At 37.9% G+C, this 72,089-nt stretch overlaps 1 long non-coding RNA gene across 1 annotated transcript; it reads right to left on the reverse strand.

The window, feature by feature from the left end:
- Positions 1-17,231: 17,231 nt before the first annotated feature.
- Positions 17,232-27,279, reverse strand: LOC108634468. The gene is made up of 3 exons (XR_001917629.1): positions 27,212-27,279; positions 26,668-26,768; positions 17,232-17,721 (listed from the first exon to the last, which is right to left on the reverse strand). It is a non-coding gene; the product is annotated as an uncharacterized LOC108634468 (long non-coding RNA).
- Between the last annotated feature and the right edge of the window lie 44,810 nt (positions 27,280-72,089).

Genomic DNA, 72,089 nt, shown 5'->3' on the forward strand with positions numbered 1-72,089 from the left:
ATTGGAATGATCTTCAGTTTAGTCTCCAGTCTTCCTAGGATTTTAAGGCCTGTTCTTGTTTAAAGTGGGCTTCCCGGATGGCTCGGTGGGTAAAGAATTCACCTGCAATGCAGGAGACACAAGAGACTCAGGTTCGATTCCTGGAGGAGGGCGTGGCACCCCACTCCAGTATTCTTGCCTGGAGAAGCCCATGGACAGAGGAGCCTGGTGGGCTACAGTCCATGGGGTCGCAAAGTATCTGACACGACTGATGATACCTGGCGAGCACACATGCACACACTTGTCGAAATTACAGCTATATGGTGAGGGAGGACATAGGTGGATCTTTTGAGTTTGTTGTCCTAGGTTGTGCTTTGGCAGAGAGGGGAAAAGAAAACCAAAATGTAGCATTTTTCTATTCCTGAATTCAGATTCCTTCGGAAAACCATTGCATTTTTACTATATAAAAATAAGATTAGAATGTTAGGGAAAGTGAAAGTGAAGTCGCTCAGTCGTGTCCGACTCTTGTGACCACATGGACTATAGCCCACCAGGCTCCTTCAACCATGGCATTCTCCAAGCAAGAATACTGGAGTGGGTTGCCATTACTCAGCCATGAAAAAGAAGAAAATAATGCCATTTTCAGGAACATGAATGGACCTAGAGATTGTCATATTGAGTGAAGTAAGGAAGACAAACATCATATGATACTGCTTATATGTGAAATCTAAAAAAATGGTACAAATGAATTCATTTGCAAAACAGAAATAGAGTCACATAGCAAAAGAGAAACAGATGTATAGAACAGTCTTTTGGACCCTGTGGGAGAGGGAGAGGGTGGGATGATTTGGGAGAATGGCATTGAAACATGTATAATATCATATATGAAATGAATCGCCAGTCCAGGTTCGATGCATGATACAGGATGTTTGGGGCTGGTGCACTGGGAAGACCCAGAGGGATGGTAAGGGGAGGGAAATAGGTTCAGGATGGGGAACACGTGTATACCCGTGGAAGATTCATGTTGATGTATGGCAAAACCAATACCATATTGTAAAGTAATTAGCCTCCAATTAAAATAAAGAAATTTATATTTTTAAAAGGGTAAAAAAAAAAAGAAATAGTGTCACAGATGTAGAAAACAGATTTCTGGTTACTAGGGGGGAAACTCGGAGAAGGCGATGGCACCCCACTCCAGTGCTCTTGCCTGGAAAATCCCATGGATGGAGGAGCCTGGTAGGCTGCAGTCCATGGGGTGTGAAGAGTTAGACACGACTGATCGACTCACTTTCACTTTTCACTTTCATAAATTGGAGTAGGAAATAGCAACCCACTCCAGTGTTCTTGCCTGGAGAATTCCAGGGACGGGGGAGCCTGTTGGGCTGCCGTCTATGGGGTCGCACAGAGTCAGACATGACTGAAGCAACTTATTGGCAGTAGCAGGGAGGAAACTGGTGTTCAGTTCAGTTCATTTCACTCGTTCAGTCGCGTCCGACTCTTTGCGACCCCATGAATTGCAGCACGCCAGGCCTCCCTGTCCATCACCAACTCCCGGAGTTCACTCAGACTCACGTCCATCAAGTCAGTGATGCCATCCAGCCATCTCATCCTCTGTCATCCCCTTCTCCTCCTGCCCCAATTCCTCCCAGCATTAGAGTCTTTTCCAATGAGTCAACACTTCGCATGAGGTGGCCAAAGTACTTGAGTTTCAGCTTTAGCATCATTCCTTCCAAAGAAATCCCAGGGTTGACCTCCTTCAGAATGGACTGGTTGGATCTCCTTGCAGTCCAAGAGACTCTCAAGAGTCTTCTCCAACACCACAGTTCAAAAGCATCATCTCTTCAGCACTCAGCTTTCTTCACAGTCCAACTCTCACAACCATCCATGACCACTGGAAAAACCATAGATTTGACTAGATGGACCTTTGTTGGCAAAGTCATGTCTCTCCTTTTCAATATGCTACCTAGGTTAGTCATAACTTTTCTTCCAAGGACCAAGCATCTTTTAATTTCATGGCTGCAATCGCCATCTGCAGTGATTTTGGAGCCCCCAAAAATAAAGTTTGACACTGTTTCCACTGTTTCCCCATCTATTTCCCATGAAGTGATGGGACCAGATGCCATGATCTTCGTTTTCTGAATGTTGAACTTTAAGTCAACTTTTTCACTCTCCACTTTCACTTTCATCAAGAGGCTTTTTCGTTCCTCTTCACTTTCTGCTATAAGGGTGGTGTCATCTGCATATCTGAGGTGATTGATATGTCTCCCAGCAATCTTGATTCCAGCTTGTGTTTTTTCCAGTCCAGCGTTTCTCATGATGTACTCTGCATAGAAGTTAAATAAGCAGGGTGACAATATACAGCCTTGACGTACTCCTTTTCCTATTTGGAACCAGTCTGTTGTTCCATGTCCAGTTCTAACTGTTGCTTCCTGACCTGCATACAGATTTCTCAAGAGGCAGGTTAGGTGGTCTGGTATTTCCATCTCTTTCAGAACTGGGGAGGGATAAATTTGGAACATTAGGATTGACACGTATAGACTACTATGTATATGTATATGTATAACTAATGAGAACCTACTGTATAACACAGGGAACTCAGTGCTCTGTGATGACCTAAATAGGAAGGAAATCCAAAAAAGAAGGGATATATGTATACATATAGCTGATCCACTCTGCTGTACACCAGAAATTGACAAAACATTATAAAGCAACTGTACTCCAATAAAAAATTTTTAACGAAAGAAAACGTCAGCTCCTCTGGACACCACTTATTTCATTGATTTGAACTCTTGCCTAAGTCCAACGTACTTAGGAAGCTTTGGTAACAGAGACAGAAGTGGGTGATCCAAGGGCCTGGAAAAAGAGGCTGGGTACCGTCTAGCAATTGCCTTCCGATGTCAGGGAACTGAAGCTTTCCTCCTCCTTCCTTGCTTCCTCATCATTTTATTCTCCTGCATCTGTCCTCCTTTTTCCCTGATTCATCTCCATGTGGTGGTTCAGAGTGTAAATTTCTACACTAGATTCTCTGGGTTCAGATTCTAGCTGACTACTTATTGATGGTGTGATCTCAAACAACTTCTCTACCTTCACTGTGCCTCAGCTTCCCCAGTGATAAGGAGATGGGTGATATTAGTAATTGCCTCACAAAGTTGCAGTGAGTATAAAATGAGCTCATGTATGCAAAGCTCACCTGTAGACCAAGTGCCAGATTAGAAATGAGGGTCAGGAGGCCCACTCCCGCTTGTGGTGTGCAGGTACGTGTGTGTGCGCCTGCTAAGTCGCTTCAGTTGTGTCAGACCCTATGGACTGTAGCCTGCCAGGCTCCTCTGTCCACAGGATTGTACAGGCAAGGAAACTGGAGTGGGTTGCCATGCCCTCCTCCAAGGAATCTTCCCGGCCCAGGAATGGAAGCCGTGACTCATGTATCCTGCATTGGCAGGTGGGTTCTTTACCACTACCATCCTGGGAAGCCCGGTATGCAAGGACACAAGAGGGTAACAGTTGTAGCTGAGGGTAAAAAAGTCCCTAGTAGGAAAGAGATCTCCCAATGAATTTACTGATGGGATGACCAGCAAAAGGGTCCTTGAGGATGAACCAGCTGGTGGAGCAGCTTTCAGGGAGTTCAGTGAGGCAGGTGGTAGTGGTACTCTGCACTCCTGACCTTAGAGGCCAGGTACATTTTTGTTGTGGGTGGCTGCCTGGGCACAGTAGGGTGTTGCACAGCACCCCAGGTCTCTAGCCCACTTCCCAAAATGTCCTCAGTCATTGCCAGATGTCTTGGCATTGATCCTACTCAATGATCAATCCCAATTAAGAACCACAGTTCTAAGATCTAAGGGACCAGGGAACAAAGGAATAACCAAAGAAGTGAGCGTGTGTGAGGTCGGCCAGCAGGTGATGGTGGGGAAGGTCAGGGTCTATACACTCATACCTGCATACCACAAGCAGGAGCGGGCAGCCTCACCCTCATTTCTAACCTGGCAGTTGGTCTATGGGCAGGCTATGTTTAGGAATCTGAGGATGCTCAAGGTCTGCCTCACCATCCCTGTAGCTGTCCTTTCCACTTCCTGGTGAAGTCTTTCTCACTACTAGTGACCCTCCAACTTGTTAACTTGGACAAACAATTTCAGTTCTATCACTGCTGCCAACTATAAAGCAGTTTAATTCCTCTAATAAGACCCAAGACGTCTAAGATATTAGCCCTGAAGGAAAAAAGCATTAGCTGGAGAAGACTATCTACTGAAAGACATAAAAATAAAGTCCTGAATCAATAGAGGTGCGTGTGTGTACCTTGTCACAATTACAAAGATGTGGTGGCTTGTTGGGCTCCAGAAAGAGGAAGTGCAACATACCCACCCCACTCTGCTCCCTCCTGGAAGAGGGGGCGGGATGATGAGGTAGCTGACTTCCTAGGGATGTCCCAACATCGGATCAGGGGGAGGAAGCAGAGCAGGGCCAGGGACTGATTTGCTGAGAGCCATCCAAAGGAAGAAATCCATGCTGCAGAATACCTGGCCAGGAGGGAGCCTGAGGGTAGAGAGGTATCCATCTGCGAGATAAATTTCAGATTTGAGGTAAAGAGAAGGAAACTACAGCCAGTTCCATCTCAAGACATTTCCCTAGTGCAGGCTTCTCAGATCCTGACCAACTAAATGCCAGTTTCCCCCAAGTTGCAGTGGCTGCAGAAACTTGCTGAAATGCCCTTCAGTGAGATGAGCTGGAGTTATGGGTCACGGTGCGGGAACTGGTTCATCCAGACAGCGAGCACTGAGCAGCTAGTGTGAGGAGAGCACACAGCACAGGGGGGTGGGGAGCTCTTGGGGAGAAGAAGAGACTGAGCAGAGGAGGACAGGACCCAGGAGGCCCTGGGAGGGAGGGGCCGGCACTCGCCTGCTAGACACAGAGACTGCAGACCTCACTCCAGGTCCCATCACCCGAAGTGAGGACGAAATGTCTTTAAACAAGATTGGTTGGGCAAATTTTCCCCTACAGGATTTCTATAGCTGCAGAGAAATGGGTAGAAAATGGGGACAGAAACTGAAAACTTTTTCATCTTTTTTTAGAGCGCTGGTGATCTGTGAACGTTGACAGAAAAAATCCAAATGAGAAACATACAGTAAATTCAACTGAAGGAGGCTATGGCTTTAGAGACTGTCTAGAGAGGAAATACTGAGGGAGTAACTCCTATCAGTTCAATCACTAACCAAAAACCACTTCTGTGTAATTCTGATAGTGGAAGGAAGCCAGAGGAGGTAAGAAGAGGGGCCCAAGAGTTTGGGGGCATAAGGGATGGGTGGTCGATGCTCAGGTGTGTGTGGAAGCTACAACGATGAATAACTGGCTACTGTTCAGGAAGACAGACACAGGGCAGGGTTCATATGCAGTCAGCATGTGCCAGTATGGCAGTGTTGATTGCTATCAGCTGGCAGCTTTGTATGTTTTGCCCGTGGCTTCCATGGTGGCTCAGATAGGTAAAGAATCTGCTTGCAATGCAGGAGAGCCCGATTCGATCCCTGGGTAGGGGATGTCCCCTGGAGGAGGGCACGGCAACCCACTCCAGTCTTCTTGCCTTGAAAATCCTATGGACAGAGGAGCCTGGCGCGCTACAGTCCATCGGGTCGCGAAGAGTCAGACATGACTGAGTGACTTTCACTTTCCATAACAAAGGAGGATGTGGTGGTGGTGGTGGTGGGATTACCTTATTTTCAAAACCAAAACATTCTGTGTAAATACCCCAGATTACCTCTTTGAACATAATTTCTCTTGCATGTGACCTGAATTGTATTCGGCTGACCCTGTACCTACTAGGGGTTCCGGTGGAAAAAAGTGCAGCCTAGTTTCCTCCCAGAAGCCTTTCACTTTCACTGTACTTGTTCTGGTAGGGATAATTCTGTCAGATCAGCCTTTTCCCTTCACTCAACCTCTTTCATTTTTTGTGTTTTTCTATCTAGATTTAGTTTGGGCTATGGAGGGAAGATATAGTACTATCTTCATGTTACAGTGCCTCTGGAAGCATCGCAAATCTTGACTACGGCAAGGAAGAATTATGAAATAATTCAGTGCATGAGCACGATAGGACCTGGTCAGCTTTGCACTGAACAGAACTCCACGTCTATATTAGCTCTGCTTTTGCTTCTCAGTATCAAACATCCAAATATAACAGTGCTAGCCACTATTACTTACATCTCTCAAACGGATACAGAATCGAGAAGACCCAGTCCAGTTAATGACAGAGAAAGGCCACCCTTGGAGTAGCTGCTAGATTATGTCTTACCTGTGTATCCCAGGTGGCTCAGTAGGTAAAGAATCTGCCTGCAATGCAGGAGACACAAAAGTCTTGGGTTGGATCCCTGGGGTGGGAAGATCCCCTGGAGGAAGGGATGGCAATCCACTCCAGTCTTCTTGCCTGGAGAATCCCATGGACACAGGAGCCTAGCAGGCTACAGTTCATGGGCTCGCAGAGTTGGACACCACTGAAGTGACTTAGCACGCACCTGTGTATCTACCCGCTGAATACAGCCTTGATCATCTGTATAGCTGGCTTACAATGGAAGATCAAAAAATTGTGACAGATGGTCGACAATTCCCAGATTACAGCCTTCAACAGTTCGTATGATAGGTTTCCTTGGTTTCCTATCAGAGGCACACATTCAGCATGCCAGATGAGGAGTCCAGAGCCTGTAAGACTCTCAGCCCTAGGCGATCTACAGAATCGGTGATTATTACAAAATGCTGCAATGCACAAAGAACAGGACTTGTTGGTCAGAATTTGACCGAGGTTGGCTTCAAAATTTTTCTAACATGGGGACCAAGCAACTAGAGTGCAAATGTAGTGACAGAAAAAAAAAAAAAGCTGCTTTCCTGAGTTTGACTCTAAAGAAAAAGGATAAGGGGTCAGAAGAACAAGATGTTACCTGCTTTTATATGCAGGTAACATATTATTATTTTCATGATTTATTTTTTATTATTTATTTATTATTTATCTATTATTATTTTTCCTTTGCATGGCTCTTATTATAGTGATCGGTTCTAAGGGTCAGTGTTCATTTAACAGTTAAAATGAAGTTTTTAACTACCCTGCCTAAGGTCCTTCCTTAACACACACATGCTGGTTCCTACCCATCCCTCAAGGCTGTCATCCTTCATGAAGCCTGTTTTGGTCTACATCTAAAAAAGCTCTGCCTATTCAAGCACTTGTCATGACCACTGATTTGCTATTATCAGACCTTCTCTTATCTCCTTATGTGACTATGTCTTATCTTCCTCAACCACAAGCTCTTTGAGGGCTGGGAGATTGTTCACACTGCCTTGCCCATACTGAAAACTCTAGAAGGATCTGCTTATCTAAACTGGCTTTTTTGAGACTGCTCAAGTACTTATTCTTTGGCAGGTGCTTTTATGTTTCAGGGAAACAGAGACAAAAATTAGAAGAGACTCTACCTTTAAGGGGTTACCTTCTTAGTAAAAAAGTGGAAGAGTGGAAACTTTTTGGGTCTCTGTACAAAGCTGCAGCAGGAGACTGTAGGAAATAGTATATAATAGCTGAAAACACTTTGGACCCTGAATTAGGATGCTTTGATTTCATTTCTAATTTGATGTGTATCTTGAGTACATTTCTTAACCATTTGTCATCCATTTCCTTATATGCCATAGAGTACATGTCATATTAACATTAAGAAATGTAGTTTTTCTTAATAGGGTACATTTGTCATCTATTTCCCTATACGTCACACAGGGGTCATATGATGACTGGGGGAACTGACTGAATCGGAAAACAGATGCAAAGCATGTTGCAGGGAACTTCCTCAACCTGATAAAAAGCATCTATGAAAAACCCATAGCTAAAACTACACCTAACGGTGAAAGTTTGAAAGCTTTCTCCCAAAGATGAGTAATAACACAAGAATGTCTTGCTCTTACCACTGCTATTTAACATTCTACTGGAAGTCCTAGCCAAGTGCAAGTGAGTGAGTCAAGTGAAGTCACTCAGTCGTGTCTGACTCTTTGTGACCCTGTGGACTGTAGCCCGCCAGGCTCCTCTGTCCATGAGATTTTCCAGGCAAGAATACTGGAGTGGGTTGCCAAGTGAGAACATGAAATGAAAAGAATCAAGATTGGAAACGATGACGTAAAATTCTCTATATTTCCAGATGATACAATATTATATAGGAAACACTAAAGAATCAGTAAAAACAAAACAAAACAAAACAATTAAAGCTACTAAATGCATCCAGCAAGCTTTCAGGATACAAGGCCTATATACAAAAGTCAGTTGTATTTCTATAAACTAGCAAAGAATAACTGGAAAATGAAATTAAAAAAAACTCCATTTATAATAGTATTAAAAAGAATAAAATAGCAAGGAATACATTTAACAAAGGAAGTGAAATACTTCTACACTGAAAACCACAAAATACTGTTGAAAGAAATTAAAGAAAACCAAAGTAAACAGAAAAACATCTTATGTTCTTGAATTGAAACTTAAGGTGGCAATACTCCTCAAATTAAATTATGGATTCACAGCAAATCCTACCAAAATCTCAGCTATATTTTTTTGCAAAAACTGACAATCTGAATCTAAAATTCATATGGAAATGCAAGGGACCAGAATATCCAAAACAGTCTTGAAAAAGAACAAAGCTAGAGGACTTGCATTCCCAATTTTAAAACTTACTATAGAGCTACATTAATCAAGACAATGTAGTCCTGGCATAAAGACAGAATATAGATCAATGGAATAGAACTGAGAGCCCAGAATAAAACCATGTGTTTATGGTCAATTGATTTTTGAAAAGAGTACCAAGACAATTCAAGCGGGAAAATAAGTCTTTTCAACAAATGGTACAAAGACAACAGGATATCCACATGCAAAACAATGAATTTGAACCCTTACCTCACACCATATACAAAATCCAGCTTGTAATGAATCAAAGACCTAAAAGTAAGAGTTAAAACTATAAAAGTCAGAGGTGCTGACAGTCCCTATGGCGGCTGCTCCGGAGCCTAAGGACCCAGGGAACGGGAAGGTAGAAATAGAAGATTATGTGACATTGGAGTAGAAGGATTTATCTTGGTGACTTTAGGATGCTGGTTCCATTGTAGGTGTAATTATGCAATGCTAAGAATCCAGGAAAGACTTGCCAGAGAAGGAATTAAAAATAAGATTATATATGAAAGTGCCCATCTTGATCCTGAAAGAAAACAAATCAGTGGCAGCAGCAGCAACTGAGCATAGAACAGCAACTGTTCACTCTCTTCAGTGTGAACAAAGCTGAGATCAACTACAGAAAACATTTTATGTACCATAAGAAGACTTGCAATCTGTAAATAAGTATGGGTAAGTAGTCAAATAAAAAATTAATTTAAACTCAAAGAAAATTAGGTATAAATCTCCATGACCTTGGATTAGGCAATGTCTTCTTAGGTACAACATCAAAGCACAAATGACAAGAAAACATAGAGAAATTAGACTGCAACAAAATTAAAAACTTTTGTTTCAAAGAACACCATTACAAAAGTAAAAAGTTAGCCACAGAAATTTCTGGAAATCATATAGCTGATAAGAAACTTGCATCTAGAACATATGAAGAACTTTTGCAACTCAACAATCAAAAGACAAACCAGTGTTTAAAAATGGGTAAAGAATCTGAATAGACGTATTGCCAAAGAATGGATAAGAATGGTCAACAAACACATCAAACAATGCTCACAACTTCATTAACCTTTTGAGAAATGCAAACAAAAACCCCAATGAGATACCACTTCACACCTACTCAGTTCAGTTCAGTCGCTCAGTCGTGTCCGACTCTTTGCGACCCATGAATTGCAGCACGCCAGGCCTCCCTGTTCATCACCAACTCCCGGAGTTCACTCAGACTCACGTCCATCGAGTCTGTGATGCCGTCCAGCCATCTCATCCTGGGTCATTCCTTTCTCCTCCTGCCCCCAATCCCTCCCAGCATCAGAGTCTTCTCCAATGAGTCAACTCTTCGCATGAGGTGGCCAAAGTACTGGAGTTTCAGCTTTAGCATCATTCCTTCCAAAGAAATCCCAGGGCTGATCTCCTTCAGAATGGACTGGTTGGATCTCCTTGCAGTCCAAGGGACCCTCAAGAGTCTTCTCCAACACCACAGTTCAAAAGCATCAATTCTTCGGTGCTCAGCCTTCTTCACAGTCCAACTCTCACATCCATACATGACCACAGGAAAAACCATAGCCTTGACTAGACGGACCTTAGTCAGCAAAGTAATGTCTCTGCTTTTGAATATACTATCTAGGTTGGTTATAACTTTTCTTCCAAAGAGTAAGCGTCTTTTAATTTCATGGCTGCAGTCACCATCTGCAGTGATTTTAGAGCCCCCCCCAAAATAAAGTCTGACACTGTTTCTACTGTTTCCCCATCTATTTCCCATGAAGTGATGGGACCAGATGCCATGATCTTCGTTTTCTGAATGTTGAGCTTTAAGCCAACTTTTTCGCTCTCCTCTTTCACTTTCATCAAGAGGCTTTTTAGCTCCTCTTCACTTTCTGCCATAAAGGTGGTGTCATCTGCATATCTGAGGTGATTGATATTTCTCCCGGCAATCTTGATTCCAGCTTGTGTTTCTTCCAGTCCAGCGTTTCTCATGATGTACTCTGCATAGAAGTTAAATAAGCAGGGTGACAATATACAGCCTTGACGTACTCCTTTTCCTATTTGGAACCAGTCTGTTGTTCCATGTCCAGTTCTAACTGTTGCTTCCTGACCTGCATACAGATTTCTCAAGAGGCAGGTTAGGTGGTCTGGTATTCCCATCTCTTTCAGAATTTTCCACAGTTGATTGTGATCCACACAGTCAAAGGCTTTGCCATAGTCAATAAAGCAGAAGTAGATGTTTTTCTGGAACTCTATTGCTTTTTCCATGATCCAGCGGATGTTGGCAATTTGAACTCTGGTTCCTCTGCCTCTTCTAAAACCAGCTTGAACACCAGGGAGTTCACGGTTCACGTATTGCTGAAGCCTGGCTTGGAGAATTTTGAGCATTACTTTACTAGCACGTGAGATGAGTGCAATCGTGCGGTAGTTTGAGCATTCTTTGGCATTGCCTTTCTTTGGAATTGGAATGAAAACTGACCTTTTCCTGTCCTGTGGCCACTGCTGAGTTTTCCAAATTTGCTGGCATATTGAGGGCAGCACTTGAACAGCATCATCTTTCAGGATTTGAAACAGCTCAACTGGAATTCCATCACCTCCACTAGTTTTGTTCGTAGTGATGCTTTCTAAGGCCCACTTGACTTCACATTCCAAGATGTCTGGCTCTAGATGAGTGATCACATCATCATGATTATCCGGGTCATGAAGATCTTTTTTGTACAGTTCTTCCGTGTATTCTTGCTACCACTTCTTAATATCTTCTGCTTCTGTTAGGTCCAGACCCTTTCTGTCCTTTATCGAGCCCATCTTTGAATGAAATGTTCCCTTGGTATCTCTAATTTTCTTGAAGAGATCTCTAGTCTTTCCCATTCTGTTGTTTTCCTCTATTTCTTTGCATTGATCGCTGAAGAAGGCTTTCTTATCTCTTCTTGCTATTCTCTGGAACTCTGCATTCAGATGCTTATATCTTTCCTTTTCTCCTTTGCTTTTCTCCTCTCTTCTTTTCACAGCTATTTGTAAGGCCTCCCAGACAGCCATTTTGCTTTTTTGCATTTCTTTTCCATGGGGATGGTCTTGATCCCTGTCTCCTGTACAATGTCATGAACCTCACTCCATAGTTCATCAGGCACTCTATCAGATCCAGACCCTTAAATCTACTTCTCACTTCCACTGTATAATCATAAGGGATTTGATTTAGGTCATACCTGAATGGTCTAGCAGTTTTCCCTACTTTCTTCATTTTCAGTCTGAATTTGTCAATAAGGAGTTCATAATCTGAGCCACAGTCAGCTCCCGGTCTCGTTTTTTGTTGACTGTATAGAGCTTCTCCATCTTTGGCTGCAAAGAATATAGTCAGTCTGATATTGGTGTTGACCATCTGGTGATGTCCATGTGTAGAGTCTTCTCTTGTGTTGTTGGAAGAGGGTGTTTGCTATGACCAGTGCATTTTCTTGGCAAAACTCTATTAGTCTTTTCCCTGCTTCATTCCACATTCCAAGGCCAAATTTGCCTGTTACTCCAGGTGTTTCTTGACTTCCTACTTTTGCATTCCAGTCCCCTATAAGGTATAATCAAAGAGGCAGATAATAACAAGTGTTGTTGAGAATATTGGGAAACAATCCTTATTTAGTGCTGCTGGGACTGTTCAGTTCAGTTCAGTCGCTCAGTCGTGTCCGACTCTTTTGTGACACCATGAACCACAGCACGCCAGGCCTCCCTGTCCATCATCAACTCCCAGAGTCCCCCCAAACCCATGTCCATTGAGTCGGTGATGCCATCCAACCATCTCATCCTCTGTCGTCCCCTTCTCCTCCTGCCCTCAATCTTTCCCAGCATCAGGGTCTTTTCCAATGAGTCAGCTCTTTGATTCAGGTGGCCAAAGTATTGGAGTTTCAGCTTCAGCATCAGTCCTTCCAGTGAACATTCAGGATTGATTTCCTTTAGGATGGACTGGTTGGATCTCTTTGCTGTCCAAGGGACTCTCAAGAGTCTTTTCCAACAGCACAGTTCCAAAGCATCAATTCTTCAATGCTCAGCTTTCTTTAGAGTCCAACACTCACACCCATACATGAGTACTGGAAAAACCATAGCCTTGACTAGATGGACCTTTGTTGGCAAAGTAATGTCTCTGCTTTTGAATATGCTATCTAGGTTGGTCATAACTTCCCTTCCAAGGAGCAAGCGTCTTTTACTTTCATGGCTGCAGTCACCATCTGCAGTGATTTTGGAGCCCAGAAAAATAAAGTCAGCCACTGTTTCCACAGTTTCCCCGTCTATTTGCCATGAAGTGATGGGACCGGATGCCATGATTTTTGTTTTCTGAATGTTGAGCTTTAAGCCAACTTTTTCATTCTCCTCTTCATAGTGCAATTACTGTGGAAAACAGTCTGGCAGTTCTTCAAAAGGTTATGACCCAGGAATTCAACTCCTAGGTATATGCCCAAGACAAATGAAAACATATTCATAGAAAAACTTGTATGCAAGTGTTCATAGCAACATTATCAACAATAGCCAGAAAACAAAAATAACCCAAATGTTCATTAACTGATGAACAGATAAACTATGACATATTCATACAAAAGGAGTTATTATCCAGCCATAAAAAAGGAGTGAAATTCTGAAACAAGTTAGAACATGGATGGACCTTGAAAACATGCTAAATGAAAGAAGCTAGTCACAAAAGGTCACACAGTATGTGATTCCATTTATATGAAATGTCTAAAATACTAATCTATAGATACAGAAAGTTGATTACTGATTGTCAGGGGCTGGGGGCTGGTTGGTGGGCAACAGAGAGTCACTGCTTATGAGTATGGGATTGTCTTTGGAAGTGATGAAAATATTCTAAAATTAATTGTGGTGATGGTCACACAACTGTGAATATACTAAAACCCACTGAATTGTGCATTTTAAATGGGTGAGTAGTATGGTGTACAAATTACAGCTTAACAAAGAGGAAAAGAGAAGACAAGAAAGTACGTTGGAAAAAGTCTTAAGATGCCATACACAGAGGCACAATCTTTGAAGAATTTAGTTCCAACGTCAATCCGGAGTTGGATAAACGTACATATACACTTTTCTTAGACGAACCATTATGTGGCTAAGGACTAGAAAGAAAGCATTGTTACTGGAACAAGATGAACAAAGCACTCTTACTGGCCACTTCCCAGGACAGGGGAATAGCCCTGTGGTACAGACCCAGCCCCACCCCTAATCGTCTTTTACTCTACTCCTCTCCCTGTGTTCTGATAGCTGAAGTAGTGTACTGTTAGTAGAAGACTGAAGGTAGCCCACCACTTTGTGTAAGAGAAGCCTGAAATATGTATCTCATTATTAAGGTTTTCAAGAGTTAGGAAATTCCTAAGATTTCAATACATTGCTCAGGTTCTGCATTACAGATAAACTAGTATTTATAATCAAAGGATTAGGTTTTTATGATGCTGACCTATTTAGTTTGTTAATTAACCAGTGAGTCATCTCTAGTTCTATGATATGTTGGTCATGGTTCCAAGGCTGTTGCTACTACTGCTGCTTTTTGTTTCATTTAAAAAAGATGTTTCAGTATCATGCATCGAAACTGGACTGGCAATTCGTTTCATATATGATATTATACATGTGGCGGGTTCATGTTGATGTCTGGCAAAACCAATATAATACTGTAAAGTAATTAACCTCCAATTAAAATAAATAAATTTATATTAAAATATTGTAAAGTAATTAAACTCCAATTAAAATAAATACATTTCTATTTAAAAAAAAGATGTTTCAGTTCAGTTCAGTCGCTCAGTTGTGTCCGACTCTTTGCGACCCCATAGACGGCAGCCCACCAGGCTCCCCCATCCCTGGAATTCTCCAGGCAAGAACACTGGAGTGGGTTGCCATTTCCTTCTCCAATGCATGAAAGTGAAAAGTGAAAGTGAAGTCGCTCAGTCGAGGCTGACTCTAAGCGACCCCATGGGCTGCAGCCCACCAGGCTCCTCCATCCACAGGATTTTCCAGGCAAGAGTACTGGAGTGGGGTGCCATCATCTTCTCCTAGAAATTTCCATAAAAAGATACTTACAGTATTTATATATGCAGTCAATTCATAAATAAATATGGTAACAATAACAATAACATCTATGGACATGATGCCATTGGTACATTGGTTACTCATAAAATCTGCATGGAATTGCTTACTTTCTCTATGGGTTCTCATTGTCGTGATAAACTAATACTACTAATGGTGACTTTATTCACATTTTACAAGCTGTTCAAAGGCTATCAAAACAGTAGTTTCCAGGGAAACCTGGAGTCAAGCTTAATTGCAAAAATAATCAGTAGAGCAGAAATGTATTCTTTGATATGAATTCATCTGTAGAGGCCAAATCAATTCATGAAATCTTTATTTTTTAAAAATTTATTTATTTTAGTTGGAGGCTAACTACTTTACAATATTATAGTGGTTTTTGCCATACATTGATATGAATCAGCCATGGGTTTACATGTGTTCCCCACCCTAAACCCTCCTCCCACCTCCCTCCCCATCCCATCCATCTGGGTCATCCCAGTGCACCAGCCATGAAATCTTTAAACTATATAAACAGTAATAGCTAACATACACAGTGTTTCAAGGCCAACTTAGCTGGCTTTCTCTAGTCTAACCCACCTTGTTCTATATACCTTTCTGCCCTCAGTTTGGAAGCTGGTGAAAAAATCCTAGGGAAATTGTGCCATGACCTGGAGGCCTGTGGCCACAGGACACAAAATTATCTTTACTTTTTCCTTTTCTCTCCTTGGCCATCAATGAATCATGTCCAATCTTTCCACATAGTATCTCTTGCACTTGTCCTTTCTTCTCCATTCTTGTTCACATCTATGGGCTTATGGACTCATAATTAGATGAGTACAACTATCTAACTGGTTTTCATATATCCAGCTACTTGGACTCAAAAGCTTCTGGCAGCCATATAAAAGATTACATTCATAAAAGTAATGTTTAGTCAAGTCATATCTCCATTCACAAACCTTGACTGGTTTCCTTCTGTTTATTGAGTCCAAACGCTATTCTCCTGGTATTGAAGGCCTTCCAAAATCTAGGTGTGAATTTTCTTTCTAGATTCAGAATCCATTACTCTCTTGAACAAAACTGGCCTCTTCACCATCCCCTGAACTTTTACAAATTATTTCTGCACCTTTGCTTGTGACAGTCCTCCTGCCTAGAATAGCTTCTCATCTTTGAAAGCCTGTTCAAGGCTTTCTTTTCTCCATGAAGTCATCCCTGAACATTAACATTCACAGCAGCTTCTCATCCCTTGAATGTGATATGAGTTATGGACAGCATCATTCATTTGGCAGTCCTCAGAGCCAACTTATCTTGTCTTATATTGTTAATTCTTGTATTACTTATTTTTGCGTCTACCTTGCCTCCTCATCTAGACTGCAACTTCCTTGAGGGCAGGGGTCATTTGTTCTACTTTTTAAAATGACCCACAGGGCACAATGCCATGCCGGGGGATAAGATAGGGACTGGTCATTGACAAAAGAGCACTCACGTTTCCCTAAGACGCCTCATTCTCAGAAGGCAGCACTCTCTCTGGGTGATGATTTTTTACACGTATGTGTCAAATATAATAGTTTTAAAGGTGAAACTAACTTTTCACGTTACTCCAAGATATTAAGGAATTACAGACTGCTTCTGGAATTTCTGAATCCCTTATTAAAATACAAAATTAACCTTTCATAAGTAATTTAATGTTCCCCTGAAAGGTTAAAAATGACATGTAAAGAAAAATGGCCAAGTCAGGTGCATAAGGAGCTCTAAGATTTACTTAATCACAGAGTATTTAAAAAAGCCAAAGCTCCATGCAATCCACTTATATTTCAGTGTCTGTTTTTTCCTTTTTTGTCTATAAAATAGGTTAAACTACATATGAACAATAAATCTAGGACTTAATGTTTACAAGAAAGGCAGCCAAAATTTTATGGATAGTTCAAGGTAAAAATGTCCTTCACATCTTGGTTTCTCCTGAATTATTTAGTTAATCTGAGGTTTCTTTATAGTTAGAGATGTAATTCTTAGCCAGCAGCTTGTAAATACGTGGTGATTATGTATACTGAGCCAAGAAATCCTGTGATCATCAAGTTCTATCAAAATCTTTATTAACCTTGTAAACTGAAGAAAATCATCATTACAAAATCCCTACCCTCAGATTCTGCTGCTAAAACTTTGAAGTAACTGCAAATCTCAGAGATGTTTGTTTAGCTTTATGGATAGCTTCAGCTGATGAAGCTTAGGCAACAAAGGCTGCTTGCTAGGCAAACAGAGGCCAGAAAGGAATCCCTTGCCTAGTATGTTAGAGAGACCACTGACTGGAATACCTAGCATAATTGGATCAAAACTTGAAGGACTGGTAAGCCTGGTATTTCTATATATACCCTTTCTTTGTGAAAATTTCCTTGTTTACATAATGCTTTTGTTTCCTTTAGCTCAGTCTAGACCATTGGTAGGCAAGGTTTCAAATGATCTGCTCAGTTGGAAGTATCCATGTTTCATGAAAAAATTATCATTTTTTTTCCTCCAAGGAGTAGTATAATAATGAATTTAGCTTCCTGTCAAGAAAAACGCTAAGTTCAAAGTATTATTTCCTTCACTTCTAATTACAAAGAAGTTTTACCTTTTATTGACTGCCGTTATACCATTTTACACAGTACCATTAATATTTTAAGTAACAATTAAGCAAATCAAATGAAAGTTTTTGAGCTCTACTTCTCAGTATATAGATTTACCTTAAAAAGTACAAACTAAGCACAGTGGTGCAATTTTCCAGGCACTTTCAAGTTGCTTAAATATTTACAAATATGTAAGCACCCTGTATGAAAGCATGAAAGTTTTGGTGTCAGGAAGAAATACTCTGTGTATAACAAATCTTTAAATTTCTAACATTTGCACAGCTCCAAATATTCCTGAGAAGTTCAGTCTTGTTGTCACTTGACATCTGCATGTCCTCATATTTCAGCAGTGTATCTTGGGGAACCATAGCTTCAGTCACTTGACGTACCACTAATTGCACAAAATACACGTAATGTGTTGCTCATCCAGGGAGGATGCATCGGGTCTTCTTGTATTATCTAAAATGAAAGAAATGGCATGTTTATCACAAAGCAAAATAGCCATGGCCAAAAAAAGTATGTGTATACAAAATCACAGGCATATTCCAACTTATCACTGACATTTAGCTATTTAAAATGATGTAAAGCAGAAAGAGCCAAGAAAAACATTACCGACTCAAGTCTTCAAAGCTGTATTACAAAGGCAGCGTATCAAAAAAGCAGAAAAGATCTGGTTACTCATTAAGAAAAATGAAAGGTTGTAAAATGCACAATTCAACAGAAAGTGAGAGGTAATAAAATGTTTTAAAAAAATTTTTAATAGATGGTCAGAAAAGAGCCTCAACAGTGAACTTTTTGATATGAGTTTATAGATCATCTTCTAAGAGTGGTTCTCAAGTTCACTTGGGGGCTATTCAATATGCAGATACCAATGCCCCTTTCCTGGAGACTTGGGAAATAATTTTAAGTGAAGAGAAAATAAGTCAATATTTCCAAATATACACCATAATTATGTAAACTAATTGATGCAAAAAAATTTTTAATGAAGAACTTCACAAATGTATTAATAATTTTATAACCTATAAGCATAGAAACATATATATATTCATAATCATATAGACATTTTAAAAATTATCCATTTTGTGTGATCAAAGGTAACAGATATCTCATGCATGGATTAGATGAAAGAATAGCATACCAACCTCTTTACTGAACAATCCCAAAATCTCAAAAGCTAAAATCCCTTCAGCTTTTGAGCTTTCAAGACTAGGTTCTCAAGTTAGCTTTGAAACTTCAGTAGGAAGCCTGCAAATGGCTTCTGGTGGCAGTAATGGGTCATATCATTTGTATTGCTACAAATCACGTCTTTATTATAAAGTCCATAATAGAAGATTTTCCTCTTTTAAAAGCTTGACGTTTTAAAAGGACTTCATATTTTGATATAGTGTAACAGATTACACTGAAAAGGGCCAAGGAACATCCAAGGCCATATCTTTTTGTCGAGTCATCATTTATGGAGCTAAACAGATAATCGAGATTTCAATGCACAGCTATATTTTATCTTATTTTATGTTATTATAGTTACCTTTGGGAAATAATAAATCTCAAATTTTGTGACTGAAAATAGTTATTTTATAAGGGACTGTATTTGGAAATATTGATTTATAAAACTTTACTAAAACTCAACATTTGCCTAAACTAAAGTACACCTAAATATGATAGATCATGACTGTACAGCTTTCATAAATATAAACCAATAGAAAGCAAGATTTTCTTGGTTAGCTATAAATATATTATATATAATACATAAGATAGAAGAATGCATAACATATAATATATAATATCAAGGGTCTAAAATTTGGTCTCTAGAACGAAATATAATAGTCATTGTTTATAGAAATTAAATGAGAAAGACAGGTGCAGATTCATAAAACCCAAGTTTGGGGTGTTAAAAAAGAGACAAGGAACTTCCCTGGTGGTCCAGAGGATGGGACTCTATGCTCAGGGGAGTAGTGGGATCAGCCCCTGCTTGGGGAGCTGGATCCCACATGCCACAGCTAAGACATGGTGCAGCCAAATACATTTTTAAAAAGAGAGAGAGAGAGACAAGAGGTCCAAAATGGAGTCACTTGTGCTAAACCCACATCACCTGAGTTATAATATATTAATTGTAGTTTTGGCCTTTTCCAGGTAGGTAATCTTAACTAGTCAGAAAAGTACATATATCACTTTCAAGTCTGGAGTTTCCTGGTCAGCACTAGTGAGGTAATCCAACTGACAGACACTTGCTGTGCTCCAGAGGAAGGTGACCTTGCCTGAAACAATCAGGTCTCTTTTAGAATAACTTCCTTGACCTGACTCCTTCTACCGTAAAAGGCTTCCATTTTCTATGGCTCTTCAGAGCTCCTTTCAGTCTGCTACATGGGATCCTGCTGGACTCGTGAATCACTGAATAAAGCCAAAAGCTTTAAAACTGACTCACCTGACTCTGAATAAAAAGCAGAGACATTACTTTGCTGACAAAGGTCCATATAGTCAAAGCTATGGTTTTTCCAGCGTTGGACCAAAAAAGAAGGCTAAGTGCCCAAGAATCGACACCTTCAAACTGTGGTGTTCGAGAAGACTCTTGAGAATCTCTCGGACTGCAAGGAGATCCAACCAGTCCATCCTAAAGGAAATCAGTCCTGAATATTCACTGGAAGGACTGATTCTGAAGCTGACACTCCAATACTTTGGCTATCTGATGCAAAGAACTGACTCACTGGAAAAAGCCCTGATGCTGGGAAAGATTGAAGGCAGGAGGAGAAGGGGGTGACAGAGGATGAAATGGTTGGATAGCATCACTGAATACGTGGACATGTGTTTGAGCAAACTCCAGGAGGTGGTGAATGACAGGGAAGCCTGGTGTGTTGCAGTCCATGGGGTTGCAAAGAGTTGGACATGACTGAGCAACTGAACAACCACAGTTGAATTTTGTTTTTTAACAAGGAAAAAAGAACTGTATAGAAAACCCTAAATAACTTGATCATCATAATAGCAGTAAATTGAGTAATTTGCTTTCAATATGAATAATTTAGAGTGCACGGCTAGGTCATACAGTTGCATGCAAAATCTATAACTGTAATAGATATTGGTTTAAAATGCTATAATTGTTTCATATTTTTGTAAAGGAGGAGTTTTGCTGTTTTTTCCTATGGACAATGGCGAACAGAACCCTGTAAACTGGACAGTTTCTAGAAAGAAATTATGTAGCCTATTTGATTAAAGTATTCCCCAGACGGCTCAGATAGTAAGGAATTCACCTACAATGCAGGAGACCTGAGTTTGATCCCTGGGTTCAGAAGATCCCCTGGAGAAGGAAATGGCAACCCACTCCAGTATTCTTGCCTGGAGAATTCCACAGACAAAAGAGCCTGGTGAGCTACAGTCCATGGGGTCACAAAGGGTCGGACATGACTGAGTGACTAACACTTCAACATACCCCAGAAGAGTGAGGGTGAACAGAGGCATGTCCCCACTGTACTCAGGGGCTGAACCTGAGCTACAGACAATAAAGGAAGCAGAATGATTCCCTGCCTGCCTAGTCCTGATCACCGGACTGCTTTGGCAAGGAGACAAAAAAGGACCTCGGAAAACTGAGCTGCAAAGGTATGCCTTGGGACGGTTTACACTCATGCCTAAGTGGGCTAACAGAAGTCAAGATGACAAAAAGAGGAAACAGATCACGGATCCAGACTCCTCAGGCCGGCGAGAGTCCCTGTCACGAGAACAGGAGAGGAGGCTGGGATGACTCACTCACTGAAAGATGGGATGATGAGAGTCTAGCTGCCTGGCTTCTCCATGCTGAGAAGATGACCATGGTCAGAGAATGGGACTCCTGGTCACGCAGTGCAACTTTGGACTAACTGTAATAGATTTCCCATAGTCCTTTCTAACGGAAAGCATACAAGATACCATGAGAAAGAGAGCTTGGAGTCAACTAGCTCTTGTTTTCCTTGAAATCTCTTCTGCCCCGCCCACCATTACACTGCAGTCCTTTGGCACTAACCATGGTCAGTCTATTTGTAAGGACACCCTCCATGTGATGGTCTCACCCAGGGGAGTGTCTTCAGGGCAAGCAGTGAAATGCTCATACCAGGACAGAGGACGTTCTCCTTTCTGGAACCAGCAATAAGAAAGAATGTGTTCTCCAAAGGGCTGTAGTGATCGTTGTTTCTTTTAAGGGGTCTGAATTTCATAAAAAATTGAGAGTCTGAAGAGTTTCTGAAGCAAATATTGATCTTATTGGATGTTTTCCTTTTTAAGGAAAGCAAAGAGACATTAGGTAAACTCAATAGGGCTCATGCACTGAGGAACCAGACCATCAGGCCATGACTTTTACATCTGTGGTGAAGATGTTAAAATAGTCGAGTGACAATCCACGTACAGAATGGTTGTAAACACAGATTTCAGGAGCCTAATATAGGAATGACATTTACCAGGATAATTCAGAAGTACTCTGGTTTTAAAGTAAGTATGATGATGATGAAGTTGCTCAGTCATGTCCGACTCTTTGCAACCCCATGGACTGTAGCCCACCAGGCTCCTTGGTCCACGGGATTTTCCAGGCATGAACACTGGAGTGGGTTGCCATTTCCTTCTCCAGGGGATCTTCCCAACCTAGGGATCGAACCCAGGTCTCCCGCATTGTAGGCAGACTCTTTACCATCTGTGCTACCAGGGAACTTAAGGTAAGTAGATCTATAAAAGTCTTAACTACTTAATTATGACATACTTTGTCTGTCAGTGGTGAGAAGATCTTTGCTTCTATATGTTTCGCATTGTGGACTATATAACTAAGTTAGATATAACTGACATTAACAGTCAAACATTAGAATGCCAAGTATTATGAAACAAGAGTTTTGCAGGCTGTATGGGTATTAAGACAATTCCTGAGTTTTGGAATCCGCTCAGGATCTCTCCTAAATGATCATACAGTTGTCCCTCAGTATCCCCAGAGGATTAGTTCCAGGACCACTGTGCTCCTTCCCCCATGGATATTAAACTCTGAAGATGCTCAAGTTCCTTATATAAAATCACACAGTATTTGCATATAACTTTTGCATATCCTCCCCTGTACTTTAAAATCATCTCTAGCTAATGTATAATAGCTAATGCAATGTAAATGTTATGTAAATAGCTGCTTACATGCAGGAAATTCAAGTTTTGCTTTTTTGGAACTTTCTGGAAATTTTTTTTCAAATATTTTCAATCTGCAGTTGGTTGAATCCCTGGATGTGGAAGCTGCAAATATGAAAGGGCAACTGTAACTAGTTTCTTACAGCTAAAACAGGGATATTCATTTAGGGATCTGGCTACTGAGCCAATCATTTCACTTCTCTAGGACTCTTCTTGAGAGACTCTTAGCCATGCTCACAGTAGATCAACTCAGACTTGCACAGCTACTCACTTCTAATGGCACGGTAGTGCAAAGATCAAAATAGTTTACTACCTGAACAACTGCTAAAGCAACTGTCAGTAATTGCTTCAAATCTGATTTGCAGTGTAGAACAAGATGGCATAGGAGTAGGTGAACGTGGAGTACATCTCTCTCCATGGATACATCAGGACTACCCATTCAGACACAGAAGTGCTTGCCGAACACCAGCTGAGAGCAGACGGGAGCCCCCGACCACTGGAAAAGAGTATATAGAACCATGCAAACACTCGGTAGGACAAAGGAACTAGGGGGAAAAACAGGAGTGTTACTAGGACTAGACCTGCCCTCGGTGGGTGCTGGAACTGAAGCAGGGGTCCAATCCCGACACTGGGGCAATCGTCTGGGTCAGAGGAGAAACATTTGAGGCCGAGAGTGAAACAGCTGATCTGTGGCAGCCTAAATGGAGTGAGAATCAGACAGCCCTTGCCACAGCCATACATACCCCGGACAGGGAAGCAGGTCCCCTGCAAGGCACAGCAGCTGGAAGCTGGAGCACCAGATTGTGGAGCAATTCCAGGGTGAGGGCTGCTGTTGACTGTGGCAAGAACGACCTAGGAGACGTGAGGGAGGAAATTGTGGTGGAAAGTGCCTGTGGCAGAAAGCCAGGCAGCCATGGAAGCAAGACGATACTGCCGGAGCCATCACCATAGCCTCTCTCTCCCCACAGGCCAGCACTGGCAGCTGAACAGTAGAGAGGCTGACCCATCAAACCCCTGACTGCACTGAAATACAGAGCAGGACCCCATCCAGGGTGTTCCTCGAAGTGACTGATGCGCTCAACTACAGAGTAGGACCGCCAGCTAGCGGGGCCTCTCTGTGCCTGACACGATGAACAACAGTGAAGGACCCCAGGCAAGGGAGACCGCTAAGTGCCTGAATGTGCGGAGCTACAGAGAAACACAAGCCAAGGAGATCTTCTGATCGCCAGCTACCAGAGGCTCAAAACAGATTCTGATAGGGCAGTAACTCCTACAGTGGAGGCAGTCCATATCCCTGAACACTTGGTGCCGCCATGGTTCCTGTGACCCAAGCAGCTGCGCCACCTTCATGCTCAACCCTCACTGGGGCAGAGCTGCCACAGGCAAAAAAAAGAAAAAAAAATTGCATCTATTGACATGGCGTTGCTTCGGTCGTGTCCCACTCTGCGACCCTGTGGACTGTGGATTGCCAGGCATCTCTGTCAGGGGGGTTCTCCAGGCAAGAATATTGCAGTGTATTGGCCAATATTGGTTACCATACCCTTCTGAAGGTGAAGTTGCTCAGTCGTGTCCCACTCTTTGCAGCTCTTCCCAACTCTTTGGACTGTAGCCTTCCAGGCTCCTCCGCCCATGGGATTTTCCAGGCAAGATTACTGGAGTGAGTTGCCATTCCCTTCTCCAGGAGATCTTCCCAACCCAGGGATTGAACCCCGGTCTCCCGCACTGTAGGCAGACAATACAGGGTGTAGGCAGATGCTATACCCTTCTAGAGCACTGTAGTTATTGCTGCCTTAGCTTCCAACTGTTCTGAGTGCTCGGTGCTGCCAGAAACCCTGTGACCCAAGCAGCTGCACCACCTCCGCTGCTGGCCCTCACTGGGGCAGAACCAAGACCTCTAGGGCAGCCTCAGGAACAAACCCAAGTGGACGATCCATGTACAAAGGTGGAAATAAACCACAACTGAAACCCAGGGGCAGTGTGGCTAAGAAAGAAGACCCAAAACCTTCCCACCAGCTGTACAAGCTGCAGATTAAATCCACACGATCAACTAGGCAGACTCTGTGTCTATGGGAGATATAAAAGGACACTGAGAGCGCCCACAAAAGAAAATGCACTATTTCCTATAGCTGTGTACATTGGAGGCAAGAACACACAGGAGTAGGACCAGATTAGAGTCTGAGTTGCCCCCACAGCAGGCCCAGAGACCAGCACAGTGTTGGAAGGCACCCCAGGAGGGCGAGGTGGACTGTGACTCCCAGCGATGGAAAGGACACTGACAGCAGTGACTCAGGAAAAATATTTACGCTTCTTATATTTTGCCTTGTTCTGCAGTTTCTTTTGGAATTTTTCTTTTTCTTTTTTTTCCTCTGTATTGTAGTTGTCGATTTTATTAGCACTATGAAATACAATTAAGCTTTTGATGGTTTTCTTCTCAGTCACAGTTTTTATTGTTGCTATAAATCTCTGTCTCTACATTGGCCTTTTGCAGTTTTGTGGAGTTTTCCATTCTTTTTTTTAAATCCCTTTTTAAAATTTTAATTTAAAAAGTTTAAACATTATATTTTTCTACATTTATTAATTTGCTTGCGTTTCCTACTTTACTTTTCCTCTTGCAGTTAATCTTTAATGAATATAAACTTTCCTTATCTACCTTTATTTAACTTGCATATCTATTCTTTCTTTTCTTTATTTCCTTTCCTCTCAACATGTTTATTAGTTTTGTTTTCATTGCTTTACTCCCCACATGGCACATTGCTTTAGTTTTGTTTTTAGTTTGTGCTTTAGTTAGTTTGATCTTAACTGGCAGATATCATTTTCAGTTCCTTTTGTTCACTAGGTCAATCTATTGTACTTTATTTTTGTTGGACTGTTTTCATTTTGTTTATAGGTGTATATGTGTATGTGTCTGGGCTTCCTCTTCCCACAATGTGGGAGATCTGGGTTCAGTCCCTGGGTCAGGAAAGATCCCCTGGAGGAGGAAATGGCAACCCAACCCAGTATTCTTGCCTGGAGAAATCCCATGGATGGAGGAGCCTGGTGGGCTACAGTCCATGGGGTCGCAAAACACTCGGAGAAGACTGGAGCAACTTCACTTCTTCTTCTTCTATGTGTATGTGTATATTCCATTAGCTTAATTATTATTTGTCTGATTTTGTAACTGCCATTTGTCTGGGGTTCATCTTTGGTTTCTCCTGTTTGGGTATTTATTTTAATCTCACTTAATGCCATAACAAACCACTTGTGGAATCTTTGTTCCTGGCCAGAGATCAAGCCCTGAGCCTTTGGAATGGGAGCACTGACTCCAAGACCCTAGATTACCAGAGAATTCCTAACACTAAGAGAGTATCAAATAGAGAGAACTCTCACAAAAGAAACCACTTGAATACAAGACCCAGGCATCACCCCAACCACCAGTAGTACCCAGTGCAAGATGCCTCATCCAAACAACAAAGACAAAAATACAAACCCAGTCATCAACAGACAAGATTACCACTCCACTAGCCCTGCCCAACAGAGGAAAAAAACTCAGCATAAATCTCACCCTATAGGAAGCTTACACAATCCACTGGACCAACCTTAGGAGGGCAGAAACCAAAAGGAAGAAAGAGTTCAACCCTGAAGCCTGGGAAAAGGAGACCTCAAACACAATAACTTTAAAAAAATAATGAAAAGGCAGAGAAATACTACACAAATGAAGGAACAAACTAGAACACAGAAGTCCAAATAAATGAAGAAGAAATAGGCAAACTACTTGAAAAAGAATTCAGAATGATGATAGTAAAGATGATCAAAAACCTTGAACACAGAATGGAGAAAACACAAGAATCAATTAACAAAGACCTAGAAGAATTAAAGAATAAATATACAGAGACAAACAATACAATTACTGAAATTAAAAATACTCTAGAAGGAATCAATAGCAGGATATCTGAAGCAGAAGAATGGATGAGTGAGCTGGAAGATAAAATGGTGTAAATAACTGCTGAAAGCACAATAAAGTAAAAAGAATGAAAAGAACTGAGGATAGTCTCAGAGACCTCTGGGACAATATTAAACACACCAGTATTCGAATTATAGGGGCCCTAAAAGAAGAAGAGAAAAAGAAAGGGTATGAGATCACACATTTCCTCACTACCTAAAATACCATTAGAAGGTAACTTAAACGTTATAAAGGGAACCAATAATTTTTTAGAGGGACATTATTTGGTGAGTATTTTGGTTTCACTTAAGAAGACAATGGAGTTAAAAAAAAAAAGTGGTCTGAACTGAAAACTACAAAGCACTTACCTAAACATGTCTTTCAACTCATTTACTTTTTTGGGTAGATACTTGCTAGTTTGACTGTCATTTAAGACAGCCCTGGCATATGCTAATGGACCTGCATTTACCTAAATTGCAAAAGGAGAAAAATGAGAGTTGTCAGAATGTAATTAAAAAAGTAATTTTTGCATTTCTCTTTTTAAAAAGAATACTATATTAAAGATCCATACCTGAGAAACATATTTTCTATCTTAATATAAATTTATTTGAAAAAGATTAACTAAATCAAATCATCTGCAAAATTTATACTCTAACAAGGTAGTTAACACTTTCTGCTATCTAAATATAGGACTTGGCTCTAGTCAGAGGGATTTACGTTAAAGCTCTCTGGACATAACACAAAATTTATAGAAACTGAACATAATGTTTTTATTAAATTAATAAAAAATGTAGAGGTTTTTTGCACCCAGTCAGAGTATAAGACAATTACAATTAGTGCTTGTTCTGTGCCCTTATGAAAGCAAGAGGAACAACAAGAAACATTTACTACACGCGTTAGCAACCAACATACCTGCACTCAAACACAGCCCTGCAATTTAAGTTGGAGCTGAATCATGTCCACGTCAGCAGAAGAGGCAAAGCTTTTGCAGCTCTGCAGCTTTATTTTATCCGTGGCAACATCAATTGGCTTTAAATGAATCTGCTGTTCATAGTTTATAGAAATCCTCTTCTTCACATATGGAAAATGAGTTTGAAGCTATGAAAGATTAAGATTGACAGATGAGTTTGTAAGATAGTAAATCAAACAGCCAAATTAAAAAAAAATCTATTTGTGCTTAATTCTCCTCATATTTTCTCTGGAAAATCCCTTAGAGACCAAATAGGTCCCCTTATTACTTCAGGACTGAAGGAGAAATTCTCTCTGAGGACGACTCAGACTAAGCATGAATAACCTAATTACATATGGCAAAGGAATGGTTTATAACATAGCATGTTTGTGTGAGTGAGTGACTGAACAGCAGGACAATAAAGCGATTAAAATTTCAATTACATTTTTTCCTGCTGACAGCTGCTGCTTGTGTGTGTCAAAAAAAAGATCATGTCAAACAAAGAAGTTATGCCAAGTCCTACTTACTAGTCAAGATGTACGGCCTTTGCACTGTTCTCCATACAACTTTTGCTTTTTGCCTGACAATGTATAAGGACCTCAAAAACAAATCTGTTGATATTATGGTTTCTTTTCAAACTCAGTTTTTGTTTCTGTGAGTTCTTTATCATCAAAGTAGGCTTCACATAAGTGACTTGGATATGAGCATATTTGGGGTCAAAACTCTTTGACATTTACCTAGAAAGTAAGAAAGTTTTGTTTTTTATTCAACAGAAGGGAAAAATGGGGAACAGGTAAGCTACTAACACCTCTGAGATCAACTGAGGAACAGTCATTGAATATACTGTGAGATGAATACACACTTGGAAGAGGTCTTTGCTCTTTCTTCAAGGATTATTTCCTTCTGATTATTAAGAAGTTACAGAAGCCTATTTTGGAGATTATAGAAATGTAGACAGAAAAAAAACTGCAATGCTACCACTCAGCAATGNNTGAAGCTCTTTTTTGTACATTTCTTCTGTGTATTCTTGCCACCTCTTTTAATATCTTCTGCTTCTGTTAGGTCCATACCATTTCTGTCCTTTATCGAGCCCATCTTTGCATGAAATGTTCCCTTGGTATCTCTAATTTTCTTGAAGAGATCTCTAGTCTTTCCCACTCTGTTGTTTTCCTCTATTTCTTTGCATTGATCGCTGAGGAAAGCTTTCTTATCTTTCCTTGCTATTCTTTGGAACTCTGCATTCAGATGCTTATATCTTTCCTTTTCTCCTTTGCTTTTCACCTCTCTTCTTTTCACAGCTATTTGTAAGGCCTCCTCAGACAGTCATTTTGCTTTTTTGCATTTCTTTTCCATGGGGATGGTCTTGATCCCTGTCTCCTGCACAATGTCACGAACCTCTGTCCATAGTTCTTCAGGCATAGCCAGAATGTCTATCAGATCTAGTCCCTTAAATCTATTTCTCACTTCCACTGTATAATCATAAGGGATTTGATTTAGGTCATACCTGAAAGGTCTAGGGGTTTTCCCTACTTTCTTCAGTTTCAGTCTGAATTTGGCAATAAGGAGTTCATGATCTGAGCCACAGTCCGCTCCCGGTCTTGTTTTTGCTGACTCTATAGAGCTTCTCCATCTTTGGCTGCAAAGAGTATAATCAATCTGATTTTGGTGTTGACCATCTGGTGATGTCCGTGTGTAGAGTCTTGTCTTGTGTTGTTGGAAGAGGGTGTTTGCTATGATCAGTGCGTTCTCTTGGCAAAACTCTATTAGCCTTTGCCCTGCTTCATTCTGTTTTCCAAGGCCCAATTTGCCTGTACCCCAGGTGTTTCTTGGGGTGTTGGGTGTGAGGCCAACCACAATTACTCATCCATTCCTCACTTGAGAGACTCAAATCTCTCTCAACTTTTGCTAATACAAGCAATACTGCAATAAACTGCCTTGTACCTACTTACTTATGAGTAGATCTGTGGGAGATATTTTTAGAAATGGAATCGCTTGTTTGAAGAATATATATCTTGAAAGTTTTAACAACTACTTGTAAGTTAAAGCATATGGTTTTTTCTTGGAAGATTTACCATACCTTGGGCAATGTCAAAAAAGAGAGATGTGAAGATGTCTATTAGGTGCGACTACGAACAGTATGTCACCTTTATTTTTATTCAGGAAATAACTTTTGAATTTTCTTCTCTAAGATGTATGTAGATAATATCTTTGAAAGGCAATCATGGCTTATTCAGTCAAAAGCAATGATTGTATCTAATCATTTATTTTCTTCCCCACCTCAAAATCCAAAAACCTTCTTGGCTCATTTGCTGGCCCTCCTGCCTTTAAAATATTCCCACAAATATTTTATACTGGGAATTGAGTAATGTCAGTAGGTTTTTTCCTACTACTATAAAAAATATATTTATTTATTTGACTGTGCCAAGTCTTCATTGCAGCATATAGGATCTTCCATCTTTGTTGGGGCATGGGAACTCTTTGTTGTGCCATGTGGGATCTTAGTTCCCCAATCTAGGATCAAACCCAGGTCCCATGCACTGGGAGCTCGGAATCTTTGCCACTGGATCACCAGGAAAGTCCCCTTCCTGCTATTTATTGTTCTTTTTTTCCCCTTTGAAAAAAGGCATGGCTAATGTTTCCTTTACTATTACCTGCGTCATTTCTCATTTGGTCCATATTCCATCAAAACTGCTTACTGAGATTTGCACTCAATCCTCAAAATCTGGACAGTTCAGCTAAGACCCTAGGTGCTTTTACCCTCTTCACAAATGTGATCATTTTGCTTCCTTTTGCACTCTTAAAAAAGATCCTCTAACTATTCTTAGTATAATCTGGTAGCACCAAAGAAAGGAAGCTGAGGCTCCTAGACCACTTTTATCACATTCTGAGTATTTTCTATTCTAAGTTTAACTTATCTACCTTTGGCAAATTGCTTTTGAGAGGTTTTTGCATTTGTTTTCACTGCGTGTAGTTTCCCATTGTATATATCTCATAACCTTTATTTTCAGATGCACAAATAGTCCCCCTATCCAATTCCATATTTGCTAACTTTATTCCTGATTATTGCTATCTCATCCAAATAAGATCTGTCAATTCAGACTGTTTTCATACAGATTTAAATATCTTGTTTTCATGTTGTTATCTGTATTATCCCAGTTTCGTCTACAGAGAAAAAGACTAAAGTTCCTCTACAAAACACTTTGTTGTATAGAAGTACACAGTCATTTCTCTAAACAACTTTTATACTCTAATCTTGTGAAGAATATACACTTAAAAGAAGGGGGAATCATTCTCTTTCACAATTCTTATCTGCCTTCTATATATCTACTTTTACTTTCACTCATATAGATTTATGAAAACACCTTGCATACTTAAAATCTGTCCTTTTATTATAAAATCATTTTCTCCCACCAAATCTGTATTTATTCCTCTAGCCAGAATTCTATAAACATTTTTTGCCTATTTCCACATGCTAGTAGTTCATGATACACAGATACAGGTCTGTTTTATACAAAATTGCTCAAAATTTCCAATTAGTCTTTCAGAGTGTCTTTAAACTATTTCTACTGCTTTACACTCAACTTCTTGCTAACTTAATCCTTTAGTTTTCTATTTTCCTATTTTTTCTGGGCCTTGGGTTCTATTTATGAGGGCATCATAGCCTGTTCTCTATTCCCCTTTCCCTCTTCTATAAACATCCGTATATATTCTTTTTTAAAATCTCTTCTTCACATTATTTTGGGGAAAAAATAAGCATTAAAAAAAAAGGTTCTTTAAAAAAAAAGGTTTTTCCTGGACTTGTGGACATGCTGTGGGTGGAGAGGAAAGGGTGGGATGAACTGAAATAGTTGCACTGACATATATGCACTACCATGTGTAAAACAGATAGCTAGTGGGAAGCTACTATATAGCATGGGGAGCTCAACTTCGGGCTCTGTGATGACTCAGAGGCGTGGGATGATCGGAGGGAGGCTCAAGGTAGGAGGATATCTGTATACATATAACTGATTCACTTCGTTGTACAGTAGAAACTAATACAACATTGTAAAGCAATTATAGTCCAAGTTAAAAAGAAATTTAAAAAATCAGAATATAAATATATAAATACATATATATTTCTTCTCTGTAGTAAATCTACCTAATGTATCAAAACTTCAAATACTATTAAACAGAGGGAGGTACATACCCTAAAGGACTGACATTTTTAAATGAGTTTGATAAATTTTTAAATGGTCACATTAAAACAGAGGAGGGTATGTGCTGATATTATACAGCTATACTATAGAAACCTGATAAGTTACAAATAATGTATATAAAAAGTTGCTTGAATGTCAACAGCTTTCAAATTAAATATAATGCTACCATGGGGAAAAAGCTAGATTGATACTCTCAGGTACTAAAAAAAATAATCTGAAAACCAAATCTCTAGACTAAATTCTGCATTGGAAATAACTTACTAGCATAGTCTATCTAGCTTTGATCAGTATAATTTGGAAAAGGAAGGGGAATAAAAAGGAAATGCATCCTGAGAAGAGCAATACAAATTATTAACATTAAATATGTTTTATGAACAAAGATTAAGGAACTAAAAGAAGAGAAGGTTGAGGAGTACGTTTACTCCACTCTTTAAGTAAATGCAATATATTTGATCAAAGCAACACCACAGTCATGTTTCTGTGAGACGTTATTCATTTCATTCAGAGGACAGAAAGGAACAGATTAATTAAACTTTGTTCTCATTGTATAACACTGCTTGGAGTTTAAAAACTGCTAATGGCTTTCTATCACTGCATTATATCAGTATATAAAACTTTAAAGATTAATCTGGCCCCAACTCAACTGTTTAGCCTTAGTTTTCATTATTTCTCTAAGTACTCAGATAAACTGAGTAGCCATATATATATATATGTATACACACACACACACTATAAAACTGAATTTTCCCTGGTAAATTATACTTTACATTTAAGGAAGAAATAACACCAATTTTACAAAAAACGATCCAGAAAATTAAGAAGGAACATGTCCTAATTCATTCTACAAGGCCAGCATTATCCTACCAAAACCAAAGATAATCAAAGAAAACCACGACCAAAATTTCTCATGACCACAGATGCAAAAATTCCTAAAATTCTGGCAAATCAAATTTAATAATATATAAAAAGGATAATACATTTTGACCAAATGGGGTTTATTCCTATAAGGTATGGCTGCTTTAGCATGCAAAAGTCAATTAATTTAATTCATATTATTAGTAGACTAAAAAAGAAAAATGATAAGATTATCTCAGTAGGTGCAAAAAAAAGCATTTGACAAAATCCAATATCGATTTATGATTTGAAAAAAAAAATAAAAAAACTCTAAGCAGGCTAGGAACAGAAAGAAATTTCCTCAAACCTAAATAGGAAAAGGAGTGCGTCAAGGCTGTGTATTGTCACCCTGCTTATTTAACTTATATGCAGAGTACATCATGAGAAACGCTGGACTGGAAGAAACACAAGCTGGAATCCAGATTGCCGGGAGAAATATCAATAACCTCAGATATGCAGATGACACCACCCTTATGGCAGAAAGTGAAGAGGAGCTAAAAAACCTCTTGATGAAAGTGAAAGACGAGAGTGAAAAAGTTGGCTTAAAGCTCAACATTCAGAAAACGAAGATCATGGCATCCAGTCCCATCACTTGGGAAATAGATGGGGAAACAGTGGAAGCAGTGTCAGACTTTATTTTTTTGGGCTCCAAAATCACTGCAGATGGTGACTGCAGCCATGAAATTAAAAGATGCTTACTCCTTGGAAGAAAAGTTATGACCAACCTAGATAGCATATTCAAAAGCAGAGACATTACTTTGCCGACTAAGGTCCGTCTAGTCAAGGCTATGGTTTTTCCAGTAGTCATGTATAGATGTGAGAGTTGGACTGTGAAGAAGGCTGAGTGCCGAAGAATTGATGCTTCTGAACTGTGGTGTTGGAGAAGACACTTGAGGGTCCCTTGGACTGCAAGGAGATCCAACTAGTCCATTCTGAAGGAGATCAACCCTGGGATTTCTTTGGAAGGAAAGATGCTAAAGCTGAAACTCCAGTACTTTGGCCACCTCATGAGAAGAGTTGACTCATTGGAAAAGACTCTGATGCTGGGAGGGATTGGGGGCAGGAGGAGAAGGGGACGACCGAGGATGAGATGGCTGGATGGCATCACGGACTCGATGGACATGAGTCTGAGTGAACTCCGGGAGTTGGTGATGGACAGGGAGGCCTGGCGTGCTGCGATTCATGGGGTCGCAAAGAGTCAGACATGACTGAGCGACTGAACTGAACTTAACTGAACTGATACCTAACATAACACTTAATGGTGAAAGAATGACTGCATGCCTCCCTACTATTAGGACAAAGCAAGAACATATACTCTAACCACTTCTATTCAATATTTTTCTGGAGTTTCTACCCAGTAAAATAAGGCAAGTAAAAGAAGTAAGAGGCATTAGACTGGAAAGGAAGAAAAAAAACTATATTTACAGGCAAAATAGTTATCTATGTAGAAAATCCTACAGAATCCACAAAAAAAGCTTCTAGAAGTATTAAGTCAGTTTTTCAAGGTCTCAAAATAGAAGATGAATAATCAGTAACAAACAGTATTTTTATATCCTAGCAGCAAACAATCAGAAATTGAAATTATGTACTTGAGCATATTTAACTCTCAGTTGCTATGTGCTAGTCCTCTCTATCACTTAAAACATGGTAAATAACAAACAACAAAGAAACTCATTTGAAAACTCAAGGTAATAATACACTAAAGTGGTCTGAAAAGAAAGGTGGTAGACTCTCATCCAACTTATGTACTATATATATACACTTAATTGGAAGTATCAAGATAACCCATTGTACCCTAACCTGAGTACCTGAAAAACTACCCCTAAGAAAAACTATATACTCATTTTTCTATATTCTAGTTGACATTCAGGAAATTTAAAGAAATAAAAAGCATCATTTTAATAAAAACTTCAACAATCTGCATTATTTAAATGCTTCTTTTATAAAATATAACTTATTCTAAAATCATTATGTCTATCTTATGTTAATAATATATTTTAAAGATTATCTTATGATCATAAAACTTTTAAATAAGGTACAGTTCATTAACATGACATGACCAGCAACCCAAACTTTTACTTTAGGGTAAGTATTTCATCAAGATTGCCAGGAGAAATATCAATAACCTCACATATGCAGATGACACCACCCTTAGGGCAGAAAGGGAAGAGGAACTAAAAAGCCTCTTGATGAAAGTGAAAGAGGAGAGTGAAGAAGTTGGCTTAAAGCTCAACATTCAGAAAACGAAGATCATGGCATCCGGTCCCATCACTTCATGGGAAATAGATAAGGAAACAGTGGAAACAGTGGCTGACTTTATTTTGGGGGGCTCCAAAATCACTGCAGATGGTGACTGCAGCCATGAAATTAAAAGACACTTACTCCTTGGTAGGAAAGTTATGACCAACCTAGACAGCATATTCAAAAGCAGAGACATTACTTTGCCAACAAAGGTCCGTCTAGTCAAGGCTATGAATTTTCCAGTAGTCATGTATGGATGTGAGAGTTGGACTGTGAAGAAAGCTGAGCGCTGAAGAATTGATGCTTTTGAACTGTCGTGTTGGAGAAGACTCTTGAGAGTCCCTTGGACTGCAAGGAGATCCAACCAGTCCATTCTAAAGGAGATCAGTCCTGGGTGTTCTTTGGATGCAGTGATGCTAAAGCTGAAACTCCAGTACTTTTGCCACCTCATACGAAGAGTTGACTCATTGGAAAAAACCCTGATGCTGGGAGGGATTGGGGGCAGGAGTAGAAGGGGACGACAGAGGATGAGATGGCTGGACGGCATCACTGACTCGATGGACGTGAGTTTGAGTGAACTCCGGGAGTTGGTGATGGACAGGGAGTCCTGGCGTGCTGCAATTCATGGGGTCACAAAGAGTCAGACACGACTGAGCGACTGAACTGAACTGAACTGAACTGAACTGAAGTATTTCATGAAGTTAGCCCACTGGAAAACAGCACAAGTTAATTTAAGTTCTTTAGAAAACCCATTTCTTCAGCATTTTATTACATAGATAATAACTTGAGATGATACAATCACATCTTTCGGTGACTTTGCAACTAAAGTTGGATGAGAAAATAAATAGATAAAATGGAGGAGAGCAATCTGATAGGCACCAATCTTATTATGAATAAATATTAATTAGCAGCCTAGACATCTGGAGGACAGAGGCATTTTCAAGCTTGATAGGCTTGAGTAAGCATAGTCAACAATCAAGAAATGATTTGTTTCCACCTAGATAGCTATTCTACAATTACTATACACTGCCACTCCACTAGCTGAAACATGGTACTTTAGTTATGGCCTCCTTGTCCTAACAGGGGTATTTCCAAAATGATACTGACTTTTTCTCTCTGGTCGCACCCCCAAATCCTAGTTTGACAGAGAGGAAGAAGGGCAGGCAGGCATGAAGATACTCTGTGTAATTCTGTGATTTCTACTAAGAGCAAAATCTTTACAGTATCATTCATGCCAAATTATCTTTTAACCTTTAATACATGTTTTATACTTATATTGCATGAAAATAATATTTAAAGACATTATATTTAAAAACAGAACAGAGCTTAGAGTAAGATTAGAAAAAAATACAAGTTTACATTTAGAAAGCCGGTGTTCAAGTCCTAGTTTTTGTCTCTTAGTGGGTAAGTGAATTTGGGCAAGCTTTCTAACCTCCCTGAGCTTCAGTTTCCCAATCTATAAAATAGGGATAATAATTCTTGCCTTATCTACCTGACAAAATTGCTTCAAGTATTAATGAGGCAAGTATATATGAAAGTGATTTATAAGTATTATCCAAATTCATTTATTCCATAGCAATATCAATAAGAGCAATAAAAACATTGAGTACTTCCTCTGTGTCAGGTACTGGGCTAGGGCCTTTATATATATTCTCTTCCAATGATGATAATTATATTAATAATAAATAACAATACTTATAATTTGTTGACATTTACTAAGCATTTACCCTGTGCCCTGTACTAGATCATAGGCAGACAGAAAAAACAAACTAGATTCTAGATCTTGTGGATCTCACTGGTAGGTGATATTGATGGGGTAAAAGGGTAAAATAAGGAGCTACTAACTCTGCCTAGGTTACACAAATTTCAGCTTTAAATGGCATTGAAATTAGCCGTCAAAAGAACAGATCCATGGGGAGAAACTGTTTTCAGATGGTTCACTCTGCAGGATTACCCACTGTATAACTGTAGTGGGCATAATGTGAGTTCAGCCCAAAACTGGAATTCCAGTTTTACAATTTACCATTTAAGGTGGATTATTATGAATAAATAAGGGTTTACCAGACCTAAAAATGTCAAGTACTTAAGGTATTCCAGGGAGAAGGGATGAGTGCAAAGACACTTAAGTGTGAAAGAATAATGTATGTTTAGAGAATAATGAAAAATCAGAAGTCTTCCAGAAATTTGCCTTGTCTATCTGTCCCATTAACTCTACTAGGTTAAAGCAGTAGCAAAGATTACATAGTCGAATGGATAAAGAACTGAAGATTGGCAGAGTAGTTATGGAAGACCAACAAGGAACCACAAAACTGAAGGTGCTAGGAGAAAATACTTGCAAATCATATATCTGCTAGGAGATTTGTATCTAGAATATATAAAGAACTCCTACCACTGAATAATAAAAAGATAAATAACTCAACTAACAAATGGAGAACTGACCTGAAGAGACAGTTCTCCATAGGTGATATACAAATGGCCAGTACAAAAGTGAAAAGATGCTCAATATCATTAGCACTCAGGAAAACGCACATCAAAACCATAAGATATCACTTCACACCTTCTAGTATGGCTATAATAAAAAAAGACAGCTAACACATGTTGGCAAAAACATGAGAAAATTGGGATCCTTATACTATGCCAAAAGGAATTTAAAACACAGCCACTTGAGAAAACACTCTAGCAGTTGTTCAAAAGATTAATCATAGAATGATATATCACCCAGCAATTCCACTCTTAGGTATATACAAAAGATAAATGAAAACATGTTCATGCAGACACTCGTACATGAATGTTCATAGCATAATTATTCACAATAGCCCCAAAGTGGAAACAACCTAAATGTCCATAAATGGATGAGTGAATTTTTATAAAAGTGGTATATTCATGGAATGGAATATTATTTAGTTGTAAAAAAGAAAGAAGCACTGATGCATGCTACAGTGTGGAGGAACCTTGAAAACACCATGCTAAGTAAAAGAAACCAGTCACAAAAGACTACATAGTATATAATTCTATTTACGTGAAATATTCTGAATAGGCAAAACTATAGAGATATACAGTAGACTAATGATTGTCACAGGTTAAAAAAGAGATTATGAGTAGATGGGGAATGACAGCTAATGGATACAAGGTGATAATACAGATAATAATGTCCTGCAATGGACTGTGGTGATATTTGCCAAACCTTGCGAATATGCTAAAACCCAATTGAATCGTACACTTGAAAGGGATAAATTTTATGATAGGTGAATGATATCTCCCTAAAGCTGTTATTTTTAAAAGTGAAGGTGTTAGGAAGGGTATGATTTGATGAATCACCATAGGATGGGGTTTAAAAGATGTTAACAACCTGAGATAATAGCATGAAGCCAAAGGATGCAAATTTTCCATGAGAAATTACCACAGTTGTAGCAGTAGTAAAGGAGTGAGGGAAGTGAAATAATCCTTGATTTCATCAATTATTACTTAAGCAAACCCTGGTTCTTACTTGAGTACAAGTATTTTGCATTGCTAACACAAATGAGAATCATGAATTCTCCTGGGATTTATTCAAGATTCCAGGAATCCAAGTGTATTAGGTATCAAAATTTTTTCCAGGCACTTTCTTCAACAGCCTTGTTTCATGGAGCCTATTTACTGGAGACAAATAATCTGCTAGAGCAGATCAAGCCAACCAGATGGGCACCTTATTTGGCACACCCATTACTTCTAATCAATGACATTTCCTCTGACACCTTCTCTGTTTGGTTCAAATGGAAGGGAAATAAATGGATATTTATTATGCACCTTACTGTTCCATAAATTGTTGCACTTAATCTTCACATCTACTACCTACATTACAGATAAGGAAACTGGCCCAGAGAGGACAAAGACTTTCCCAAAGTCACATAACTAGCTGTAAGTGGTAAAACTCAGATTCTACTTTTAGCCTAAACTTATGTCCTTGCCACTATAGTTGTGCACTGGGGTATCCTTCAGAGTGAGACTTCTTTAAATAGTTTCTCCCCACAGATCTATTCCCCTGACAGCTACTTTCAATGCCTTTTGAAGCTGGAGCTTGTGTGATTACTAATTTTAAAACAATGATAACATTTACCCATTAAACACTTCTCTAGCTTGTTCCCTTGACAACCACACACCTAAGATTAGATACAAAAAAACAAACAAACAAACAAACAAGCCAGTCCCTGCTAGTACTTGGACTTAAAAATCTCAGTGAGAACACAATTTTTAATAGACTTTTAAGGACAGTGTACAATGTTTTTCAATAGCAATATGGAATAGTACCATTACACTACCACAAAAAAATATAACATGGAAAAATCAGTTGAAGAAAGAACAAACTCTCGGGTTACTCTCACATTTCCATTCCCACCACCAGCCTAGACCAACAAAGGCTGAACTAAAACCTGACACAGCCAAGTGTAAGCATTCTTATGATTCTAATATTTCAGCATTCTCTTCTTTCAGCATACTTAAAACATCACCTAGGAACTTGTTAGAAATGCACATTGCTGGGTCCCACCTCGAGAGTTTTTGATTCAAAAACTCTGGGGTGGGGTACAATACTCAGTTTAACAAGCCCTCCTCCTTGTAATTCTGATATGGAATAAGATCTGAGGACTACTGTTCTAAATCTTTTTGACTATACTAGAGTGGTTTTCATTATTTGATATAAAGAAATTTTTAAAATTAGCAGGACCACAAAAATGGGCTTTAATCCATGACTGTGGTCATGGATAGGGCAGAAGTACAATGGAGGGGGTGAGTCTCTCTTTCTTTACAGAAAGTACTTTAATGTAACAAAAAACCTCTTCCATTCATGTTTTTCCTGTTTGACTCCTCATTCTCCTCCCGCATACTCTTGTAAAACCAACAGTTAAACCATTTACGGAGAATCTAAGATTCCGGGAGATGGGAAGCTTTTTTCCTTCCTGGCCCTCTCATTTCTGTTGATGAATGAGGAACCATAAAATCCAGCTCCCACTAGAAACTGAAACACGGGGAAAATGAGATTTCAATGAATCACAGATGGGAACTTGAAGAAAATTTAGAAATCTGCTTCCCAAGAGTCATATTTTAGAGATAAGAAAAATGAATCCCAGAGATATTAATTGGCCACATAGCGAGTACAAGCCTCTTTCTCTCATTAAGCTATATACTATACTATATACTGCTTGACCATAACGGTTCTTGACCAATGATATGCATGAAATTCATCTGGGGAGATTTCTTTTACAAATATATTTAGAAGGATTTATTTTCCTTACCTTAGTAAGCTGAGAAGATTGATATAATTTAACTATATCTAAAAGAAATGTATGGACATCGAGCATTATGCTATATTCTCTAAGTCAGCAACACCCACAGAGGTCAGGGAGTGTCCACAGTACTCAGAAGTACTTGGACTGCTTATCCCTATGTTAAACAGCTCCATATCACACTTTTTGGTGTTCTTTTGGCTTTCTATTGTTTTTCTGTTCTCTCCTTTGATATCAGTTATTACTTCTTGCATGTATCAGTGTGTTTGCCTCCAGAAGCCCTCAACCCTTCTCCTATATCCACAATTGTTAATGTGAACTGAGATACCAAATAAATACAATTTCGAGAACTATGATAAAGGTGATGGGAAAATAGGTTGTGAGTGAGGAACTAGAAAATTTAATGTGGGGGCTTTGTGATATTTACCCTTCCTAAGACAAAATGAAAAGCCAACGTTGTCAGATACAACATTCTGTAAGAAAGTAGCATGAGAGCAAAATCTCCCTTACACAAACGAAATAAACAATGGAGTCAGAATATCTTTTAACATCAGGAAGGCATGTAATTTCCCCCCTCAAGGTTTCTCCTCTGTTTACTTTTCTTTTAATTAGTAAACTTTATTTTTTAAGAGCAGTTTTAGACTTCCCTGGTGGTCTAGCAGTCAAAATTCCACGCTTCCAATGTGAGAGTGGTGCGGGTTTGATCCCTGGTCAGGGAACTAACATCCCACATGCTATATCCCAGGACAGCCAATAAATAAAATAAGATAACTTTTACAAATTAAAAAATATAAGAGCAGTTTTAAGATCACAGCAAAAGTATACAGGGTTCCCATAAACCCCTTGTCCACACACAGGCACAACGTCTCCCACTAGTGACATCCCACACCAAAAAAACCCTGGATGGTTTCTGAAGCTATGTAAATAATGTAAAAGGGACAGTGAACTTACCTGTAACACCACAGAACTGTGGGTATTGCTGGTAAAGATGCGTGTGGTTCCAGCCTTGGAAGACTGCAAATGGGAAGAGAGGCCCATTTCACTGCTTCCAAGGGACAATTTCATGTGCTGGTCTTCCTCTTCCACTAGAGATCTGAAAGGTTTTTAAATCAGAAGGAAAACCAAATGAAAACATGTCATATAATTCACAATAATGAGATGATTTAAAGAAACACTCACTCATCTGATTATGTGCCAATCATCTGACTATGGAAGACACATGAATGCTGTTGCATTGTATTTGAGGCTCATATCATTCTATATCACAAAAGAAATAGATATATATTTGTAAAAAGCCTACTAAGATCAGAAGAGATAAATGAGAACTGAGAAATCAACCCAACAGCTGACTCAAAACTATAATTACAAAGGGTTTGTTTTTTCAGTGCCAGAGTAATTGCTCTGGGATTGTTTTGTTTAGGTAGCAATACCATCAAATTGTATTATTTGCAATTAAAATTAATTTGGAATATCTACTTTTAGAAATAAAAATAATATCTGTCATTTATTGAACAATCACTGTATATAAGATACTTGTCAAGAAATTTACACACATGATCTCATATAATCCTCAAAGCAATCCACTGCAATAATATTACTATCATCTCCTTTTTCTTAAGGGGAGGGAAAATGAGCCACAGAAGGGTTAAAAATTACTTACCTAAGGTCACAAAATTAGTAAAGTGACTGGGCCAGGATCTGAATCTAAATATAGTCTGTTTCCAAATTTCAAAGATCCCATAAATAAAAAACAAAGATTAACTGTGATATACTATACATTATTTCCTTTCGTGTTACTGTAGTTCTAATCAACTCCAACTGAACAAACAGTTTTACACATGAGGGAATTCCCTGGTGGCCCAGTGGTTAAGACTCTGTGTTTTCACTGCTGAGAGCCCAGGTTCAATCCCTGATTAAGAACTAAGATCCCACAAGCTGCAGAGCACAGCCGAATTTTTACACATGAAATAATTTCTTTTTCTTGGGAGTATCTCTCACCAAATAATCACTTGGGATTATTTAGCTAAATACCTTCAGCATGGGCTTCCCTGATAGCTCAGTTGGTAAAGAATGCACCTGCAACGCAGGAGACCTGAGTTTGATCCCTGGGTTTGGAAGATCCCCTGGAGAAGGGAAAGGCTACCTGCTCCAATATTCTGGCCTGGAGAATTCCATGGACTCTACAGTCCATGGGGTTGCAAAGAGTCAGACCTCACTGAGCAACCTTCACTTTCACTTTCCTTCAGCTTTGTGGTTTTCCATCTTTCCAAACAAACAAATAATAATAATAATAAGTGAATACATCACATTGGCAATTTTTCAGGGGCCATAAAAAGCATTAGAGAACCTGTAGTCAACAGGTCAGTTAGTTTCACAGAGAAAATGGCAAAACAATAGTTATAAGGCTTCAGGTTACACTAAAAATTGACCATCATGTACAACCTTTCATTATTCCTCAGACTCGGCAACTTCTGTTTCCTTAGGTATGTATTGCTTTAATTGTTTCTGAATCACCTGCCTAAGAGTGGAGAGCCTGTGGCTCTGAACGGGTTTGTGCATTCATGATATAGACTGCTAAAATGGACATTAGGAAGGGAAGAAGGAAGAATGGATTTTCAAGTGCCAGAACTCTGTCTTTTTCCTATTTCTTGCTAACCTTCTGAAGGCTGAAGTATTGGTTTCCCTAACTCAGGTCTATCCAATTCCATAAAGATTTCACCTTTCCCCCTACCATACCTATAGCCTACGTTGATCAGTTTTAACAGCAAAAAAAGTTTTAAGACTATACTTTTAATAAAGTTTGTGCTTTCTGAATTCCAACACCAACTAAATGGCTTTAAATCCTGCAATAATTAGCAAAAATCTTGGCCTTCAGGGTGATGTCATTTCTTCTTAACAATATTAGAGCCATCAGTTCAGTTCAGTTCAGTCGATCAGCTGTGTCCAACTCTTCGTGACCCCATGAATCGCAGCACGCCAGGCCTCCCTGTCCATCGCCATCTCCGGGAGTTGACTCAGACTCACGTCCATCGAGTCCGTGATGTCATCCAGCCATCTCATCCTGGGTCGTCCCCTTCTCCTCCTGCCCCCAATCTCTCCCAGCATCAGAGTCTTTTCCAATGAGTCAACTCTTCTCATGAAGTGGCCAAAGTACTGGAGTTTCAGCTTCAGCATCATTCCTTCCAAAGAAATCCCAGGGTTGATCTCCTTCAGAATTGACTGGTTGGATCTCCTTGCAGTCCAAGGGACCCTCAAGAGTCTTCTCCAACACCACAGTTCAAACGCATCAATTCTTCGGTGCTCAGCCTTCTTCATAGTCCAACTCTCACATCCATACATGACCACAGGAAAAACCATAGCCTTGACTAGACGGGCCTTAGTCGGCAAAGTAATGTCTCTGCTTTTGAATATAGTATAACCAAAAAATGAATTAATAATATATAACCATGTTTTATTCAACTCTCATGGATATTTAATAAAGAAGAGGAAAATTTGAGCAATATTTTAATAAGCATAAAAATGAATATAGCTTTCCACTAGTTTTGGAAATAGCTTTTAAAAAAGAATTAAATTATATACATGATATATAGCCTACACATACTCACAGATACTATTAACCAGCTTCTGCAGACAGACATTTATAATTACAGAATCAAATGGAAAAGTGGCAAATAGAATGACGGTAACTGATATCCCTAACCAGAAAAATTCCACTCATCCAGGATTATTTTAATGGGACATTCAAGCAGAATGTTTCATTAGTTTCTGTATTCCTGACATAGAACCTGGCACATGAGAGGTTTAATATATCATCATTTCTGTGGGTCAGTCCAGAAACACTTATTTATCATGCAATGCTTTAAAGGACCATCAATTATCATTTTATAGAACCACAGACGTAAACAGGACAGGAGTAAAGCTGAAACCGCACTGCCCCTGTGACATATCCTGGAAACTTTTCTTGAATAAACTGCAGACAACCACTTGCTTCATGTCAGTGGTCTCTTGCTCCTAAAATTGAAAGGCGGAATATGAAAATACAGCCCTTTCTTGGCAAGATAATACGTCTGGCTTTCTAACTAATTACTTCAAATGCTAAAGAAGGCTTTACTAAAATCATCTTCTTCACGATTTTTTATCAACATCTTTTGACTTTTTAACATTCACAACGCTCCCTATTATTTCTGCATCAGTAACACCACATGTCATGTCAACCTCAGCAGATTCAATACTCTCTTCTATCTCCTTTTCATTAAGTTTATTGACTGGATGTGAAGCACATTGTTCTTCAACATTGCAAGGAGGTGAAACCTCTCTGCAAACCCCAAGCCACAATTACATCAAACTATCCTTAAAGGAATGATTATCTGAGTAATTTCAAGAACAAATAACATTTTTTAATCTTATTTTTTTCAAGTTATATTGGTTAGAAGCGATACAGGGACTAGTGGCCCTCAGTGGAGGGAGGGGAATCAAGGGGATTTTTGCCTCCCATCACCCCACGCCCATGCTTGGCCTTGTCTGGGCACATTTTACATGGTCGCTAGGTGGAGGTGGGGGTTGCTCCTCTCATCTAGTGGGACACTATGAAACATCCTACATCACACAAGAAATGTCTCCACATCAAAACTGTACTCAGGCAAAAACTTTAAGAATGCCAAGGTTGAGAAACCCTGATAGAGAGACATAACCTCCTCAGGACAATTTTTCTAAAGAAATTTCATGTTCTAAATAACTTCTCAGTCTGAGAGTTAACTCCATGAGGTAATGCTAGCAGTCAGAAACACAGTAGAATTATTAATTACCATTATCTCTTCTAAGATTATCTAATAATAGAATATCTCTGCTCTCCTCCAGTCTATCAATCTGAAAAATCAACTGTTTATGGGAGATAAGTAGGTAACAGCTTTGAAGTTAATAAGACAGTTATGCTTCCTAGGTAGTGCTAGTGGTAAAGAACCTTCCTGCCAATGCAGGAGACATAAGAGACGCTGGTTTGATCCCTGGGTCCAGAAGATCCCCTGGAGGAGGGTGTAGCAACCCATTCCAGTATTCTTGCCTCTTCCCATGGATAAAGGAGCCTAGAGGGCTATAGTCCATAGGGTTGCAATGAGTTGGACACAACTGAAGTGACTTAGCATGCACACAGGCTTTTGTTCTTTGCAAACTCATATAAGAATCATTCCTAACTCTGCTTAAAACAACTGTTATCTGGGGAGAAAGAAAACAATTGGTATTTGAATTCACTTTTACATGGCAATTTAGAATTAAGCTAACTCAGTCCAAATAGTCCCACTTCATCAAAACTGTTCAATTATTCATGGGTAAGATTGTGTTCATCAATTTTCTTTTGAAAAATTCAATCTTTTTCTTATAATGTCTATACATTACTACCACACCTTTCCCATCCACCCCACCACCACTGGACACATCTTATTTCCTAAACAATGACCAACCACAGAGCGCAAAAGCAATCTTCCACAAAGTGTGCTTGAATCAGTCAACTGTACTTGCTCAAAGGGAACAATTACTTTTTTGAAGAGCATTAGGTAGAGAAAGAAGCACTGTTTGATAATCTTATTAAAAGCATTACAAAGGTGGTCAAACCAAACATACACAGACTATGGCATTTTTTGCACTCTTATTTGAAGACAAAGGAAATAGACAATCTAAGCAATTGTCACACGTTGGCAGGGTGACACTAACATTGTAATGCTGTCTCAAAGCTGTCTATATTTTAAAAAAATTACCCCAAGGGAAACAGGTGTAAATGATATAAGGACACAATTCATAAATACATAAGTACAAATAATTAACAGAAAATGCTCAACTTCAACCTCAATAGTATTCCAGAATATGCAAATTAAAGCAAACCTGTACACTTAAAGAGTAGAGAAGATATATTCTCAAAATTGCTAGTACAAACACGTATTAAGCCCTTGCCATCTGTATGGCACTGTTTATTCAATGGATTTTTTAATGAAAATTTAAAACTCATCAAATGTACAAATTCTTTTTTTTTAACACTGAACACCATGTCAGTGAAGGACTGTTTATTACTAGTAGGTGGGCTAGAGCAAGAGTGGTCTGTCAATCTGGTTCAAATATGTTTTCAACAATGAATAGCTCTGTAGAGCTAATAGTCTGGTAGGTGTTCTGTGAAGAACCATGTACTCAGAATTCACAATAGCAGTCAGGTTTGTTGTTATGTCATATGGGGATGGGAAGGGTATCTCGTAATTGCATCATTTGGCTCCAAAGCCTCAAATAGTCTTAGAACACTCATCAATTTCAATAAAACATGCTGATAGGATATATGTAAGACCATCAGAACAGGTGTCAAGTTGTTTCTTTACTTGTTTTTTATTTCTGAGGGAAAAAAATAAGTGAATCAGAGAAAAACTAGAAAGGTAGAAGTATATCAATGCTTTTCTCTCTTTAGTTCCCAATCAGTTTCACAGCACTTCTTATTGCTTGTGACTATTACATTACAAAGCGATTAAGCCTAACAATGTATGTAATTCTAATAATGTAATAGCACTATAACAAAAGAACAGGGGTTTCTGAGTTGGTGTCAAAAGTATTATTCAAATACTGCAATTTCCCAGAGTAATAATATCATTATAATTGAAAGTCATGCCATTGGGTTGGTGTGCAAGTATAGCAACAATAACAAAACAAAAATAAAAGTCATGAATGGTATAACAACACAAGTCACGTTGGTTAATCAAGGCACTGACTCATGCTTTCCACCACCCGTCCCCAAGAAAAATAAAATAGATATTTCTCACACTCACAATTTAAAAAGAAAATCAAGAAAAAGGCTTTCTTCAAAGAAGAACTCCCCCGCCATTTGTTTTTCTGCTCTGAAACAGAGAAGTGTCTGCTAGCAGCAGCATTTGCTAAATGAAACATTTCTTGTGATAAAGTTGCATTGGCAGGTGGGGGAAAAATTCAGCCACCTGTTCTCACACTCATTTGAATTTGAGTGCTAAATCCGTCAAGGTATTTCCTTCCCCCATGAGAAATAAATTAAAAACTTAAGACGGTATTAGTCATTTCCCATTGATTTTTCTATAGATTCAAAATATGCATTCTGCAGTGAATTCTAAAGATATTAATAAGCTTCCTACCTCAAAAATTTAGAACTCTCCTTCACCACCCCATCAAAACCTGAATCATATGCATGCACACACACACTCAATGACATTAAGAAAAAAAAGAAAGTATTTTTAAAAATCAGAAATTTTCCAATTCATGAAGTTAATGTACATATAATAAACCTGGTATTTTCTGTAAAAGAAAAACCTTTAAAACCTAAAATATTTAAAGATATATCCCAACTAAAATTATCATTTATGGTACTATTGCACAAGGAATTTATCAACATCATAGCAATTCCTCTTAAGAAAGTGTAATCACTATTTCAGAAACTATGGAGAATGTATCTTAAGAAGATGCCTGCCTCAAAGAAGCCAAGAAAGATAAAGCTTTCGTTATCTGTATTTTTTAATGACATAAGTACATTATTGTCAGCTTGCAATAAATCTGCTAATGGAAGTCTTTAGCATAGATGATATAAAATAGCTGCTAAACTTTCCAAGGCTTTCTTTTCTGCTGTAGCAATACCAGAGCCCACAAAAGAGGAGAAAAAGTTCAAGGTGATAGCGTCAGACTTTAAAGTGATTTACCAAAGTAAAGAAGTTTCTTTATATGCAAATGTATGTCACATTTAAAATAAAATCACATTAATAAATAACTGATGTCAGTTTTAACATAGGAATAAGATCATCTACCCAGCACCTGCTGTGTACTAGGCAGTGTGCCAGATATGTTCTCTGTGCTGCTTAATCCTCGTAACAATCCCATTTTAAAGACAGGAAACTGAAGCTCAGTGAGTTTAAGGTCTCGAGATGAATCTGGTAACTGATTTGAACTTGAATCTGATTCCACAGCCCACATTGTTCCCACCACACCAAGCCTAAAAAACAAAGAGCAGAGAATATAGGCCATGAAGCCTCAAGATGGACATTCCAATGTTTAATTTATAGACATGAGGATCGTTCTGTTACAGGGAACCAATTTGTTGGCTGAATTAGTTCAGGCTAAAATTACCCACTTTTACCACTACCTCCATAACAACCATACCAATGTTAAAAACCTCTCCATGCCCATCTGGGGTTGGGAGGGAGCATATCCTAAGATATAACTCAGATCAAATTTAGGGAGAACTCAACATTACTGATACGAACATCTAAAAGAACAGATTCTGAATTCCAAAGCCATCCAATAGCCATCACAGAAATAGCACTGTGACACAGATGAGGGAATTGGGCAAAACAAATGGGATGACAAATGATATTCTACTTTAACTTGATGAAAGTTAATTATCCAAACCATAAAGCATTTGCATTGAATATCTCAGTCCTGTCCTTGAAGTGAAGTGAAGTGAAGTCGCACAGTCGTATCTGACTCTTTGAGACCCCATGGGCTGTAGCCCACCAGGCTCCTCAGTCCATGGGATTTTCCAGGCATGAATACTGGAGTGGGTTGCCATTTCCTTCTCCAGGGGATCTTCCCGACCCAGGGATCGAACCTGGGTCTCCCGCATTGTAGGCAGATGCTTTACTGTCTGAGCTACCAGGGCACTGTCAATTTAATGTTTGCTCCATCTATATTTCAAAAATTTAGTCTTCCTTCATCTTTTAAAATCCATATATCAATTAAACTACATCAAGTCTCATGCACCTAGACTAGAAAATTCTACTGTTTAGAAGCTTGGTTTATATAAATTTCTCATCATATTTGGATGAAAGATATAGATAGAAAGTGAAAGTCGCTAAGTCGTGTCCGACTCTTTGCAACCCCATGGACTATACAATCCATGGAACTCTCCAGGCCAGAATACTGGAGTAAGTAGCCGTTCCCTCCTCCAGGGAGTCTTCTCAACCCAGGGATCGAACCCAGGTCTCCCACATTGCAGGCGGATTCTTTACCAGTTGAGCCATCAGGGAAGCCCTAATGGGTAGTTAAATAGATAGATGGTACATAGATAGATAGACAGAAGTAGAAACAAAAAGAATAAGCAAAAGAATGAGTTCTACTTGAAACTAATATAACATTGTAAATCAACCACACTACTTTTTAATAAACGAATTCTAAATGCCGATTCTGTATCTACTACCTAAAAAGTTAAGTCTCAGTCAAAACTCCCCTGCCTTAAGAAGCCATATAAGGTGAGAGAGTACCCAAGTGGTACTGGTGGGAGGCAGACAGCAACATGGACATATAGTTTGGGTGAACAGCATAGACTCCCATCACAGTCAATAGTTTCCTTCCCAGCACCCAGAAGAAAGAGTTATAACCCTCTAAAAGGATGCTCCCTACCCCACTACAGCCAGCACCAGCCCAGCTATGAAGAAGTTGAGCTATACCTGAGGCCAGGAGCATGCCTTCTCCTTCTTCAATCCCCAAATGAAGAAACTGGAATGGGAACTCTGACACCCCAGCCACCTTTCTATAAAGGAGCTTTTTGCTCCCAGAGGATTTATTAACCAAGGTGTCATTTTATTTCTATTATCTGTAACTCACTAACTTTGAAATTTGACTATGGTGCTATGGTGCGTTTCAAGGGAAAACTGTATTATTAAAGACTTGGGCTTTTACCTGCCTAAAATTTCAGTTTATGAAATATTCAAACATCCAAGTTATCCAATTTTAGAGTTTATTATAAAGGCAGATTCCACAAGCTCAAAACCAATTAGAAATCACTGAGACAAATCTCTCTGGGAACAGGAGGAATCATTAATCAAATGGTAAAAATCTAATCCATTTCTGTCTTTTCTGAATTTCCTAGTTATATTCAACTTCATGAAGTCAATAATTCATGACCATGTCTTAAGGGAATGTTTATTTCTCTTTTAAAAGGAAACATGATAATAATAACAAGGAGTAAACTTTCCAACTTAAAAGTAATAGCCAATTGCACTCCATGTTTTAAGAATTACAATTGGCAGCTCTATGAGTCCCACTGATTCTATCTTCAAAGACTATAATAAACGTAACAAATCTCATTCTTGATTTTGCAATGACCTAGAGGCAACCGTAATTATTTCAATGAATATATCAAATCAATCATTTAAATGTTTAATATGATTTCATCAAATTGATGTTTTATTATGATAGCCAATATTTTTAAGAGAAAAGAAGGTAATACAAACAGAGAAATCAGAAGATAAAGTCTTAACCCCAAGAGTCTGGGAATCACACTAAGGATAGTTCTCCCAAGCCTGTCTCAGATATGAAGCTTGGAGAAGCAAAAAGTCTAATTTTAGTACAATTTTTCATAATGGAATTATTTTCCATTTTGTACATATTTGCCTCACCATTTAAGTTTTTCTTTTGTTTTGCTCTTGTTTCTTTTTAGAATATTTATTTGGCTGCCCTAGGTCTTAGTTGTGGCATGTGGGAGGGACCTAGTTCCCTGACCAGGTATTGGACCCAGGTCCTCTTCATTGGGAGTGCAGTCCTAGCCACTGGACCACCAGGGGAGTCCCCGCTTTTGTTTGTTTCTTTTTTGGTTGAGCCCTGTAGCATGTGGAATCATAGTTCCTCAAACAGGGATGGAATACATCCCCTTTGTATTGGAAGCAAAGTCTTAACTAGTGGACTACCAGGGAAGTCTCATCATTAAGGCTTTTTAAATGAAACTTTGCTATAAGACTTTGTTATCCATCTTGTACAATGCTTACCATAAAGAAACATAACCGGTTATTCCTGACCTTAAGTTCTTAGGTTGTTAGAAGATGAAAGAAACCTTACTGTCACAGCCCACTCACCTATCTATACATTCAAGCATATTCTTAGAGAAGAAATGCAGAAATGGCTTCTGATTTTTCTCCTGAAATGCCATCCAGAACCTCCACTTGACTACAGTCCTAGAAAACTATTTTAACTAAGATCACTCTATTGGTCAGTTGCATTCAACATCACAATGCAATTTCATGATCTAACTATAGATAACTCTATTAATGTGAGTAACAAAAATTGCTCTATAAAAATACTTTCATAAGATTTTGTCCACTGTGCAGGAAGGAGTCTTTTGAATAAAATATTTATGTACCATGACTATATTTGTTTACCCCAAATATTAAGCATTCTTGATAAAATTGGTAACGACTTCCTGGAAGGCAGACTGGTTATTTTTTTAAGAGAGTAGATGCAAATTATGATTCATTGAGGAGTTTGCCACTTTGGGAGTAAGGTGTTTCTTTTTAGGAACATAATGGTCTTTGGCTTAAAGAGTTTGTGTTCTTGGTTGGAACTCAAAAAGGGTCAAGGCAGACCATATCATATAAACAGTATGACTGTAGGCATCCAACACTCAACATTTCCCAGTCAACTAAGTGGGAATTCTGAAATAGAATCTAACTGGAGCATTTTCAGACTGTGTGTGTATGTGTCTTGCTGAAGCAATCTATGAATTGTGAAGCTGTAATGAAGTACTGCCTCAAACTGTTTGTGACATATATAACTGAAGGATATTAAGCAAGAGAGAAGCATTCCCTTCCTTTCCTTTCTTCCATACTGTCCTTTAAACTAATTTTCAACCCCAATTTATAATTTCTGACTCTCAAATTCCAGGTGAGAAGGAGGTGAAGAAGAGTCACCAAGTAGATGAAGAGAACAGGGTCAAGGTGTCAAGTTTGCTCAGCTAGTTGGAAAATGCTGGCCTAAATGCTAGTCCCCCTCAAATCACCCCATCTACAACAAGCTATTTCTTGAAGCAATGTCATTTTTAAATGTTCAAAATCCAGTATTTTTATAGATCATGCTTTAAGGAGAAAATCGGCTTTTTTATTTTTTATTATTATTTTATTTTATTTTTGTACTTTACAATACTGTATTGGTTTTGCCATACATCAACATGAATCCACCACGGGTGTACATAAGTTCCATACTCGCAATGGAAAAATTTGACTACATAGTTCTTGATCATTTCTGGAAGCTTAGTCAGTCAGAAGAAAGTTTAGGAATCTCAAATGTATCTAGATGTCATGCATTCAAGAGAGACATAGATAGGATATTCTGGATTCTAAAAGAGAAGTGTTATCATCAAAATATTTCAGTCATCTTTGACTCCTGGTTCTCTCCCATCTCCTATGTCCAGGCAACTAACAAAGTACTACTAAGTGTCTCTCTAGTACGCATCTATCTTTCACCACCTCTCCACCCTCACTGTCCCTGCCACACTTTGGGTATCTATTACTTCTTCCTTGGATTTGGTTATTAACATATTTGTTACAGTACAGCTTCTTCACATACTGCAGCTGTATTTATAGCTCTGAAAGTCACTTCCTTGCTCAAAAGTATTCAATGACTCCTCTCTGCTTGCTGAACGAAAGTCAAATCTTACACTCTTGGACTCCAGGCTTTTTGGACTAGCCCTCTTTAACTAGTTGTACATTCTGGCAAATAACTCAAAGCAAATATATATTTAATGATTGAGAATAAAAATCTAAATTTATTCACAAACTATCATTTATTTTGCTTTAGAATATGTTGTTTTCATATGTTAATAACTGTTATGCTGTTTTCTTTTTCTATTGTTAACCAAGTAACGTATTTTATACATTTATTTAAAATATTTCTGATAGAAGGGAAAGTTAGTTAATTTAAATTTAATATCTGCTGGGAGTTCCCAGATTGCCCAGTGGTTAGGACTCAGTGCCATGGCCCCAGGTTGAATCTCCAGCAGAGGAACTAAGACCCTACAAGCCGCGGAACACAGCCAAAAAAAAAATTATCATCTGTTAAACCTTTACATTTGGTCTAGCCTCTTTAAGTATAAAATAATTCAAAACATAAGTAAATGTGCATGATTTTTTGAGTATTGATCTTAAATTTATTTCTCCTAAAACCTAGTCAGATTTCTTTTTATCTTAGTAAGCCCTTTCTGTTTTCAAACTATACACAGAAAACACATTATCATTTAGGTGCAACCATACTAGTTTTAAAACATAAATTTGTCTAAAATACTTTTCCCCATCATGGTAAAGGACGTGTGAAAATAAGCCAAATAAATCTTAACCTTGCTGCCTTGGAAGAGATCATAATCTTACTTTCTTTATCAGATTACAATTTGATGAACCATGACTAAAATATTCTGGTCACTGGTAAATTGCTTCTGCTAAAATTACTTTCAGTCTGTGCCAGCATCATGGTATTCATCAGTAAGCAAGGAGCAGAATCAGGATTTTGGATTAGCTCTTTTCATAGGAAAGATAGCTGTAACTTATCTAATAAGACTGTAATATACTAGATTCCTCTATATATGAAATGAAGATATGCAACACACTTTTAAGTGAAATAATTTGCACAAGGCTACAGACCTAAAAATTACTCACTCTAAATCCGTTCACCAACTCAACATTTGAACACCTGCTATGTGCCAGGCCCTGCACTAGGAGATAGGTATAAAAGGGATACTTACTTGCAAAGAGATTACAGTAAAAGAGATAATTACTTTGCAAAGGACTAAATGTTATAAAAATAATAATAAATTATCAACATTATCTACTAACAAATTCCAGATTTCGTAATTTATATAAGCTACAGTAACAAAACTAATTACATACTTGCTCCCTGGTACAGAAGCGTATCAGTTCATATTTAGCATATAAACACCAAATTAAAAAAAAGTAAATAACATTGAATTTCCTTATTGTTATTTTATTTGAAAGGATTATCCATCCCAGATCAGGCTGTCTGCAAGGCTGGATCAGCAATCAAATAATATCCACTATGCAAAAATATAATCTGTAATTATAATTATAAGAAAGAAGGCCAAACGTATGATGACTGATGGTAGATCACATCATTTGAAAAAAAGTCTCTAATTATATCTATATACTTCAGCAATATGCCTACGAAAGATATGCTAATGAGCCAGGTCACTGGTCTACTTAAGATGAAAATTTTGGTTCCAGTTCCATGAACCTTTGTTTAGCTGTGAATCATTCAGAAATGATTGCACACACACATCCTTTGAGGGAAAATACTCATAATGAATAAAATGACTTCAATTTGGTGATGCTAAGGAATTGTCTACTGGATAATCTACTTACAACCAAGAATATCCATATACTCTTCAAAACTGTATTTCAAATTTTTTAAAGAATATTATTTTTTTTAATATTTATTTACATGCCTATGTGAGGACATAGTTGCAGCATGCAGGATCTTTTATCTTTGTTGGGATCTCTGATCTTTGTTGCAGCATGCGGGATCTTCAATTGCAGCATGTGGGATCTAGTTTCCTGAACAGGGATCAAACCTGGCCCCCCTGCACTGGGAGCATTGAGTTCTAGCCACTGGACCACCAAGGGAGTCCCTCAAATATTCTGTTCAGTTCAGTTCAGTCGCTCAGTCATGTCGACTCTTTGCGACCCCATGAATCGCAGCACGCCAGGCCTCCCTGTCCATCACCATCTCCCAGAGTTCACGTCCATCCAGTCAGTGATGCCATCTAGCCATCTCATCCTCTGTCATTCCCTTTTCCTCTTGCCCCCAATCCCTCCCAGCATCAGAGTCTCTTCCAATGAGTCAACTCTTCGCATGAGGTGGCCAAAGTACTGGAGTTTAGGTCCACTCAAACTAAAGCTAGGTCAAACTGTGAGTTAATTAGGAAAACAGTTCAATGCAATACAAGAGAAAAATCTCTAGTATAATCACATCTATAAAGAGAAAGCTAGTTGAGGTTTTTATAGTAAACTGCTTTTTAACATTAATTTGTAATATAATTAATGAAACAGGATGAAGTAATAAAAAGGAAATATAAACTAAGACTGGGTTAAATCATCAAATACAAATGTACACAGATGGCAGAAAACTGACTAGACTTAAATATCACATTCTCTTTCTAGGTACAATGGTATGACAAAGAATGATTTCTAAGGTTCCTCCCAGCTTTTGGATTCAAAGAATCCTGAATAAGATACTTAGGCTCTTTTTAAGATGCCATGTTCTGGTCTCATGGGTCAGTGAAAAGCACTATATTTTTAAAACCAAACAAACAAACAAAACCAAAGAGTGAAAATAGAAGATGTTATAGGGCAAGTTGTAAATGAGCAAAGGTCATTTAGAATTTGTAGAAATACCCTTAGTGAGAGACTTTCAAGTGGGGAAGAAGGAGGGGGAGGGAGAAAGGAAGGACACAGTGATGGCCAAGGCACTAGTTTAGCCCAGTTGCCGCCAACAGATGAGCTCGCCACTCTAATACATCATTCTTGTAATGTTTCATTTTCAAAATTTTATTGTTCTAAAATACCATATTCATGGGACTTGGTAGTCTGGTGGTTAAGACTCCATTCTTCTAGGGCAGGGGAGCATGGGTTTGATTCCCTGGTTGGGGAACTAAGAGCTTACATACCGAGCGAGCTGCCTGGCCGAAACAAACAAACAAATCCCCTGCAGTATTTAAAGCTTTTAAACCAAAATCTCAATCGAGTCCCTGAATCTTCCAATCTAATCACATGTGTCCTTAAAAGTGGAAGAGAAAGGCAGAAGAGGGGGGGTCAGAGAGAGAGAGATGTGAAAAAGACTCTTGCCATTGCTGGCAGTGAAGATAGAGGAAGGGAGCCAGAAGCCAAGGAATGCTGGTGGCCCCTAGAAGCTGAGATCAACTATTGGATTACAGCCAGCAAAAAGATGGGGACCTTGGTGGTCCTACGGCTGCAAAGAACTGAATTCTGTCAGTGATCCAAATGAGCAGGAAATGCATGCTCCCCTAGAGAATCAGATGCAAACACAGCGCTGCCATCACCTTGATTTTAGCCCAGTGTGCAACAGCTACAGTGCTGTCAATGGCAGCTAACTACCAGGGGGAAAAAGGTGGGTGGCCAATGAAAGTAGAATAATACTTTAAAAGAAATAAGAAATAAGAGGTTAATTCCAGTATCATATCAGTTAAGTAAAGATTATTGCCCCAGTATTTTCCTGTAATTTCACCGCTTGACTGTACCACAAAGTAGAGCTATCTTTTTCCTGTACCACCATCCAATTCAAAAGTTTATCTCATCTGTCATACTTCTTTGTTCTTCGAATCCTAGTGAGATATTTCCTAATTAGGAGATGGCATTAAGGTAGCAAAACTCTATGAAAACAAAAAGGCATTAGAGAAGCCAAGATCATTGAAATGAAGACCTGTATTTGAATTCTCACTTCACCTCTTACTTGAAGTGGGACATTGAGCAAGTTAATTAACTTCTTGGAACCACCGTGCCCGTAGTGTAAAACAGGGAGAAGACTTACCTTTCTGGAGTGTTTGGGAGACAGCTGACAAAGTGCTTAGCTTTTTGTTGTTGTTGTTGTTGTTGTTGTTGTTGTTGTTTTTCTGGAAAAGGAACGACTTACTACTTGCAACAAGTAAGAACAACACCTGGAACCTTTCCCAAAGGAGTGTCTTCCCGGACAGCAAACTTTGGGAAGTTTTAACAAAATGCTTGTACTCTAATATTGGAACTCAATAAACTGTATTACACTTAACTATGTTAAACCAGCACATTTTAAATATTGGAAATAAATACATTTCATATGAAATTTATAACAACTGTTATATAGGTAGATCAAGAGTTCTGAAAGTTGTTTTTATTTACATTGTTCTTATGGAAAGATATTTCATTTCTCCACTGAACCATATAAAAAGTATTATACAACAAGCTGGCCATCTCCTGTCTTACCATACCATAAATGTGATAAAATTGGGTAAAAACAACATATACCCTAATCATAGTAAGTCATGCCAGTGAAAATATTTCACTATAGTAGGAAACATAATATAATTTTATTTTTCAGTAAGATTACATCACATAGTCTGGGATCAAATTGCTGATGCTTTGTAAAGGTAAAAATAGATACACTTGTATGCTATAAAGCACCTAAGCCCTGTCCAACTTAAAGGATGGCACTTCGTTCTTCTTCTTTAAAAAGGTGACTCTCAAGTTTAAACATAAATTACATCATTTTCCACCTTATGGAATATGCATTTCCTTTTTTGTTTACAAATTGGGGTATAACTGACATACATTATATTAGTTCCAGGTATACCACATAATGATTCAATATTTGTATATATTGTGAAATGATCACAATAGGAATATGCACTTTAAAATGTTATCTATATCCAATTCATATTTCCTCTGTTAGCCCAGACACATTTCTCCTCTGTAGTATTTTTACCATCATTAAATTATTATCATTACTGAAAGTATAGTAAACAAAAATGTTATTTAAACTTGTTTTGGTTTAGAATTTTCACAGCAGTAAAATAAATTAAGCAACTTAACTGTTTATACATATAGGATGTAAGATAAAGAACAGTCATTTTGAATAACTGCAAGGACTATATCCATAATACACAGCAGAGTTATGCCTGACACATATCAGACAGTGAATAACTTCTGAATATCATAAACTCAATATACAGGTGATTGAAAAAGAACTGAGCTCTTTCAAAAGTAGATTGCTCAGTAACTTCTTTATGTACTGATTGCCCAAGAATCTCACATTTATACCACCTCATTCTCAGCCTTGAGGAAATAAAAGCAAAACACTGTGGTTGCTATTTCAATTTAAAATATTAGCATGTACAGTGGTTATAATTCTTGACTTTTCACCAGAAGTAATAAAGCCATTAATACAAACAAAATACTTGTCTACCTCTTAGTTCTTTTTTTTTCTTCCCCCTAACTTGGCCCTATTTAGGTCTCATATAAATATTCTAAATTTCAAGCAGAATGTCTAGAATTCTTATCAACTTCAGACTTCCCATGATGATAAAAGATCTGCATTTCCACCTCTCTTTCCTCTGGGGAAATGTTTTGAGCAGTACTTGGAGGTAACGCTCATTTATTTAGACATAAAGTACAAGGAATCTAGATAAATTACTGACAACATTCTTGGAAATTTCTGAAAGCATCAGAAATACTAGCTTTCTGTCTTGCAAATTTCTTGTGTCTAATAATCTTCAGTTACATCAAATAATTTTTAAGAGATCTTTTTAAAGACACATACATGCTCAGTGCTCAGTCATGTCAGACTCTTTAGGATCCCATGGAGTGTAGCCCACTAGGCTCTTCTGTCCATGGGAGTTTACAGGCAAGATTATTGGAGTGGGCTGCCATTCTCTCCTCCAAGGGATCTTCCCGACCCAAGGATCAAACCTGAGTCTCTCACATTTCGTGCATTTGAGGCAGATTTTTTACCACTGAGCAATTGGGGAAGCCCCCAAAAGACACATACAATGGGCTTAAAAACAAAATTAAAAAAAATGTTTAAAGATACAAACAGTGGGCTTTAAAACTAAATTTTAATTTCATTTGCGCATGCCAGACTTTCTTGAAGTAGCCAAGAGAATAATTGCTGACCCATTGTAAACTCTGAAAAGAAGTTTGCAAATTCTGATTAACTATGGTTCAGGGTGAATGCTATGATTAAAAAAATAATATAATCCCAGGCTCTTTCAGATAAGCATCATGTCTGTATGAAAGGAGAGAGGTATCTTCCTTTAGTCAGACCACATGGGGAGCATCTCATTCAGATGAAGTAATCAATATCTTGTATAAAGACTAACATAAGAAACTGTTGGGTGGGGGACAACCAGCAGAGCGAAGAGTCTGGAAAACCTGTCACATGAGTAATGGTTAAAGAAAGAACATTTCCAGGCTTATATGTTATGGAAAAAATAATATTTTTCTCCATAGCTCTAGAAGGCCACACTAGGAAGAGGAGATAAAAGATAGGAGGAATTGATTTTGCTCAATGCAAGGAAGAGCTGTTGATGAATGAAAGGTGCTACCTCGGTGAGGTAGTGGGCTCTCTGTCACCGACAGCAATCAAGAAGAATATGTATCAGCATCTTTCAGAGGTGTCACAGGAAGGATTCTTGCTTTAAAGGGGGTTTAGATTCTCTAAATGACATCTGAGGTCACTTTTATCTCAACGATTTGCCATTAGTAAGTGTTAAGCTAATCCTTCTGCAAGTTCAGACAATGGAAATTTTCAAGAAACATGCTACTAATACAAAAGTTACACATGAACATTACATTGCTCTGAGGTGTTGTTATTTCTCCACATAATTTTATTAGATGGAGCATATGCAGTAAAAAACAAACTAAGGAGACACAAACAAAAGTTTCTGTATATGCTAATTGCAAAAATACTTAATTATTTTCTTTTCTAATTTGAGAATATCAATTTGGGAACTATGTGGCTAGATAAAAAAAGATTTCTATGGTTGTTTTATTTTATTTTTGAGGTTGTATTTTATTCACTAAAATGGAAAAAAAGACAATCTTAGGGGATAGAAAACATGTCAAATTTAGAAAATGCATATTTAAATTTTCTCTGTCCTGTGAGTCATCCACAAAGAATATTTATACAGTATGAAAGAATCTAGAAAAATTATTGTCAAGTAAAGTACCATCTTTTCTAGGGAAAGCTGGATACTGAAATTTAATGATAAAATGATTGTTATGGAAGTCAGTGTTAGTGGTATTTTACTCTAAAATATATTTTATATAGTAAACAAAATAATTGTAAACAAGACACTAACTGAATACAAGTGCATTGGCTAAGAGGAAAAGTCTCATTCACTAACCCTCATTCTACACCCATTGTTGGCTTGCTAGGATTCACTGTTACATTGTGCTGGTTAATTCTTACCCATTGTCTTCCTCCTGACTGCCACACCATTATTAACAAGACTTAGTGCTTCTAAAGAAAAGATAAAAAGATCGCTAATGCTAATTCTGTTCTATTTCCGTGTGTCCTTGGAATCTAATAATACATTAACCCTATAACATCAGCCTGAAGGAACCATTTGCTGTTTGAAAACAATGAATACCAAATACCAGAAAACCACTTAGAAGTGACTGCCCTTTCAGCTTTATTAATTTAGGCAAAATGACAGGTTAATTTATATGGTTCACACCTGTCAGGAGCAGAGTCTTTACTAATTCAGTTTACACTGACCAGAAGATCCTCCTTCAGGCTAAGGTTGAACTTCAACCTTCTGTTGAACAGAGTGGAACACAAACACATCACTCAGATTTTGAGCAAGACAGTCCCTTCAGAATTCCACCTGGATGGCACACCACCCTTGCAAGCGTTCAAAACTGAAGCTGAAAGAAGAATATCTATCCAATAAGTAATATTTGGAAATCAAGCTATCTGGAAGCCAAAGGATTATTTTCCAGATAATTTCCCCAAATCTTTCATCTTTAAGGTACTCCACTTTACTGGAGTCATACTGTAACACAATTTTAAAAGCACTTTATACTATATAAAAAACTATTTCCTTCATATTATCATAAACATTGTCTTTATCGTCAATAAGTCTTGAAAATACGGTTTTAATTCTCATTCAGGTTCTAAACAAGCAGAAAGCAAGCCAGCTTGGACTTTAAATCCACAAGGGGAAGAAGGGAGCTTTTCTGTTCAACGTTTGCAGTAAGTAAAACATTTTCTATGGTAGCTTTTACTAATGGCTAACAGCATTGGCCTATCAATAATGCCAATACAAGAGTTCAAGTCAGCAGCACCTATGCTGAGTTGAGAAAGAGACCATGAGGAGCCTTTATATTTTCTCCATATTTGCTCCATTACTACAACACACTCTTACTACAAGCAAACATATTTTATATTGGAATTTCAGTCTTTGAAAAAGTACCCAAGTCATCAACGAAAATCATGTAATATGTATTTGACGAATCACAGTAAATAATGATAAAGGTTTAAAAACCAATACTGATGCTACGCAAGCAAATAAACCAAAAGATGCTTATACTAACTGTGCAGAATTCTATATTCAAGACAGTAGTTTTAATGTTTATACATAATTTTACAGGTAAATTCTAAACATCACAGTCTATTAAAGAGTCAGAATTTAGCTACTTCAAATCAATGCAAAGACTTTAGACCTAAAAGACACAACTAACCATCTAATCTATAATCTGTGTTTGCCAGCCTAACCAATTCTGGAAGCAAACACAATGTTACTTGACCTAGTATTCTAAATTAGTCTTTATAATTTCTGAGTGAAAACTATGTGCAATTTAATTATCATTTATGTGTAGAAGTGTTATGGAATATAAGGAAACCCTGATGAGAACAACATGTTAAACATGGTATTTTTATTTCTTGTCCAGCAAGGAAATGAACAATTTATTTAAAACACTGATTTAAACTCCCCAAGCTAGTCTTCTTTTCCTATATTTAATGTATTTTCTCTGTGTATATTTATATAATATTGTAACCTATTAATTTACTTATAAAAATAAGTTAAGGCCAATTTAATAATACAGACTGTCACAATACCAAACACAGTCCAGGCTAGCACTAGCTCCTCAAATACACTTTTCCATTCTACATATGTGTACTATCAATAATCAGAGCCAACATGCAAGATCTATATTTTTATGGCTTCTATCATCTAAATCAACTCACTCATATCATCAGGTTAAAGAGGTGAGGACTTAAAAGAAAGAAAGTGATTCATTAAAGATGCTGTATTAAGCTGTATCTGAGCTTGTGGCTAGTATGGATTGAGAAAATATAAGTATATTTTAACCATCTCTAAAAACTCACAAGTCAGCTGCAATAGGGGCTGCATATTGGATCTTTTGAACAGTAAAATGCAGTAAGAATACTAGAATCATTAGTAACCATCATTAATTATATCCTACTGACTTTACTTTCCTCAAGTGCGTATGTTTTGATGTGTTTTATTTTGATGATAAAGTTGCTTTTGGTAAATCTTTGGTCATTTCTCACCAGTTAAGATACATAAAGTCAATAGGCACATCTCATTCTCTCAAATTATTTGAAGGAGCACCATTAACCTGTCACCTTCATTAATTTGCACTTTTAACAAATACAGCTTTACAGAGAAAAATAGAGCTGATTTTTTCCTTTTTTCTTTTAGAAACATAACTTAAATTTTAAACTTTATAGGAAACAGAATTTAACACCCAGATAGAATAACCTGGAGCATCTCTAAGAAGGAATATACAAAATAATCTGAAAATGAAATGAGAATGGGATTTAACTGAAATGTCATTTTCCCTCGCGTTCCTGGGAATTGCTTCTTTTGGACTGAGAGCACAAGCACACCTCTTCAGCAGTTGAAAGCCTTTCAAAGAACCAGATAGATACCCCTGTGCATCCGCTCCTCATATAAAGCAAAAACTAAGTAATAAAATGGCAACTCACCAGATTTCTAAACACACAATTAACCTAAAAGCAGGAAGAATTTTCCACATCTGTCCTACTGAAAAATATTTTAAAGGGAACACTTACAGTTAAGACAGGCTTTCATTCGAAAGCTTTTCTCACACAATTAATTTTTTTTAAAAAGTCCAGCTTTCCCTCACTCCTTCTCTATAAAAAAAAGATCACAGGCAATATTTTAATTTATTATATCTCCTAGATTTTGTTTTTAAAGCAACCCTATGTGCATTTAGAAAGATTTTCAAAAATTCTAGAAAGATTTCCCCCAAATATTTCAGTATATATTTACTTAAATTTCTAAAATAGACACTTGTATACTTTTAACTCCATGTATATAAATAGCTACTCACAGAACTATAAATTTGCACAAATTCAAAACTTATACTTCAGAACTCAAATTATAAAACTGAGAAAGATAAAATATCAAACTTATTAATATTCATACACAACTCAAATATAAAAGTCCTGATTAAAAGTCTCATTTTTCTGATCAATGTGTTAATTCTGAAAGTTTCAAATTCATCAAAAAATTATAGAGAGCATGTCCATATTTAATACAACACCATCAATCATCAGCAGTTTTTGTGCCATTACACAAAAGAAGTCATCTTAAGTATTACAGATAAACCAAAATTCAAAAAATCCAACCAATGTAAAAGTTTATCCTTATGCATTTTCTTAGCTATATCTTTAGACTCTCATCTTAGTAATTACATTACCATGAAGCACTTTAAATGAAAATAAACATAAACTCCCAGAAAAACAAAACAATGGTAAAATGTGGACATGCCAATATAGTTAAATGTCAGCAAGGTCGAGACTTTTCATCTTGTGGGGTTTTGGATGTTGCTGTTTGGGATGTTTAGCCCCTTTTGCCACAAGGTTGATTCATGAATGAAATCCCGCTTTAATATCCTATTTTCTCTCACTTACATGTATGCTGGAGAAAGTGGAGTTGACCTGGATGTTTTAAGCACAGGAACTGGGAATTTCCAGATAGCAGGAGAGCTCGTTTTCCATTTCAATGGCATGTTGTCACCACGGTACTACAATAACAGTAAACAGCGTTTCCATAACAGACTACCAACTAGGACTTCCATTCCACACTGTACTGACACAGCAGTGGCTGCCGCGGAGAACAAGCCAAGGATCCTGCCAGTGCCCTGAAACCGATGCTTCCAATCTGCAAAATAGGGCTGCAAGGCACCTCCTTTAAATCCTCCTGTCCCCTAAAGCCATATGATGATTCTACCATTCAAACTCCACAATAGTGCCACCTCGTTAGGAAAGCGTTGACTGCAGTATGTATATATATATATATATATTTTTTTTTTTTTAAAGACTGCACTGTGCATACCACACAATGCAGCTTTATTTAATAAAAGCAGCTAGGGTTTGGCTTTTTTTTTTTTTTTTTGGTATTATTTTCAGCTTGCATGACCATTGTTCCACCTTAACAGGGATACTGCAGCACGGCACTATATTCTGCACCTATTAACCTGATTTCTGACCAATAGTAGCAGGAAAAAGAAAATAGACGGGTTTCATACGAAAATGAAACAACATACCTACTCAGAATACACTTGTCATCCTCTGAACATTCTTCTTTTGAGCTGCAACAATACAAATGGGATATAAACCTCAGCATAGCCTTAGGCCACAGCTAACAGAGATCAGTGACTAAATTCGGCAGCCTGCTTTCCTCCTCTGCAAGCTCTGGCCACACAATACAAGAATGCCATTATGGGAAGAGCTCGTTTAAAAAATGCCAGTCTCTCAGTTTTCCAGTTTGAAGAAGGAAAAAAATGTAAGAACAAATATCAACTGCTGCAAAACTCTGCACGCTCTTCCAGTAGCTTCTCATGCAAGTTGCTCTCTTTTCCCTATTCTGAATTCCAAGCCGGGATGAGCAAAAATCTCATACATTACAACATGCTGTGTGCTAACACGAATACCACTCTGTCTTCTGCAGCAGAGTACAGAATAGCATGCTCTTAATAGCAGTCCTCGGAGGGACGCTATCAACAATCTAATTCAGCGCTGCCCTCCCCTTCTTTTCTCCCCCTTTCCCTCCCCTTCACCCCCCTTCACAACTCCCCCGCCCCCAAACAGCTCACAAATTGCCTAGAGGAGAGACACCAAGCAGGTGTCCAGCAGGGACTATTCCAAAGCTCAGCAGCGGGGTCCGGTAACCTCGAGGGGTTAGTGATTGACAAGGAGGTTAAAAAATTAAAGCTGCTGTCAAAGGCAGCTTGACGTATTTTAGGAAAGTAACAGCGGAGGCTTCATCTATATTGTTTTAAAATACTGCCAGAAAATAGCATTCTAAATGCCCAGAGAGCGACTGGGTATTTCAAGTTTCTGTTTAAAGCGCCAAACTCACACATTCTCTACAGAGTTCAAAGAAGTGAAAATAGGATAAAGAGGTATTATGCTGAACTCTTTATTTTCAGGATGAAGATTTTTACTTCTGATGTAGGCAAGTCGCCATCACTAAATATCTACCCTTAGAGCACCCTCCCATTTCTACCTAAAAACCAAATTATCCATTTTCATCAATGCAACCTTAATAAAGGCAGACATGAAAGCCACTACCTTTTTAAAAAACTCACTGCAGTGCCAAAAAGCTCATATTTACTTTCAAGTTAACATTCAAACAATAAGCTTACACTTCCAATTTAAGTAGCTGGCTTTTATACGGTCTTTCCAAATTATTCCTAGTTTTGGAAAGATTGAGATTCAGTCCCCTAAGAATCTTTCTCATTTGTATTCAAAAAGCACAGATTTATACAAAAAAGACACTACTTTCAAAAATTTCAAAATATGTAATTTAATATACCAGAAATAGAGCATGAAATCACCTAAGGTAATCACAAGCACCTTTAAGATACACATTAATATTCAAAAGTGTATTTTCTGATGAAATCCAACATATATGCATATGCAGTATATACATTCACAGATATACAGCTATGGCGAGAAAGCTTATTTTGAAGAATTGACCAGTACTGATACACTTTATTAAATACTAAATAGGTTTCAGCTATCACTAGCTCACAAATAATTTTTATTCAATCTACCAAACACAAACATTGAGCAAAAACTCAGTTAAGCAACTTAAAGGGCTAAATGATATTTCTAGTTCTTTAGTACCCCCACACAAAACTGTCTCACAGAAATCTTCAAAAAAATCAGAGAAAGGAGTATTTATCAATATCTTAGTGACCAAAATATATTTTAAAAGTTTTTTAAAAGTGCCACTACTACTAAAAACTATAGTCAATATATTATATTAGGATTTGTATAATAGTTCTTAACAGTTAAGAAGCAAAAAGGTTCCAGGTACAACTGGCAGTGGTAATTTGTTGGAAACACCCAGAAGAAAATCACATAACACATGTGCACGCATGCACACACACACATACACACACATGTACTCATCAAGCAAGTTTGAAATGTCTCATTCCAAAATCCTGGAGCATTTTCAAACATTAAAAAATATAAAACATAAAACAATTACAAATTAGCTGTATGGAGGCGATTTAGATTTTAGAGAGGAAATGCAATCACTTTCCAGCTTATGAAAATATTACAAAGTTGTAATTGCAAATGTAACTTCTCCTTCTGAGAACAAAGACCCCCAAATGTCTGTAAAACCAAGATAGGTTTTGAGTCTTTATCTCTAAAGACTACTTAAATATTTCTAAGGGGAAAATAGGGTGAATATAGAGTTTCCCAAATTTCCAAGAGGGTAACCTCCCCACACAGGTGAAGATCACTTTATTGCAAAGGTTCTGAAAGGTACTATGCAAAGGTACTATGAACAATCAGCTGATTCAAAAACCAACATATTGGTCTAATCTCATTCAGCTCCAAAGAAATCAACCAATACCACCAAATCACCTATGTCAATTTTCAGTCTAGATTTCTCTTATACTTAATGTTTAAAACCTGTTTTTATAGCATTCCAACACTTGTAATATTTGTTCAAAGTGAAAAGAAAGTAAGACTGCTTTCCTCCACCTACCCTCAGCATTCTTAAAGATCCCAAACCCTAAAAGCATTGTATTTGATGATGAGAATTTATTTATACTCAGGTTTTTTTTGCTTTAATAAATTGCTGGAAGTCATTTATAATTATCTCTCATGAACAAACAACTAATATGCCAAAGGCTTAAAAATATTCCTTTAAGTAGAAATATAGTCCCTGAAATATACTCTACCCTATTAAAATGCTTAACAACACCATTTCTCATACGTCATTTAGAAATAAACTTCAGCCAGGTAAAATCACCTCAATTAGCAGAGTCCAAATTAATCAGATTTTACTACCCTGACAATGAGTCTAGTAGCAGCTATAGAGTGTAATTACCATTACATTCCGGAACTAAAAATGTTTTCGCCTACAGAATAAAAGAAAGAAAATGATTAAACATATATTTGAAATATAATTTTATGCAGTAGTGGTACCACTACTTTAATATTTAGACTGGGAAATGTCAAAAGCCCTCGTTCACATCACAGGAAACACTGCTTTCATTTACAGAACACTTGGTTTCTATTATGGACAACTGCATAAACGGAATAGAAAGACAGCATGCACAAAGGCTCTTCAAAGCATTGTATGAACATTAATCATTTAAAAATACCTGTGAAATGCATATTTCAGAGATGTAATAAACAAAGGACAATGCTGGGACTTGGCCAAGGCCACAAAACGAGTCATTCTTGGCCAGATCTCACAACATGGAATTCCCTGGTTCCCAAAGTAGAAAGAGATTTGTAGAACTTTTACAAGCCATCTTGCTCAGGACACTCATTGTATAGATGAAAAAAGTGAAACTCACAGAAGTTAACTTGTCACACTATTGGCTAATAGCAGAACTGGAACCAGAAACCAAATCGCAACTCCTAGTCTAGGACTCCTGCTCTAGAAACCCTACTGCCTTTCCTTGTCAGTGAGACTGTTCCAGAAGATGTTTGCTTCCATATGAAGTGAATCACATTCTACAAATGTCTCCATGTATTCAAAAGAAATAAGATGTACAAAATAATCATTCATTCCTCCAATTACATGTATACTCAAAAGACAGACATGGGAAAGAAACACCAAAAATACAAAAGTGTGCAGAAAGACCACTTCCAAAATCTTAATTCCAGATCATTTAAGAATGATGAGAGAGGCATTTCCCTGGTGGTCCAGTGGTTAAGACTCCGCACTTTCAAAGCAGGGGGATGCAGGTTTGATTTCTGGTCAGGGAACTAAGATCCCAAATGCCATGTGGTCAAAAAAAATAAAGAATGATCAGGGAGAAAAAGGTAAGTAAAAATTAAGCCAGTCATAGTGTGAGAGAAAAGTGAAATATACAGCCAAGAGTCTAATTTTTTCTCACTGTAAATGTTTCTAAATAACTTTATATGAAAGTTTAATTTGCTTATTGACTGCAACAGTTTGTCTCCAGTACCACCACTTTGCAAAATGAATTGACTAATATGTCATGTATCTGACCTCTTTCTCCATATTCTCCCAATATTCCCTAAGAATTAACCTACCTTTTTCTTGCAAGTTTTGGTTAATCCTGTGGTAGTTACAACTAAAGAATAATAGCACTAACCATCGTTTGCGTGAGCAGGCACTGTGTAATCTTGACAATGTCCCTTCAGACTAACCTGGGAGATCCATGTTACCCCTGTTGCACAGACAAGACTGTAGAAAATGCCCAATTGTGTGCTCTGCTTATGTTCTACCAATCAGTAAAGGTACTTGGATGGCAACCAAGTAGGATTGTTAAACCCTTTAAATACACAAAAAGTTTTGTGTTGTTCTAGACAACAGAACAAAATTCTTGATACATTTAGGGCTACTCATTACAGGAAATAGAGCTGTTCACATGAATGGCTATACATACTTATGTGTATGTTTCCTCTTTATTTGTTTCAGGAAATTGAATATCAAATATGTTAAACATTTCTTATGAGAAACTCACATATGTAACCTTGCTAAGATCAAAATGGAAAATCCCAGACGTTTCTCAAAAATAGTTACTTTTGAAAGTCATTGTTTGATCTTTTATAAGCACCTTCTCACAAATCAATTTCCTTAATAGAACTGTGTGGACCTTAATTCCCACAAAGAATTTACATGGATTATTGTAACTATGACTATGCCTTGGATTACTATAATACCTATCTCCTTCACAATATGAACAAGTAGAAAAACACACTTGGTGTGCAGGCACACTCACACACAGGTGTGTATATATGCACAGAGAATTCCTCAGGCCATGATGGCATAAATAATGTGAAGGGAAGTACTCTTACAATCTTGAACATTTTCAAAGCAAAACAGGGGTACTAAATGCTTGTTTGTTCCTTTGTTTGTTTTGGGTGAGTCAGCAATAAGAGGATATGGTAAGCTGATAAGACAGGAAACAATAGGTAAGGAAACAAAGGAGAAAAGAGCAAGGAAGGCAGTGGACTGGCTGGAAAGAGAATAGAAAGCCAGAATGGTAGTGGTTCCTCATGTTTATGTTGCACCTTTTATAAACGGCGAGTCAGATGAAAGGGGTTATGAGGCTAAGATGGGAGCTGGAGTAGAAGGGACTGAGCAGGTAACAAGAAAGATCCAGTTGTTGGGGACCCATTAACCCACAGATTCTGACTACCCTTAATCTCACTATAGCTGAGAAAAGGATTAACACTGAAAGGGAAATTCGTAAGTTCTTGCCCTTCTTTTTTCCTTTTGTTTTCTGCAGTATCTCTATTTTTATGGCTTTTTTGGGGGGCTACCCCTGAATTCTTCATTCATGATTCCCAAATCCATATGCTTAAATAAGTCTTTATCCATCTTTGACATGCATGTGTGTGTTTTAGTCACTCTGTCGGGTCTGACTCTTTAAGACCCCACGGACTGTAGCCCGCCAGGTTTTTCTGTCCATGGAATTCTCCAGGCAAGAATACTGGAGTAGGTTGACATGCATACACCAAAGTAATTCTTAAGTATTCCCATCTATTTAAAAAATGCCTTAAAACCCAAAGTGTTTGGAGGTATTATGAGGGATAATGGTGGAAATCAACTATTTTTACATACTATTTATATACCTGATTTTGCATTACCATTTTTAATTTGTTTGAAAAGTGTCATTTAGAAAGATGGTTTATAATCATCAAATAGGGATAATCTATCCAGTGTTCCAATAAGAGGCCACGCTGTTACCATACCCTGTACTCCAGCTTTGCCACTTTGCCTGCCTGAGATGCCCTCCCCAAATTCCTGCTCCTCCTTCAAGAAGGAATCCCAGTTGATCACTATTCCTGGCACGTGGGAAAGCACTCAATAAGTATTTGTTGACTAAATTGAAAGAGCAGTTTTCATAAGCAGATGAGTGATTAAATAAGAATTGTGTACCAAAGCCAGGATATATCCTGAAAGGTTTTTTAAACGGTGTTATTGATTCTACTACTAAAAGCAGAGTTCAAGTAACAGGAATATTCATCTGTTAATTTGATAATTTTAGGCTATAAAGTCCTTAAAATGAAAAAAATTAAATATACACATTAACTTGTTTAAAATAAGCATACATTGAAGAAAATCACCCAGAACACATACTTTCTTAAATAAAATAATGGTGTCACTTATAGTGATGATAGACTGCTCCAAGGAAAAATCTCTGCTCCCACCTCAAGTAATAATTAAGTGTTTAGTTGTCTCTTAACAACTTCCTAAGTATCTACATAAATTACATTTGGTAAATAAAATAGCCAAACTATTGTTAGAATTTCTGATGTGCTTGTACATTAAGTGTACAAACTTATCAAAATAAAAAGCCATTTTAAATGTAGTGTTACTGAAAGAAAAGTTAAGAATATGGCTTTACTGACTGAAAATTCTATGCACAGAAAGCTTTTCAAATAGTTTCACTGCTTTGTGATATCAACGATAGAAGCAAAACTACAAGGTTTCCATGAAAACAATATAATAAGCAATATTAAAATCTTAATGTTTATAAATCCTGAACTATGTTGATAAGAATAAATAATTTCTAATAATGTTTATTTACAATGGTTGAAAAACTTTTTAAAATAAGCACATCACATGCCCAGTCTCAAAAGGCATGCCAGTTAAAGAAAGTCAATATTTGCTGTTATGCATGCTTTCAGTAAAACCTGTATTTTTACAAAAATCTAAGTTGCTAAAAGACCATTAGAATAAAACAATAAAACACTTTCTTCAATATCCCAATTAGAATTAATGAAATAACATTTTTACTTTGAAAAAATTATATTTCTATATTTTTATCCAAAAAGTTATAATATTCACATGTGCAGAGATCTAGATGATTACTTACTTGTTCCATCTCTCCTTCTGAGTATTTGTAAATCTTGGTTACAAATACTTGAGTAATCACAATAATATTTTGCTAGCCGGAAGCAAACACTTTCATGAAAAGCTAATCCTAATGACTCATTAAGATTATACAACACTACTTAAATTTTATAAAGGGCCCTATAAATGCAAATGACTTAATTTTGTTTTTACCACTTCCCAGGCCTAATCATTAAAACTTTAAATTTCCTATACATATATCTATATAAACTATTATTATTTAAAAATAAAAGGTATTAGCTATATAATGAGTGAGAATATCTTAAACTCCAAAAAAGGCTCAACTTTCAACTTGAACCTTGTGACCCAACAGTTTTCTTAAAGGTATATTGTAGAGTTATGGTATCTGCCTACTATGGTGGTATCAAAGAGACTTAACAACCAGTTCAATACCTCTATTTTCATGACAAGTTTGAGATCCTTCTCATTTTCTAACTTAGAATTCCTCTCATAGATAATCTTGAATTCTAAAGATATTTTGGCCATGTCACGTGGCGTGTGGGATCTCAGTTTCCTGTTCAGGGATTGAATCGGGGCCCAGCAGTGAAAGCACAGAGTCCTAACCACTAGTCATCAGGAAACTCCCTAAAGATATTTTCCTTAAAAAAAAAAAAAAAAGGGAAGGGAGGGAGGGGAGGCATAGAAACATTTATACTGCAAGATTTCAAATACATGGTAGTAAGTCTAAATTACAGAAGCTAGTCTGCAACTAAAATCTGCTATGCCTCAAAAACATATTTAGCAATTCAATGAAAATCCTATGATGGAATACATCATTAACTCATGTTATATAAAGTGTTCATGTGTTACGAACTAATGACAGCATTATTTTAGAATTATGTCTAGCTTCATTACTTGGATACAATGGTTGTTCACTGGGGGAAAATCTTTTCTTTTATCTCACATTCTATGACTAACTAAAGTAAATGCAATTCTGATATGAGGAAATGAAAAACAGAATTCCTCTTCTAGGCTGACCCTACGTTTTGACTAGAGGCAATTTAAATTGGGGGTTCATGACTGCCTTTCTAAGTCTGTCTACTTCACCTAGTAGTTGAGAACAACTTCACGTCTTCAAAATCAAATATATGTTTTAAATAATCAGTTACTTTTCATGGAATTCTGAAGCTACATAACACTTGAATAAAATACATCTTCCCTTTAGCTAGCATATATTTATTCATTCCTTCCTTATTCAGCTTGATCTAAGTCAGAGACACTGTGGAGCATTTTTATGAATCTTTCACTACAGGATCTGGTCATTTTGTTTAAATTCGTTTACTGTCTAGCCAGTAAACAAAAATATTTATGTTTAGAGATTTCCAGAATTGCCAGTATTTTGAGATTCAGACTTTTAAAGCATAGAACATAACTGTATTCCAAAAAGGGTGAAGAGGCAGTAAGATCGGGCTTAAACTGATCCTCTAAACAGGGAACAAGAATTAAACCAATCGATTAATTAGGATCAGGTTTTTGCATTTGTCAACTAAAATGCATTTGTTTGGACGGAGGCCCCTATAGTATTAGCCATTCTTGCCAGTGTCAGATAGACCCTTTGAACTTCACAAACATGAAA

This window comes from Capra hircus, assembly GCF_001704415.2.
Source record: "Capra hircus breed San Clemente chromosome X unlocalized genomic scaffold, ASM170441v1, whole genome shotgun sequence".
In the NCBI taxonomy this organism is placed as follows: domain Eukaryota; kingdom Metazoa; phylum Chordata; class Mammalia; order Artiodactyla; family Bovidae; genus Capra; species Capra hircus.